The sequence below is a fragment of the Xyrauchen texanus genome, chromosome 42 (genome assembly GCF_025860055.1).
Source record: "Xyrauchen texanus isolate HMW12.3.18 chromosome 42, RBS_HiC_50CHRs, whole genome shotgun sequence".
Taxonomy (NCBI): Eukaryota; Metazoa; Chordata; class Actinopteri; order Cypriniformes; family Catostomidae; genus Xyrauchen; species Xyrauchen texanus.
The window spans coordinates 26,926,087-26,998,175 of NC_068317.1; the positions used below are offsets into that span (position 1 = coordinate 26,926,087).

General features: G+C 38.4%; 1 protein-coding gene across 2 annotated transcripts; it reads right to left on the minus strand.

Annotated features, from left to right (window-relative positions):
• Nucleotides 1-26,015: 26,015 nt before the first annotated feature.
• LOC127634923 (polypyrimidine tract-binding protein 2-like) lies at nt 26,016-55,151 on the minus strand. 2 transcript variants are annotated; one of them, XM_052114683.1, is made up of 14 exons: nt 55,037-55,151; nt 53,676-53,703; nt 43,483-43,552; nt 41,608-41,792; nt 41,343-41,483; nt 40,919-41,041; nt 40,329-40,439; nt 40,023-40,221; nt 33,813-33,928; nt 32,205-32,238; nt 30,619-30,711; nt 30,102-30,318; nt 29,942-30,019; nt 26,016-29,850 (listed from the first exon to the last, which is right to left on the minus strand). In XM_052114683.1, exons 1-14 carry the CDS (start codon nt 55,042-55,044, stop codon nt 29,721-29,723), a joined length of 1,533 nt encoding a protein of 510 aa, XP_051970643.1. In that variant the 5' UTR covers nt 55,045-55,151; the 3' UTR covers nt 26,016-29,720. The 2 variants fall into 2 exon arrangements, with proteins under 2 accessions (XP_051970643.1, XP_051970642.1); XM_052114682.1 differs by having other exon boundaries at nt 26,017-29,850; nt 40,011-40,221.
• Nucleotides 55,152-72,089: the final 16,938 nt, after the last annotated feature.

A 72,089-nucleotide genomic window follows, 5' to 3' on the forward strand; every position in this document is an offset into this window, starting at 1 on the left:
TTATCAGATTACAGTAATGAGAATTTAGGGGAGGAGATTTTCAAGAAAATGTAACAATGGCAAAAAAAACTTAAAGATAAAAAAGGCTTCATTGAGTTTCTTGTTTTTTTTTATTATTATTATTATTATTATTTAGATTTGGGGATGAAAGATGACCCATACTTGTTCTTGAAACGTTTGACATTTCATCAAATTAAGTGTCATCATTACGGAATAAAATTATAATTCTTACATTTGATCTAGTAAATGTGTATACTCTTTTGATTGTTTTGCTTAATAATCTAAAATCTACTTATCTGTAAAATTGTGTATTAATACATATTTTTGAAGTGCAACATTTGGATTGCAGTGGCAACTGTGTGACTCCTCTGGGTGAAATGTTGCTTTCAATCTACTTTCAATCTATTTTTTTCATCACTATTGTAAGTAATACTCAAATGTACTGTATTAATACCATATTAACGATTAATAATAGGGGTTAATGCTGGCAAACTACAAATTGGCAACATGCAAAAAAACATCTGAATGAGACTGCAGTAATTGAGGTCTTGTTTGTTCACCTATGAAGACCATAGTTCATATTTGTTATGTAGAAATCACGTAGTCTGCATTGTTTACATACCAAACGCTGCCGGCTGGTTTGATTAGGCTTCAGGCAGATCAGAGACTACCAATAAATTGGATTCCACTCTGCAAGCGGGCCCCGAGTCTCGCCTTTAGGGGTGACAGGTTAGTTTAAATGTTTACTTCCTCATTGGCTGGCTGGTGAGATAATTAGAATGACATTTTGCATGGTCGCAGTGCAGGATGCATGGCACACCTCCCCTTTCCACTTGCGTCGTACCGCACATCATTAAAAATCAACATGGCATCAATCTCGCACCAGTGGTGTGAACTTGAGGCCAGTGCAAACGATCATCAGTGCCGTATTAAGCCGCTGCTGTCGTGTGGGAGTGTGCTGACGTCTTCCCTTTGCGAAGATGACGAGAGGGATGGCCTTACACTCACTTCACCAGCCAGACATTTCTAAAAAGGTCCCGGCTTCTTGTTAAAATACATACTGAACAAGTTAGCAACACATAATTGTGTTCTACTCTGACTTCTGTATTAGTTAACGCATACTGCCGACTACATAAGAAACCAGAACCTCAATTCATGACATTTAAGTACAGAAATTGTCAGTACAGCAATGCAAAAAAAAAAAAAAAAATCTCTCAATACAATAATATGGTAATGAAAGTCATGCTGTCGACAAAAAGAGATTCCTTTTTTAATTAATTTAAGTATAAACTATTTGATACTACCATAATGTGTAAATACTTCACAAATAATTAGGCCTGTCGATTTAGCACGTTAATTTAGTGTGATTAATCATTAAGAATAATGTGTTAAAACATTTCACACTGAATTATGCCCCAGACCCGTACTTGAATTTCAAAATAAAAGTACATATGTTCCTACCATCTGAGCAATTCAAGCTTGAGGTAAATTTAACTTCAGTTTTGTCAGCAGGGGGCAGTCAGCGTACCTCAGCAAACCTCACAAGCAGCACAGCCACAGAATGAGAGCCGGTCACACATGATGCGTTCTTGTTAGCCGGGCGAAGTAACCTCAGAACCTCAATTTCAACAAACTTATCTGAATATAAAGGCAGCGACAAAAAGGGGGAGAAATATCATTTGAAGTATTTAGGTGAACATAAGATTAAACAATTGAAAATTAAAATCATCTATGATTGACTGATCCATTAATGTAAGCAGTATTGTTAAAATGCACTTTTGTTGAGGTCACAGTTGTATATACACGGTGGTAGGGTAGGGTAACGCTGTGTGAACATGTGTAACCATAATATTCATGTCATTTTTTCCCATTTGATTTGGTTTTAATTTCAATCCATTGTCTTCCATCTGGACTACAGCCAAGAGTCAGAGCTGAATTAAAATTATTATCCACCAGGCTGCTTCACTTTTCTAACATTTAAAAAAATAACTTATGAAATGCCTATTTTTGTCAGTATAATGTAGATGCATGAAGCAAATTCAGTCAAAATTAGTCAACACTTTTAAGTGGTCCCTTACTCTAATTTGTTTGTAGTATTTTATATACAGTTCGGTGCAAAATCCTTAGGCACATAATATGTTTCACAAAAACATTTGTCTTAAGATTGTTATTTATATCTTCAGTTTTAGTGTGTCAATGGGAAATATTCTTTTTGCAAATAGATTAGAATAAAATAGAAGAACAGGGAGCCCTGCAACAGATTGCATGGCCCCCCACAGTGTCCACCACTGAACTTCGAGTCAGTTTTCAACTCAGGTTCGTTCACTGATTCACCAGAAGGTGGCGACAAATTTGTGTTTTTTATGTTATGAGTGAATTTGAATCACTGACTCTACTGATTCGCACAAAAAAACACCAACACTGAAACAATGGAAGCTGAACGAGAATGCTTCGTTTATTAAAAGTATTTGTTAAAATACATAGTGATTCGTAGAAAAGAGCAAAACACTAGTTTGAAAGCTGATTATAAGAACAGAGCTGAGAGTGAACTTTTGTATAAAATTAGTATACTCAAAAAATATATAATATTTTAAAATTTCAAATTGCAAGGAAAATCGATTTTGCCACAATTTTATCCCTTTAATATTTTCCTCACTGCTCTCGATCACTCTTGCAACAAGTATGTTGACATTTAAATTCACCTTTTTAATCTATGTAGGCTTACAGAATTTGGTTGGAGTACATTCTTGTGATAATGCTGTCGTTTCCTGTGTGTTGGACTGAAACGTTTGTGGTGAACGTCATTTATCAAGACTGTAATAAACAGAAACATTAGCTCAGAGTTTCGTATTTGTTCCCTGCTGCCGTTCGATACAATATCTTGCCTCTGTGTTCACTGAGCAGCAAGGGATGAACGCTGAGAAATCGTTGTGTCTGACATTTGGAACTTCCAGGCTAAAGTGACAAATGAATGAGAGTTCCCTGCACCTTCTCTTTAATGACTCTAAGCCAGCACCTTATGATGCTTCAAAAACCGCCACATAAGGAGCTGTTCACACCAAATTTGTTTTTGCATCCATCCACATTGTTTTTCAATTATTTGCTCATGGAAGCATGCGCCTGATGGTTGTTTTTGGCCATTGCACAAAGAACTGTTTCAAAACCCCATCTCAAGACATCTGCTTTCTGCTCAAGGCGCTACTTTTCACTAAACTTTAGCGTAAGGACGCGACACAAAAAAATTGTATTTAAAAAAATAAAAATTCTGCGTCTCGCGTTGGAGCGCTGCGTTTTTAGACACCGTGTCAGGTTAAAAAAACTTAAACTTTTAAAAACGCATCTGGAGACACCTGCATTATGCTCCATTCCTGCCACTTCATCCAGCTTTTTTAGTGCAAAAACATGAAACTGTGTGCATTTTTTTAAGCACGTGACACCAAACACATTTTTGCATCTGTTCACGCTGTTTGTCAATTGTTTTCCTTCGTAAACGTGCTAAACAAGGACTTCTTTACTATGGAAACAAGGACTTCTTTTACGGACTATTGTATTTGCACATGGATGTGACACTGAACATACTTTTTTCAGCATCTCACTCAGGAGCACCATGCTTTTTAAACACCATGTCAGGTTAAAAATAACTTTTAGCTTTTAAAAACGCATCACGAGACCTCCTGTGTTCTGTTGTGTTATGTTCTGTTCTGTTCGTGGTGTTTCATCTAGCTTTTTACAAATGTGGCACCAAACATTTGCCATGAGTACATTTGTGTTGCTTTACAATATATTTTTTGTATTTGTAGCGCAAGAACTCAACTCGTTGGGTCTGAACGGCCCCAGCGCCAAAGAGCTATCAGTGTCTGGAGCTTTGCAACGATACTGACAGGACTTGAATATTGAAGTTATGAAGATCCCAAAATGCTGCATGTCCGTATTGTCGTCTAGGCCGATTGCATATTGTGCAGCTTAGCCTAACAGCTGGTTTTGTGTGTTATTGTTGAAGCCAGTCAACTGTTCTGTGGCATTTTCACGACACGGTCTGAACAGGAGTTGACATGCTTTGTGAAGCGGCTTTGTGGTGCCGTGCTCAAGCGTGCCTTTCAGAAGTATGTGGAGGTGGGGGACGGGTAGAGAGAAAGAATGCATTTCTAGCTATGCTTCAAAAGGACACGGTCCCCAGAACATTGATAGTCATAGAGGATCCACTGTCCTGTGGATAATCAATTTGATTTCTGAAGTGCGTGTGTATCTGTATGAACAGAAGCAAGCTCGTCTTCCTATCAATGGCAGGGAAAGGGAGGGAGGATGGTCCAAGGTAAACTGCATATTGAAAATATGCTTCTGAAACATGGTCCTTCCCAAAGGCCACAAAGACATTCTGTCTGTCTGTCTGTCTATCTATCCATCCGTTTTCCACTTTTCACATGTCACATACATGATTGAAAGGGCTGGTAATATAACAGCTTCCTTTTCTGCTCATTTACGGTTAGCAAATTATATGTCTGGACTTGAGCTATTTTAAATTAAATTCCTCATTATTGTGAGCAGCAGTAGCCTATAGGACTACCTGGACTGCCAATCAGGGATTCACTGATGATAATACAGACAATTTCAGAAGGGGGGAGAAATGATGCACAGTACATTTAAAATAGAAACCATAAAATAGAAATGATTGAAAGATAAGGAAAAAAAAGTGAGAACTTAGTTCAAATGTAAAAAAAAATCGTATTAGCAGACCAGATTAAATCTGCACTGATTTTGGAGTACAAACTGTGGAATACTGGAATACTATATTTAATACATGAGGATACAAAGAGTGGAGGTATGTCAAAGATTGTGAATGACATGAATTCACCAATGGAAACTTTCCATTGGAGACGTTCAGAGTGTCTAGATGTACATGGGTGCCTTTTTGAACATTTCGAACATTGTGGCTTGAATCTTAGTAAAACACTTACATTTTTGTATTTGCGATATATATACCATGCAGTAGTGTAGTGAAGATCTAGCTGTTTACAAGGCGGCTAAAATAGACAAGGTCTCTTCTGTATGAAGGGCAACGACACATCATCAGAGTGTCCCATTTACCTGTATTCACCCTATATTAACTTCTTTATTCCCCAAAATTTGATCTGTAACCTGTGTAGGTGCCTGTGCAAGGATCTTTCTGTAAAGGCCTACTGGTTATATAAGTTTATCGAGTGTGGGTGTATGTGTTGTGCGTGTGCATGTGAGGATTGAGGACAGTCTGATACCAGAGCTTAACAGGTAAAGGTCACTGAGATGAGATGGAAATACCAGTGAACAGAGCCTAAGGAGGAAGGACAGGATGGTATTTGGTCCTGCTGATTCAGGACTTGATCTTATCATGAAGAGCTGAGTGTCATATCTGTGGGTTTCAACAGAGGGCACTACACGTATCCACTTCTACAAAACCACCAAACCATAGAAAGACTATTTCATCATTCTATTAAACAGACCTGCAATGTGTTGCAAGTTTTTAGCACCATTTCAAAACTGCTACTTTAATATCTGAGTCCAGTGAAATGTTTAAGTGTTTAATTTAATCACAGATACAGGAAGCATTTTCACACTTTGTGGTAATTAGGCAGATAGAAGTAATCTGGGGAAGGTGCTAAATATACAGACTGGTGTGTGAATGTGTGAATTTTATCCCCGTCAGTTTTTAGCATCCTTTCAAAATTCAGCAACCTGTCTGTGCCGTATCCTATTGGTTAGTGCAACACACTGACACTTTGAGCTGTTGTTCATGTGGGTGGTTTTGTTGCCCTCGTAAAATTGTTGATTTAACAAAAGAATTGTTGATCCATTTCAGTGAATTGGTTCATTTGAAGCTCTCCTATAACCGTACTCTCTCTCTCTCTCTCATATGAAGCATTGGGAAGTCTGATTCTTTTTATTGCATTGGTTCGTTTGGATGATTCATGTATGAAGCTCTCCTGAACCCGATATCTGTTTCATATGATGCATTTGGAAGTCCAATTTATGTTAGTGAAATGGTTCATTTGGACGATTCATTTACTGTATATGAATCTCTTCTAAACTGTCCTCTCTCTCTCTCTCTCTCAAATGAAGAATTGAAAAGTCAGATTCATTTTAGTGAATCGGTTTGTTCGTATGCTTCATGTAGATGAACAGTATTAAAGTACGATTAATTCGATGATAATGCTTTGATGTAGTTAGGCACTTAGGGTAGCTACAGGGACAGAATAATTTAAATTTATACACAATAAAATAATTAATGTTATTATTTGAATTAATTGCTTGCGGTTAAGCAGCAATTTTAATATCAAAGAGTAGGCTACTTTATTATTATTATTATTATTATTATTATTATTATTTATAGGGTGTCTTGGAATTTTACAGGGCCCAGGTTTGAAGCTGGTTAAATTGTCTGGTTTAGTTCCTCCCATCATTTCCTTTGCTCTCTATACTTTCCAATATTTAAAGAAATAGGCCAAGTTCACCTATAAATTTAGATTCTGTTATTTACTTATCCTATGTTAACAATTGCTGTTGGAATAATAATAATAATACCATATGGGTTTGGAAAGATATAAAGTGTAAATTACAGAATTTACACTTTAAGGTTAGCTATCCTCCACTTTTTTTTTATTATAAATCTAGATTTATAGAGGGTAGTAATCTACATCACTGTTTGATCTTTCTTTTCTACTGCACATCCACCAACAGTGGGAGTTGGTGTACATAAACGTAAGTAAAGCTGCACAATTCCCCTACGTCTGTTTTCCCTGCTTCCCCCATATCAAATTCTAAGATGGAAGATGTTCTATCCCTTGGAGAGTCCTTGCATTGAGCTCCACTTTACAGAAATTGGCCTCCGCACCATCAAAGCCCAGCCGAGGGCTTCATGCAGCTGGTGACATTTTGATTGAGATATTTTGCCTCTGATAACATGCAAATTCCAGTGCAGAAGTGACATGAACTGAGTAGACAGACTTTATTTTAATCTCCCTCCCTTTCGCCCTTTCTCTCTGCTCTGTTACTCGCTGCGTGGTGCTATCTATTACATTACACAATCTGTATGAATTCAGTGACTACGGCTGCGTTTTAATAAAGCCACGTGGCTTTCTGTCCTGTGGGCTGAGTCTGTGCACGTAATCAAACCTCACAGACAAACACAGAAACAACTCTGTCACTCATATAAACACACACACTGTATATATTCATATGTTTCTTCTCTGCATATGAATGCCCTGCTGTCTGTGAATCTGCTCGGGATTTTGTAATTATTGAAAATGCCCGCTTGGTTGTATTGCATTAATGTGTATTGAAAGGCTGACATGTGTCCACATATGCTGTGTCCATATCTGTAATTTTCATATTACATGCTCTCAAATCTGAGACATTTATTTGCTGATGTATTTTGAATATCCTGCAACTTTATTTTAATAATCCACACTTTCATACTTAGTGCAAACATTATGTATGTTATGGGGCATAAATCTGCAAAATGTCTATGGCTTTCCATCTAAAATGTGGAATTATTAGACTGTATCAAAACTTTTATAATTGTCTGTTTGTTTCCAGACTGATCCCACTGTGAATCTGGCATCAGTGGGGGGCTTGTTTTGATTATTGGGGGGTTACCTCTCCCCCATCCCCATGGAATCTACACCCCTGCATCTCTCATTTAATCTAAGAACAGTGTCACATAAAATGCAGTATATTGAAAATAGCAAAAAAAAAGAAAAAAAGAAAAAGTTTATCAATCACTTATAAAACCAGCCTGACTTTGCTGAGCGACCAGCTAAAACCAGTCAACAAGTGTAGGTATTTTCAGCAGTGTAGCTTTCTAGCTAAAAAATAGATCTTTCTGTGTCGTTTGATGTTTCAGTTATCAATCAGTCAGCTGTTTTAATCTTAACTAAGTTTCTGAAATGGGCTACATCATTGGAAATACCTGTTTGTGTCATATAACCATAGATCTTTAATGTTACATGTACAATCCAAACACCTGACACTGCTGTCTAGAAGCTGGTGCCTGAATAAAACATGAATCACAATTCCAAATGATCAGCTGAAGAGCACATATCATGTATTAATACCTTAATTTTTTTTATTAATTACCTGCTATGGTAAGAATTGTTCTTCACGTGTTTTATTGTAAAGACATAGTTTCAATTATGAATTTCAAAGATCTATTTTGTTCCATCCCTTTAGTGTGCATGTTACGGCAGGTCCTTAATAATATAGTTTGAAGTTCAGACAATAATTGATGGAGTGTTTATTGTAATCTTTTTCAGATGTTTCACGTGTACTGCCCCGTCAACTCTGAGCATTCGACTTACCGCTCCCAAACTGACATTCCAGCTCCAGTACATTCATTCCAGACATTCCTCTGATGTAATGTCAGACTTCTTTTTAGGAAAATGTCCTTGTGTTTACATAAAAGTGCAATTAAACTTGTCTTATTTGGGATACATTAGATTAATTTACCCTAAAATGAAAATAATTTACACAGCCTCATGTCATTGAAAACCATGTCAAAAATCATGTCATTGACATTTTTGGGTATAAAAGAAATTGTACATGTTTACACAGCTTATACAATTAAAGTAATTAAGGACTAAGTCTGTCTGTCCCTAACATTCTGCCTGACATCTCCTGTTGTGTTTAACAGTAGTAAATCAGGAAATTTGCACATGAGATTAGATTATTTTAAACTGTATCATTGTGTGGAGAACTATAGCTAATTAAGAAATATAGAGCCAATGAAATACAGTACCATCCAAACAGAAGTGCAAATAGCCATATGTATTTAAATTATGGTGCAAGTGTTGAGAATGGCAGGTAATTATTACAATGCAAAATAATAATGTAAAAATACAGAACCTGTCCACATTTTCAAAGAGGCAGGATTGATGGGTAAAAAGGATTACAAGGCGTACTGGTGAAATGAACACTCGAAGCGCTACAACAAAAACTTGTATTCCTTTTCACACAAATCACAAGAAAAACAGCACATTATCAGTATAAACATGTTCTTTTTGCCCTGTTCATCCCACAGTGCTATCTAATGACATCTAAACATTTTTACTATAGTGCATGACTTGTACGGTGATGCATTTTAATGTTTGCATTTCATAACCAACTACAGTATATTTACAAGCTTGTTCAAACATGATCAAATTGTGACACATGGGAAAGTGTCATAGAATCACTACAAACTGACTTTGCTTTAACATGTCTGTATTTTTGTGAATCATTTCTGAGCTGGTTTGACTTCGGGTCAAGGCTTAGAACTCCTTATTGAAGATATTTTTAAATGGGAAACATGCTTCTGGATACAGAATAACAGTTGCACTCTAATGGAATCAACAGTCAAAAGATAGACTGCTTACAGTATGTTGAGTGTCACATCCAAATCAGTCCCTTCTGAGGTTCCTTTTCGTTTAGCCTACTACTGTACATTAGAAGGTTTGCGACCTATTGCCTATAAATTGGGATAAATATAACAAAATGAATCATGTTTGCATTTATAAAGCATATACTAATTGCTCCTTTTGAATCTCTCGATCTTTAATTTTTTCTTTATGATCTTGAGCACCCAAGAGTAGTAAAACTACAGATATTTCAGAGCAAGCTTTTTTCAGTATGATGTCCTGTTTTTGTTTTGAAGTCCTTCCTCTCTGCTCTTCTGACACCCACGACACCCAGAAGAAGCTTGGAGGAGGGGTGTTTTGCACCACCTTGGTCCATCAGTGTAATTGTTTTGTAGGCTGGGGGATATTTTTAGCCCACCAAAGGTTGGTCTCTTTTGTTATTACACAAAGGCTTGACAACCCTACTCACGGTCATGTCTCTTTGAAGGAATAGTGCTGTTGAGAATTACCTTGGCCTTGTGTCCCAGGTTCTCCTGTGTGGCGAGGCTTTGATCAGAGTGAATCTTTTGGTCCTAACATCTCTTTAAAGCCATGTATGGTCTATTGCAGGTTTGCCACAGACATCTCCGGAATGCTGCTACACTTGTCTTATCGAGTGCTTATAATTGCTTTTCTGGCAGGTCTTGACTCTGTCGGGTTGGTGGTTCTTAACTTTGCCACCATGTTAAAGCTCTGACAAGGTCGATACACAGTACATCGTGTGCTGCTTTACCTATAACCTGTGAGACAGTGAGGGGTCTCGGGGTACTGTCACTCAGTTGTTCACAAGATCTAAACATTCTAGTGTTAGATGACCAATGAAAGAATTATTTAAAGAACTGTATAGAAAGAGAGAAGTGGTGGGATTTCTGGTGGTTGGGCTGATTTTTTTTAAAGTAATATTAAAGGGACAATTCACCCAAAAATTACAATTCTGTCAGAAACAGACAAAAGTTTTGACTGATAATCTTCCCCTTGACTGTAGCTCTGAAATCTCATTTGTGCTTGTGTTCAATACAAAACATCTATACGCGTCACATCGCTCAGTGGCAGACCTCCAGAACATTTGATGTTTGACATCATGGACATCAAATCTGGTATGATGCATTTTGAGGGTCTTTTTGACAATGCAAAAGCTCCAATTTGAGAGCTACAATGGAAGGAAAAATTTTCAGCATATACCGACTTGAATTTAGCCATTTCTCACACAACGCAGATTACTTTTATGGTATGTTTTTTGTGCTTTTATTGGTCCATTTTAGTGCTTGACAGTATGAAATCTCTTATGGAACAAAAATAGATCAAATATTCGGCTAAAATTATAAAATAGTGTTTTGGACAACATGAAGTTGAGTAAATAAATAATTGAAATTTTTGGATGAACCTATCCTTTTAATGCATATGTTTATAGAAACAAATATTTTTGATTTATTATATTCAATTATATTATACTTGACTTGTATATGGGGTTGAAATCACAAGCTTTGAAATAAATTATTTGCAATGTATATTTGTTAGCCTGAAATGTAGAAAAACATAATTACCCTTAAGATCATTTAGATAGTGTGACTACCAAGATAAAACAAATGGCAAAAAATAATAATAATAATAATCTGTCTTTCTACATCACTCTATCCCAAAGATTAATAATAAATTCAGTGATACACTGTATTTTTATGGAAAGAAACTGCACAGGTCATTATAAAATGTTCCATTAGTTAGTGACATGTTTTTGTAAGATTAGTTAGTATACTGTCTGCAAATCAGCATTAACTGCACTCGCATGCACCTTATACATCTGCACAATTTAAAAGCAAAATTTAATTAAATCACTCTTCATTTACAGAGAAAGGTGTTTAACTCTTCTACCGGAGACAGCTGGCATGGGCATCCTATATTCTGCAATTAAATGTTTCCAGTCTGCCAGTGGGCCGTGTTCAGAATAGTGTCCAATGCCACCATGCCTCATCTGAGTTGGCATTAGCCTTCCCTGTCAAGGATTTGGCAGGGCTGTGGCACCAAGGACCATTAAAAACCTTCTGGAATTTCACAGATTTTGGCAAAGGCCTTATTTTTTTCGGAACGGAGTAGCAGGGCCAGGGGATGCTATGTTTGGACAACAGAGTGCAGAGTCGGTTTTCCACACCCCTCCCTCAAGATCTTGAATCTACCGTTTGAGGACGAGTCAGATATGTCTTTGGTTTTCCAGATGTAAATATGCTCCCAGATTCATCTGGTTGTTTTTTTTTTTTTTAAACTGACATTGGTGTGCTATGCGTTAAAAGTTAACTATAATTAACTTTACATGGTGTCTTGGAAAAAAAAATAAAATAAAAATCGCACTGTGAATTCGGCAACAGTACATCAAAAGTTTTGCTGCTGAAATCAGTCTATTTACTGAAATTAAAATCACTGCCCCCAATGGCCGAAGCTGGAAGTGTTGTTGAATGTATGGGCACATCTGAGCTCAAGGTGCTGGGTGAAATGTCAACAGTTGCGCCAAAAGCAAGTTGTATTTTTAGTTGTAAATTAAGTCAACAGGATCTCTACCCCCCTAACCCAAATCCCAACCCTAAACCTAACCGTCAATGGAGTAGAAAGGTAATTTTAGAGGGAAAATGCAACCTCCAGATAAATTTGTTGTGCATTAAGTACTGCTTGTGCAATGCGCTATAGGGAAATGTATGAATGATTGAATTGATGCAATAATGTATAATGCGGGATGGTGCTTGTCAATAAATCGGCTGAATATGGTTGAATTCAGGGTACACTTTAGGCAGTGGCGTCCCGTGCATTTTAAATCTAGGCCTTCAGTGCAATTTGTGACATTAAGAAAACACAGTTTCACAATTATTCTTACATTGCAATCAACTAATAATGCCAATTGATGTTTTAAAAACACATCCATGCATGAAAGTCAGAACCAGGGATGTCTAATACCAAGCAAATGCTCTTTAATAATATTTGCGATTTAAATTTTGCTTTCAATACATTTATTTTTGTCAGGGTACATGGTTATTTTTCAAAACTTGATCTGCCTCAAGCAGCCTAATTTACACTTAGAAAAATCCTGATGTTGCTACAGCAGTGCAAAAAGTACTTACCAATTTGCTTGAAGTTAAAATCAGCCCTCATTTCCTGTTTAATTAATCAATTGCATGATCATGCAGAACATCTAAGGTTTCTCAGTCTCAATGGCAATAACAGCAGTGATGACAGCCGACTCGTAAAGGTGGGTAGTAATGTGCTACATTTATTCTGTTACATTTACTTGAGTAACTTTTTGGCTGGTGACATTGTCATGTCAGGATGAGCCTGCAGGAAGGTTACCACATGACGGCGGAGATTGTCTTCTCTGTAACGCACAACGTTGAGATTGCCTGCAATGACAACAAGCTCAGTCCGATGATGCTGTGACACACCGCCACAGACCATGACGGACCCTCCACCTCCAAATCGATCCCGCTTCACAGTACAGGCCTCGGTGTAACGCTCATTCATTCGACAATAAACGTGAGTTCGACCATCACCCCTGGTGAGACAAAACTGTGACTAGTCAGTGAAGAGCATTTTTTGCCAGTACTGTCTGGTCAAACAAATGTGGGTTTGAGCCCTTAGGCGACATTATTGACGATAATGTCTGATAAGGACCTGCCTTACAACAGGCCTACAAGCTCTCAGTCCAGCCTCTCTCAGCCTATTGTGGACAGTCTGAGCACTGATGGAGGGATTGTGCATTCCTGGTGTAAATCTGGCAGTTGTGTTGCCATCTTGCAGGTGTTGTTACACGTGGTCTGCCACTGCGAGGACGATCAGATGTCCTTCCTGTCTCCCTGTAGTGCTGTCTTAGGTGTCTCACAGTACAGACATTGCAATTAATTGCCCTGGCCACATCTGCAGTCCTCATGCCTCATGCAGATAAGCAGGGACCCTGGGCATCTTTCTTTTGGTGTTTTCAGAGTCAGTAGAAAGGTCTCTTTAGTGTCCTAAGTTTTTATAACTGTGATCTTAATTGCCTACCATCTGTAAGTTGTTAGTGTCTTAACGATGTTCCACAGGTGCATGTTCATTAATTGTTTATGGTTCATTGAACAAGCTTGGAAAACATTGTTTAATCCCTTTAAAATAAAGATCTGTAAAGTCATTTGGATTTTTACAGAAAATCCGAAAAAGGTACGTTTATATTTCTGCTGAGATTAGATGAATTAGGAGTGGAAAGCGATTGGAAATAAATAAGCAAAAAGGTCAATGAGAATGAAAGGATGAAAAAAATATGTATTTATTGTTACACCAGCAGACAAGGCTTTTCTGGCCCTGAGAAATCGCCACTGACTTTAGGAAGCAACATGGTGATTTCCTGTGTGGTCATATTGAAAAATTCGACACATGCCACAAAACCAGGGAGACGCACCATAGCAGCCTTTGACTATAAGCCTTTATGATTGCAAAACTCATAATTTGTTAATTTCTTTTGATGTTGTAATTGCAATTAATTAAGATTTATAATATTTACATTAAAATACTTATTTTGTGTGGAGCATAGCCTATGCATGCCATATTCAAGATGTAGGCTATACCAAACCATATTTAGAACCATGTTCCTTAATTACTTTATTGCCGTTTTAAACATTCGTAAGTAACTGATGTGCCTATACAGTCAACTTCACATTGGCTCTCTAAGCAGCATGAAAAACAAAACTGTTATTCAAATTTTGAATAAACTGCACACAGAAAGCGAGCAACAGAAAAGTCTGTGATTTGTTAAAATGAGCAATTGCTGCAAAAACGTGTAAATAATAAGTTCCATTTAAAGTTTAAATGGAATGCTGTAGTTAACACACGTTCCTTTGGCAAAGTCTTTATTTTTACCAAACCGAGTGGCAGGGTCGTGGGATGCTGTGTTTGGTGAGACAGTAGACCGTAAAGTCTGGTTTCTATGCCTTTTCCACAAGCTCTTGAATCTATCTTTGAGGATCATGGATTGTTTCAGGTGGTTTAGCTGCTAATATCTTAGTATACCCTAAAATACATCAATTAACGGTCATGCAAGCCCTGGTGCTCTTGTATTCCTGCAGCGAGACCTGCGGGTGGGAGAGGGCAGCCTTTTAGAGCACTAGAGAAAGCAGATGTCTCTAAAGTGGTCTCTGGACAGGCACACTGATAAATGCTAATGGAAGTGATTACCTCAGCCAGAAAATGGACCTCTTTGACACAGAGTATCAGCAGAGGCCAAAACTAGCTTATGGGTTCAGTTTGGACTGAGTGACTGCTAACTGAGACTAACAATCTACCTAACATTTTCGTTTGTATTCGACAGAATACAATTTTTTGGTGAACTATCCCTTTAAACACATGGGCCTAACACAGTCCAAGTAAAAGATAAATGAGACGTGTGCTATTACAGACCACAGAGAGACGCAATGTTGTGTAGAACAACAAGGAATCAGAGCCGGTCACTGCTGTGCATTCAATGACCCTGAACAAGACAAACCCAGTGCATGTACCAACTCCACTGATCCTTTCTGCACCACTGAATACACACACACACACACACACAGACAGAGAGAGAGAGAGAGAGAGACAGAAAGAGAAAGAGAGACAGACAGAGAGATGTATCCTTAACCTGTAGGAGGTGAGAAATACCCTTGGGATTATCCTCCCTACCCTGTGTGCAAACAACCTGAGCCCAGAGTCGCTCTGCAGGGACACTCCCAGAATGCCGAAGTACCACAGATTTCTCTCTCTCAAGAGCTTACTATGTGCAAGTTCCACCCTGGCTTTTTCTGCTGGAAACAATAAATTCTTCTCCTGAATTCCACAGTTCCTAATGTCTGCAGCAGTTGGTTTCTTCTACTTTTTAAACAGAATTTGGACTCTAAAAAGAGTCATTAGCTCCATTCCAAAACCAAGTGATCTGCCTACTTAGTAAAGTATTCAACTGCTGGAAAAACACCTTCAACCAGCAGAAGCTTTTTGTTGGACTTCACTCATTTAAGGTTTCAGAAAAGTTAAGACAAGATGCCTTCAAATGCTTCCTACATAGGCTTTAGAACAAATAACTGGTTGTCTTATGAAGATCCTTGGCAGCTCTGTGTGTCAGTGAAAGGACATTGGTCAATTGTTTATTTATGACAAATCTAAATGTATTTTACTTCAAAAACAATTTATAAGTAAATGAATAGCACTGTGTTATGAAGTTAATAGCCCACCAGTATGCACAAATACTTTGTTACTGTACTTAAGTACAGTTTTTAAATTTGTGTAGTTTACTGGAGTATAAATATTTCTTTTGACTTTTACTTCACTATATTTAATGGAGAAAATCGATACTTTTACTCTGACACATTTCTCCAGACCCTTTTGTTACTTTTGTGACTGAACACTGCAAAAAATGACAAGCTGTACATGCAATAAATTATTGAATGAATCAAATGTAAAAGATTCGACTCAAATGATTCTTTCACGAATTAGACATCACTATCGCCAATCAGCGATTATTGGCCCAAATTTAAAGAGCCCAGTCTCTATTCTGGTCACTATATATGCCTCAGCTCCCTCCTTCAATGTTAGAATTAGTTTTTCTCTCAATCATACTGTATGTCTAATCCACATATGTTAACATATAGCCAATATAAGCACTATTTCAGTTATGTTGTGGTTTAAACTGCATTCATTTCCTCCTGCGAAGTTTGTACTTACAATTCAGAAGTTGTCATTTCAATGTAATGAGCGTCCAAGTGATCTTAGTTGGATATAATTGGTTTGTTTTGCAATTTTTCATCTTTATCACTTTCCGAAAAAGCAGGAAGCACCAATACAATGACATGTATATGTATTCACATGCACATGTATTATTTGATCATTCTTGTTTGTCCACATATATTGAAGGGAAATGTGGTTTTGTTGCAAAAGCCTGTAATCTCATTTAAACTAGCTGAATGAGTCTTAGGGGGCTTTCACACAGGGCACTTTTGCTGCGGTCCTATACCAAGTGTGATTGTTCCCGGTGCCCCCCGCAGAGTTGGTCTGGTTTCACACTCACTTGATTCTATCGAACCCCGGTCCATTTGCGTTCATCAAACACACATTGAGAACACAACACGACTCATCATACTTTTAGTTTTTTGTTATTTTGGTGTCATTATGAGTGAATGACAACTGCGTATATGTGCACTTGGCGTAACTCATCAGATGTCCAGGGGAAGGTGGCTTGATGCTGCTCACACAAACTACAATGAACAAAATATTCATTTTGTAAAAAAATAAAAATATCAATATTGTAAAACTGTGTACAATATTGTATTACACCATAGATTATTGTATCATGTTTGCTGCATGTGCTGTTTTCACACCAGAGCAGAAACTGCCTAATCTGCCGACCATCTATGCAGGTTTTAAAACTAGTATTACTTGAGGAGATATCCAGATTATTTACTGTAAGCACATTATTTAATGACTCAAACTAAAAATCAATATGAACAAAAAAAAAATGTAATCAACATCCAAAAATTAAGATTTCCAAAAAACAAAACAATGCTGATATCAATGAGAGCAAATGCAAGGACAGGAAAACACTTTTTTAACCTGAGGTAATCTTTCCTACCCTTGATCTGCTTTTTAATAACATCTGAAAGGAACAGTTCACCCAAAAATAAACATTCTGTCATCATGTTGTTCTATACCCATTTGACTTTCTGTCTTTATAAAGTGTTTAGATTTTGAATCCTCGATTTTCAGTGTGAACCCCAACTGGAGCTCTTAGTGTAGTACTATTGTGGCTGAACTGCATGTTTTGAATGTTGCTAACCAAGCAAAAAAACACTACAAACATCCACTAGAAGCATGGGTTAGAATAAAACCGAGAACACAAACAAAAAATAAAAGTAAAAGAAGCCATTTTAAAATATTATTCATAATATGTTTTTCTTTCCCAGTGCCATGAGTACTACAGAGTTCTGTGCATGGGATATTAAGCTTCTTTTTTCCCAGTAATGCATTCTTCAGGGAGATTAGATGAGTAAAAGTGACCTCACCTCCTCCATTGATGTCATTTCCATTGCTGGCTGAGTCCTTAGAGAGAAGCCACAACGCATCGGCCGTATGTCATTATGCCAATAATCTGTTCATTAAATGAATCACTTTGCAGGAATCATGAATATAATCGCCAATTAGCTTCAGTGCAAGATATACCCTACCATATATCTGTGACCTGTAAACGGAGGCTACGTTAAACACACAGTTGACTTTTAAAGAAGCATGTTCTATGGCTCAAAAATGTGCAAATGTGAACAGTGAAACACAACCCTGAAAAAATAAATAAATAAAAAAATAAAGACTCCAGTGGTACTATGGTTCAGGGATGCTATCAGGTTGTTGGGTGAGTCTCAGTCATATTTCACCCAAAAAAGGAAAAATGAGAAATTCAAAATTAATTTGTCCTATTACGTCATGCCGGGGGTTCCCCGGCCTGAGGGAAAGGAGAGATGAGTGTGATGCGGAGGAGGGCAAATCAGCCGAGGAGAGGGATAAAGGCAGCCATTAAAGGGTGCGGCAGTTCAGGAGAGCGAGAGCCACACACAGCTGCTGTATGTGCTTTTGTGTTTGTGTCTTGAAGTTTCATTAAATATTACTTTGACTGTTCAGCCGGTTCCCGTCTCCTCCTTGCCCATTTGAACACTGTTAGATTGCATTATTCTGTTTTTTACTTCAAACCGTGAAATGGCATGCAGACAACACGTGTGCACATTGGATAAGCCAATAAACCAGGGCCGGCTGTGGCTCAGGTGATAGAGCGGGTCAGCCGCTAATCGCAGAGTTGGCGGTTCGATTCCCGCCCCACATGACTCCACATGCCGAAGTATCCTTGGGCAAGACACTGAAACCCAAGTTGCTCCCAATATCAGGCTAGCGCCTTGCATGGCAGCTCTGTCGCCATATGTGTATGAGTATGAATGTGTGTGTGAATGGGTGAATGGGACACAGTGTAAAGAGCTTTGGTAACATCTAAGGTTAAAAAAAAAAAAAAAGTGCAGACCATTTACCATAAGCTGGTAAGAATGGCAGGTTTGTTCACCCCAAATTGAAAATTCTCACCCTCATGCCATCCCAGATATGTATGAATTTTTTTTCATCTGCTGAACACAAACAAATATTTTTAGAAGAACATCTCAGCTCTGCAGGTCCATACAATGCAATTGAATGGGTGTCAACATTTTGAAGTTCCAAAATCCACATTTGTCAAAATAAAAGTACTCCAGACAGATCTGGTGGTTAAATCAATATCTTCTGAAGCAATTTGATAGGTGTGGGTGAATAACAGATCAATATATAGGTAGTTTTCCTTCACTTTCACTTTCTCCTTTTGTTTTTGGTGATTCACATCACCCTCTATTGGGCAGGGAGAATTTATGATTAAAAATGACTTAAATATTGATCTGTTTCTCACCCACACTTACATATCATGTCTGAATTCATGGAATCAACCACTGGAGTCATATAGATTACATTTGTACTAACTTTATGTGGATTTTGGAGCTTCAAAATGTTGTCACCCATTCACTTGCATGATATGGACCAACAGAGCTGAAATATGTCTCTAAAGATCTTGATTTGTGTTCTGCAGAAGAAAGAAAGACACACATTTCGGATGCCAGGAGGGCGAGTAAATCATAAGATAATTTTCATTTTTGGGTGAACTATCCCTTTAAGGTGTTTACATGCAACACAAAATCGAGATAATGGGCAAAAATCCACTTGTGTCGATTTATGACCTTACACCAATAATTGGCATAAGGTGTAAATGCACTCACTGATATATGTCCTTATACTGTTTGATTAACATATTGATATATAATAGTACCCTAAAGTACAAAAAACTTTGAAATGTCCAAATAAAAGTCCTGGTATTACCATAATTTTTTCATGGTATAGTTTTGTGCCAAATCTTTGAATCAATGACCTCAATAGTCCAGCGAATCAAGACCACATTATGTATTATCTAACAGGCGTTAATTTGAAGAACGATAAAAACAAAGTCTTGCTCTTGGCAGAAAAGACGGCGTGATGTCCTGTCTCCATATTTAGAGTTTGAAGCTCTACTCTTAAATGCTAACACATTGTCGAGACATCCTACCTTCAGAGATGAGAGTAGCATTTTTGCATTCTGCTACTGGTACTAAAGTCGAATAGATGAAAAAAGTAAATTTACAGCTTTGTGACTGCACCCCATTGACCCTCAGTAAATTGCCGTGCTGGAAGGGGTTTGGTTATGCACCTACAGAATTCCTCTCTGCCTATATGTTGAGAAACGTAATTCTACAGAGAAAGCTCAGGGTTTCATGATTCGTGTTTTTGGTGACCTCTCATAAGAAATAATATGCCAAGGTTTTCTCCCCAGCCTCGCTGTATGATTAAACTACAGTACACAAAGATGGTAAAGATACAGGAGGTTGGAACGTAACCTCCGAAGGGGATTTTAGAGCAAGAATTAGTTTTGTTAGAGTCTAAATTTGCTTAACTACTTATGTGAATTGCCTTTTTGGAAAATAATAACAAAAAAATTATTTACTCTACACAGATGCAGAAGAAACTTCTCGGTGAATAATGACATTAAGTACAACACAATAGGAGGTGGAGATTTTAAATCTGTTTATATTTCATTGCAGCTTATCAATTGCTTATTAATGTTAATTAAATGATTAGTGGCTTCAGATCAAACAGATTGTTAAACACTTTGATGGTTGTGTTAAAGACAGAGTTTTGTGTTTAAAGTCAACATGATTCTGCATTCGAATCCCCTTGTACTTCCTTAAAGGTGAAGTGTGTAATTACGCAACTAGTGTCACCAAACGGAATTGCAAAAATCATGACTGTTCACAAACAGGTTTCTCAAACACTCCCATTGTATGCCATTGTTTTTACTCATCGAAAAAGAAATGATACGTTTCACTTTAATTGTGACGCATTTCCAAATTAAACAAATCGTAAAACGTGGCCATTTTGAACCAGAATGGACCAGCGCAGCTAGAAGGGTGTGGTCTCTAAATGACAGGTGGTTGGAGGGGAGGGGCAGGGATGGAAAAATAAGAGGGTCTTGGGAACATAGTCTCATGACAACACATAATAATTCATGCAATATGTGGAAATTGTAAGATATCGTAAGACTTGGCTCATACAGAAAGGTACGTCTTTTATTCAGTTAAAACGGATAGAATTACAAATCAACACAATACAGTCATCAAGTTATTAGCTAGCCACCTATCCAACACTTTATTTGAAGAAAGGAAGCCTGTAATATGCTTCCAAACCCTGATGTCTTCTTTCTTCTGTAGGACACAAGAGTTATTTTCATTTTAATATTATGGTTAGGTTTGGCTTAGAGGTTAAAAGTCGTACGTTTTTGTACAAGCCTCGATTTTTTCATGATTTCACCATCATGCACTATTATTATGATTTGGTCTTGGTGATGTCAGCCAAACAGAGAAAGTAATTTCAGAGGTGGAGCAAGTAAGTACTTTAACTTTGATTAAAGATTACTAATATGACAATCTTGTAATAAGAATGTACTGATGAATCATTTACAAATAAGACCAAGTACCTGTAAAAAGATGGTAAATGGTTTAAGTTTTATTATAGATTGACTTTAACAACAAATATATAAAAATGTTTCCTAACTACTTCATCCTAAACAAAAAATACCAGAATTTTCTTAAATGTCTAATAATTCCTGTTTCAAACTCATGCATCCTTAAATTTGCTTTTGACAACACTGTTGCGCCTCTAACAGCTTGGATATCACATCTACCAGGAGTATATCTTCTCATGTATTTAATGTGATATGGAATTATCAATGTCAAGGAGACCTCACGATACATTATATCACACTGAAGAGAAACCTGAAAAATTTGCTTGACCCTAAATATTGGCACGAATCCGGGAAAGCCCTCAGGTGAACATTCCACCCAGTGAAAAAAAGATCTGCAACAATATTCTTCATGTTAGATCTCATAACTCAGCTCACAAGGAAACCATTGGCTTAATTGAAATAAATAAACTCATAGCAAATATAAAGGAAATAAATAAATAAATGGCTAATCGTTTTCATCACAACCTAACCAAGTTATGTGCTCCCATACAAAAATACAGCCCTCAAACCCTCTCGTAAACTATTTAAATAAGAATAGGGGGTGGGGTAATTTGCATATAGATAAAAGCCAGTTTAATATTGTAAATTACCTTTTTATACAGCAATCTTCCGGAGTTTGCCTTAATCTTTGAATAAACGTCTCTTTGTGATTCTGTGAACCTGGCTCGAATGGGAGTGTGGCAGCGGGCGGGTTGGGGGGGGTGGGGGGGGTTGGGGGTTGGTGTATGGGGCAGAGGGGTGTTTGAAGAAAGAAAATTAAGATATCACAACGAAGGGTTTCCTACTCATGGTGCATTTCCCTGTAATTAAGAGATTATTTACACATGCACACTCCTGTCGTTCGCTCCCCGAGCATCTCATTAGTGCTCTGACCTCTCCACCTGCTTCCTCTTGGACCACCGGAAAGGAGGAGTGGGTGGGCACCAGAGATGGAGGAAGCTAGTGATATCGGGTGCAAAGAGGGGGAGACAAAACCAGCGGCTAAGACTGCCATTGAACATTAGCATGCACAACACCACTCCCCTTCTCAGCATATCTTGGAGGCAGGTTGGAGATGGCCAAGACCCCGCTGTGGCACAGAAACAACATGATTTTTTCTATAAGACATTAGCTGATGGACTGCCGCTTACGAAGAGGGCAGAGTGAAACTGCACCTAAAAGTGCCTGTGACTAAGTGGTGATCTAATTGCAGGCTTAAGGGAAGTGATTACAAGATCTCCACATTTTGCGCTGGAAATACTTTCATTAAGTAAGACACTTCATGGCCTGGAGTCAAAAGTACAACATGGCTATCAAATCCAGGTCTCTTACGCTTAACATAGGGTCTATAATGGAGAGACAAACATACAGTTGAATAAGGTACAATATAATAATAAATCTATGTCATATTAACAAACGGGAAATAATTATGTTATAACAATCTACTCGTAGATATGTGCAGACCCGTTACCTGAATGGCGCCATCAAATCATTCCTCAGTCACTCAAACCACAAAAAAAGAAACGTCCTCTCACATTCAACTGCTTTTATTTTCAGCAAACCTAACATGTGTATGAACATAAAAAGATTCAACAAAGACGTGACATGTGACTAACAGAAATGGAATAATGTATCCCTGAACAAAGGGGGGTCAAAATCAGAAGTAACAGTCAGTATCTGGTGTGGCCACCTGCTGCATTAAGTACTGCAGTGCATCTCCTCCTCATGGACTGCACCAGAGATGTTACCCCACTTATCCACCGCGTTCCCGGACATTTCTGGGGGGAATGGCCCTAGCCCTCACCCTCTGATCCAACAGGTCCCAGACGTGCTCAGTGGGATTGAGATCTGGGCTCATCGCTGGCCATGGCAGAACACTGATATTCCTGTCTTGTAGGAAATCACACACAGAACGAACAGTATGGCTGGTGGCATTATCATGCTGGAGGGGCATGTCAGCATGAGCCTGCAGGAAGGGTACCACATGAGGGAGGAGGATGTCTTCCCTGTAACGCACAGCGTTGACATTGCCTGCAATGACAACAAGCTCAGTCCGATGATGCTGTGAAACACCGTCCCAGATCATGACGGACCCTCCACCTCCAAATCGATCCCGCTTCAGACTACAGGCCTCTGTGAAACGCTCATTCCTTTGACGGTAATTGCGAGTCTGACCAAAACCGCGACTCGTCAGTGAAGAGCACTTATTGCCTGTACTGTCTGGTCCAGCGAAGGTGAGTTTGTGCCCTTAGGCGATGTTGTTGGTGGTGATGTCTAGTAAGGACCTGACATACAACAGGCCTTCAAGCTCTCAGTCCAGCCTTTCTCAGCCTATTGTGGACAGTCTGAGCACTGATGGAGGGATTGTGCGTTCCTGGTGTAACTCTGACAGTTGTTGTTGCCATCCTGTACCTGTCCCCAGGTGTAATATTCGGATGTACCGATCCTGTGAAGGTGTTGTTACACTGTCTGTCCTGTGTCCCTGTAGTACTGTCTTAGGGTGTCTAACAGTACAGACATTGCAATTTATTGCCCTGGCCACATCTGCAGTCCCCATGCCTCAATGCAGCATGCCTCACACAGAGAAGCAGAGACCCTGGGCATCTTTCTTTTGTTGTTTATCAGTCAGTAGAAAGGCCTCTTTCTCTAGTAATTCCATTCTTTTTGTTCAATGACATCATTCACAATGCTTCATGGGATTGTAGTTCACTCCCTCGTTTGAGACCTTAAGTATACATTCTTGAACCTTTGTCTTTTTGTCCTATTTTCAAATAAATGTTTTATTCAAATAAAAGTTTGTAATGTTCTGATTTACCTTAAAGTTTGTTGGTTTGGTTCATGGCTTAAGGCCCCAGCATACTCATCTGAGAAGTTCTTCGTTCTTTGCTCGGAGCCAAAAAGAAGTTTGAAACAGCTGGGCAACGGTATACTGTTTGTGAACATTCAGACACCAGCCACACCACTGTGGGAGGTGTTTAGAAGGGTTTTAAAAATGAGATGCACAAGACTACAAGTAATGTGACATTTAATGTGACATTAAAATGTGTTATCATTGATTTTATGCTTCATTCTTCAAACAGAAGTTGTTGTACTCGATTAGGGTTGCAAACCGTCCTGTATTTAAGCGAACAAAATTGCGGTTCATATTGAATCCATACGGTATGATGTTTGTCCCATATTTTGGCAACCTACACCCAAACTGCTGGGAACATTTCACACATTGGAGAAATAAACCTAAACTGAAAACAGTGTACTCAATAAGCATGTGATTTTTAGTCTTTATTAAATCATTCAACTGGACAAATTCACATATATCCATTGGATAATTTAATCATAATGATCTGCTTTATTGTTCTAAAAAGCATCAAGATGGCATCCTTGCCTGTGTAATTTCATCTAATATCCCCCAGGTTCCACAAAATGCTCCTCTTCGAACCACATTAGAAGGCAAACAGAAGCACAGACATACTTTTGTAGAGATATTTCCAACCCCCTGTGATTGGCGACAGCATATGAAAAACCCACAGACACATAGGGACGAGTTCTTAGCCAGTGAGCTCTCAGTGTAATGTAACCACAGCATAAAAAGACAAGCATTCCTGATGAAGAGAGAGAAAAAAACATCCAATCTAAATCGATACTGTCATTATCAGAGGGCACAAGCTGAATTAGATGTCACACACCAGGGGCAACAGAGTTGACGCACACTTAGATTATGAGAGCAGTTGATGTATTGAGACGGTCTGGCCCTTTAACAGAACAGACTTGCCTGACTGCAGCGATTATAGATTAGCAGTTACTCTCGCACAGATGATCAACCAGTGAACATAGTAAATGGAATACGATATCAAAGCAGCAGGCATTCAGCTGTATTGTATCACCATTAAAGGGAAGGCAAACAGGAGAGCTAACTGAATGCTAGGAGAAACGGTTTAATCATTGCCATATTTGTAAATCAGTTTAGTGAATTTCAGCGATTGGGGGTGGGGCTTGAATTATTGCAAGAGGAATGTCACACATTTGAACCATGCTGTGGATTAGCACAAAAATCATTTTGACTAACCCCTTAGCATGTAAAAACAAATATACAGTATGTACATACATGGAGTTGAAAGAATGGCTATAACTTTGCAGACAAGGTTAGTAAGTCACTTTATCACACTTGACTTATGTTAACACATATTAATGTACATGGCGGTACACTGCTCCTGAACTTGCATTGTAAGTGCAAAATAATTGTTTACATTTACAAATATAATCCAAATTATTTTCTACGATTACAGTATCAACAGCATGCCACAAATGGAAATGAACAACTCCTTTAAGTTTGAACGTTTCAGATATTTCTATCGTAAGAAAAACAAATGGCACAACCATTCTTTTGTGAAATGCCTCTGTTGCAATATGTTTTCCCAACCATATTTTCAATATTTCAGTACTGAAATTACGAAATCATGATAGACTTAATTCAAATAGTGGTGAATGGAAGCAAAACTGCTAACTGACACTTAACTTGGTTCTTCAGGTGTAAAACTTTTATTCCAGGCAAGAAGGGTTTATATGGAAAACAAAAGGCCAGTGGAGAAGACTGGCTTCCTCCCCCAGTACCAGCATAATGGCGGGTGGATACAGATGTCTGGAGCACATGATTCACGCTCCAGACAAGGTATTGATTTGGTCTGGGCCCCTGCTCTGATTTATTGTGTCATTTTTGTTTATAAAGGTAGATTGAGAGCACAAGTGTTTCGATTTAAGTGTGCAAAATAAAAGCAGCGTGGAGCAACGGTGCCGTCTGACCAGTAATGAATTGCAGCATCCGAAACCCAAGTTGGAAACTGTCAAGAGGATTGTCTTCATCAGACACTGCAAGACAGTACGTCCATCACAGTACGACCATCCAACACAGAGACTCAATAATGGAGAAGATCGAGAAAATGGTGGAATGAAGGAATGCTTGCTGAGGGGTGGAATTTGAAAACTAGTTTAAGGCAAAGACAACTTTCAGACCCATGTGAATAGAGGTTTAAGGATACAAGACACACAGTCTGGAACAAAATCATAAAATCTCATGTATTTGTTCACACTGCATCCAATTCTGATACTGATACATAAGCATCAGTATAGCTATACTGTGCACATATTCACTCACTGACTACAGAGTAAATGCCACATACAGTTGTTCCCTTTTTCGACAGTGAATATTGACAGTTTACATGCACACCAATACACTGCTAACTACCAAAAATCAGCTTATTTAAAAACATCTGACAATGCATGAAAACCATTTAAATGAGATTTGAAAACTTAGGTTATTCACATATTTGCACAACACTTGCACACAGTTGATAATCTGATAGGAATGCCAGTAAAGGAGTTAACATACAACACAAAATAAGTGTAACAAGTAAAAAATCTAGTTTTCTCGTAAACCATTTATGCCCTTACCTCCCAAAAGGAAAGCCTTAAAAGGCATTTAAATGACCTTAAAGGCCAACTTGTAAAGCATAATTGGTGAAAGATCATGCAAGTTAACACACTCACAATGCATTGTGTATGACATCACATACTGTTGAAGTCAGATGTTTACATAAACTTAGGTTGAAGTCATTATCACAAATGTTTTAACCACTCAACAAATTTAATATTAGCAAAATACAGTTTTGGCATGTCGCTTAGGACATCTACTTTGTGCGTGACACAAGTAATTTTTCTAACAACTGTTTACAGACAGATTGTTTCACTTTTAATTGACTATTTCACAATTCCAATGGGTCAGAAGTTTACATTAAGTTAACTGTGCCTTTAAGCAGCTTGGAAAATTCCAGAAAATGATGTCAAGCCTTTAGACAAGGCTTCTGATAGGAGGTGTACTGAATTTGAAGTGTATCTGTGGATGTATTTTAAGGCCTACCTTCAAACTATTTGCCTCTTTGCTTGACAACATGGGAAAATCAAAAGGAAATCAGCCAAGACCTCAGAAAAAAGGTGCCATATTCATCAGTGCAAGTATAAACACCATGGGACCACACAGCACACATGTAGTTTGGTTAAAAAAAGTACAAATCAATCCCAGAACAACAGCAAAGGACCTTGTGAAGATGCTGGAGGAAACCGGTAGACAAATATCTATACCCACAGTAAAATGAGCCCTATATCGACATAACCTGAAAGGCTGCTCAGCAAGGAAGAAGCCAATGCTCCAAAACTGCCATATAAGGCCAGACTACAGTTTGCAAGTGCACATGGGGGACAAAGCTCTTACTTTTGGAGAAATGTCCTCTGGTCTGATGAAACAGTTTGAACTGTTTGGCCATAATGACCACTGTTATTTTTGGAGTAAAAAGGTGAGGCTTCAAGCCGAAGAATACCATCCCAATCGAAACATGGGGGTGGAAGCATCATGTTGTGGGGGTGCTTTGCTGCAGGAGGGACTGGTGCACTCCAGAAAATAGATGGCATCATGAGGAAGGAAAATTATGTGGATATATTGACGCAACATCTCAAGACATCAGCGAGGAATGTAAAGCTTGGTCGAAAATGGGTCTTCCAAATGGACAATGACCCCAAGCATACCTCCAAAATTGTGGCAAAATGGCTTAAGGACAACAAAGTTGATCAAGTCAATTTGGCCATAACACAGCCTTGACCTCAATCCAATAGAAAATGTGTGGGTTGAACTGACAAAGTGTGCACGAGCAAGGAGGCCTACAAACCTGACTCAGTTACACCAGTTCTGTCTGGAGGAATGGGCCAAAATTACAGCAACTTATTGTTAGAAGCTTGTGGAAGGCTACCCAAAACATTTGACCCAAGTTAAAAAATGTAAAGGCAATGCTACCAAATACTAACGGTGTATGTAAACGTCTGACCCACTGTGAATGTGATGAAATAATAAAAGCTGAAATAAATAATTCTCTCTCCTATTATACTGACATTTCACATTCTTAAAATAAAACAGTGATCCTTAACTGACCTAAGACAGGGAATGTTTTCTACGATTAAATGTCAGGATTTGTACATGTCAATTATGAGTCAAATTAAGTATGTACCACCATTCAACAGCTTTACTATGTCCATTTGATTAATGTCTATTTTATTGTAAAGATCAGTGAAAGGGCAGAAGAACATGGAGATGAACGTGGGCTACAGCATCATGCCTGAGAGACTGATTAGCTGCTACAACTTAGAGCAAAACAAGAACTTAAATCGAGAAAGGATGGATGGGTAACAAGTGGAAAAAGAAATGACAGGGTGAGGAAACATCAGTTTTAACATTTTGCAAACATTGATTTATATCGGTCCAAATCTAGTTTGTCAAAAGGCAGGCCTTTCCAAACGGTTTTCCACCCTGAAGGAGAATGTGGTGTCAGAGGTGTAAAAAGGGTGAGACTGAACAAATAGGAAAAGGAGGTGGAAGAGAGAGACAGATAGAAAGTGAATGCAAAAAAAAAAAACATAACTGAAAATATGAAAAAATAAACAGAAAGATCAAAACACACATCCAAGTCAAACTTTTTGAGTTTAGTTAGAAAAATGAACTTTTAATTGTGCCACTTATCCAAACTATTGCAAATGATACATTCCAAGAGGTGTAAAAAAGTAAACTAAATCAGAAAATACAGAACAGAAGTACAGAACTTGTTAGACCTCTAAAAGAGTCATACAGGCTGTTCTCCTGCGATGTTCAACCATCTTGGTGGAGGATGTATGGAAGAGATGGGCAAGTTTGCATTGCCAATGAATATCACCAATTATCAGTTTTCTCAAATCATAAGCTTGTCCATGGACTCCTCGCTTCCAAAATGCCAAAAAAGTAAACTAAAATGCTCCGCAACCTTGGGAGTAAATTAAGACTACAGGCACATTGATTTTGGTCCTTTCTGCTTGTCTTACCAAATCATACTAGGAAGTAATGAAGGCCTTCTCCAATCCACGCAACACTTTAAAAGACTCTGGATTAACTATCTGTCCTAAACGTTTGTTTAGGACCAAGAAACGTTAAAATAAAAAAGGAATTCTTATAGAGAAGGAAAGAATGAAGAGAGAATTAGCATTTACAATGCAAACTAAATGTATCAATCCTTTTTTGATTTCCTTCAAAAGCCACGTTTAGCTGAATTGGTGGTTTAAGACCTGGCCTAACATCACTACAAAATTATTTTGTATCCCATTTACAATTCACATCTTTTGTGCAGACATTTCAAATTAAAGAAACATGAAATGCAAAAAAAACACAAAGCAAAAGATAGTTTACACACTATGATCAGACACAAGAGGGAACAAGATAATAATTTTTGTATTAAACTTTACAGTGTAATTTTTCACCATCAGAGCCTGTGACTCTGATGACAGTGGTGGACTGCATGGGCTTGAGAAAATGAAGTATGAAAAGATTTATGCAAGTTTTGTAAGGCACATTATTTTTCTGCACACTGTAAGAGGTTCAGATTTACACCATAAGACCTTTCTGCCACTAAAGAGAATACCATATATATGTCTCACAAAGGACAACAGCATGAGGGGTAAAATTCTCAAAAACGGTCCATATGCCTGTTTTTCATTCTTTCAAAATCTTCTTGAGGAATGACATGTGAAATTTGAAAAAATCTCAAATTGTGGTCCCCAGTGTACTTCAACAGTCAAATAGGTAACGCTAGGCAACAGGTGTTGGAAGCCGGACCTCTTGGATTGCTTTAGATGGTTGATTTGGAAAAGGAGACCTTCAGATGGTGGTTATTACCCATGTTGTAATTGTGAAGGTCAACCAGGCATTGAATGGCTTCCTCAATGGTTGTCATCTGAATCAGAGCCATTTTGTGATCTCTGCAAACAAAGAAATCCAGCAAATACAGTTACACAAATGAAAGAAATTATGGCAGCCACTGTTGGCGAAGAGTAAAACAGAAACACTTACTGGAAAAACTTGAAAGCTTTCACAGTGCCATCGGAGTTGGAGAACAGGACTCTGAGGTCTTCTTCAGTTATGTCTTGCCTTAAAACATGACAGAAAAATGACTTTGCACCCTGACGACTGACAGAAAGATTGACAAGAGCCGAAGAGAGCTTTTACTCACGGGATGTTTGACAGATGTAGTGTGGCAGAAGGAGGGAAGATGTTCTGGAAGTTCTTGGAGCCAGGCTTTTTGAAACGATGCAGTGGAGAGTTTGTGAAGTCCTTGGTGAGACCCTGGTCGTCCAAACCATCCCTCGGTAACTGAACGGTCTGGTGTTTTGATATCGTCACCCGAATGACCTTTGAATACATCTTCTGGCCATTCAAATGACTCATTGCTGAGAGTCAACAAAAAAACAAATAAAAATCTACATTTAGAGACATATTATGACTCATGAATGCAACTTATACCAACGATATTAAGAAAATAATTATATTGATAATTTATATCTTTATCTATATTGTTTGGGAAACCAGTTTTAAAACTACATTTTTGTAATTCCATCTGGTGATCCTAGTGGTGCAGACATGGCACACTTTACAAGACTTTGAGTCACGAACAGGACTGAATTTAACTGGCAAATAAATGCAACATAACAATAAGCATGACGCTTTGTTGTTTCAGCATGCAGTCTTACCAAGCTGAGCCTGATTCATATCTGACATCTGTATCAGCGCACTGTCTTTCTTATTAAAGAGAATCTTCACACGCTGCACATCTCCATAAACTCCTGTGAACAGAGCAGCCAGCGAGGGAGCAGAAAGAGGGAAAAGAGTCAGACTCGGAGAGTGGAAAGACAGACTGACAGAACCTTGGTTCACCTAGGTCAGCAGACTCAAATGTACCCTAATTCTTAAAATAAACCAAAAAACTAATTAAACCAAAGATCACATGCATTAAAACAAATCGAAACCTTCAAAAGGCAGAAAGTTAAATGTTAAGTGAAAGACTTGCACTTTAAAAGCCAATGGTTTTCAAGTCAACATTAATCAGGATTCCAAATCCATTTTACTTCCGTAACATGACGTATTTCCAAGTGAAACCCAATATTCATAAAATATTTTTCAGAAAGAAAATAAAATGTAGAGCATGAATTTTATCCATTAATAAGTGACTAGATAAAATTACTGGGCAAATGCTAAAATTAAGCCCAACATGAATATGAGTTTGCAGTGAATTGTGAAGGACTACTTCACCCCAAAGCACAGCCAGCACCCATTTTGAGAAGGGCAACAAAATCTGAGCTTGGACGTGGAGGGTCCAGGTGACCCTCAAGTGAATCTTGAATCCCAATAGTAATACGTCTATTAAAAATCTATCATCATTTGCTATTCTTGCCATACCCGTTATAACATTAACTGGCATTAAATTAAATTACTTTAATTTAGAAAAGCTGCATAACCTGTCCTACAATGGTAGTCTAAAACAATTCCTGAACAGTTATTTTGCTCTTGGTTAACAATATTTTTTCCCATGTCAGATGAAAAGTTGTTTCAGAGGCAGAACAAGCTATCACACTTTGACGAAAGAATGCGAAGAAAATATTTTTCTTCAGAAAAAAAAAATAAAAACATAAAATAAAAGTCTGTAATGTCATGAATCCTGCTCATAAAGGCCAGGGGCGAAATTCAAAAAAATTAAAGGTACGTTTTTTTTTTTTTTGGTATGCAGTCTTACACGGACATCTTCCTGTCTTACATTGACACCTAGGTACTTTGATCTAACATCATTCAAAAGGCAATAGTTTTTACCAACTAATGCCATTGTAGACATTCACTATTTACAGTCAGCCATAATTAATTTAATCCATAAGTGAAAGTGTCATATAACAGGGCAGTTACTGACTTTAATTATTTTAATTTATTTATAGAGTGCACCCTTAAGAAAGGTCTTAGGATAAACTATGAGTTTGTAAGAATGTTTGTAAGAAGTGCAATGCATTATAAAAAAAATTAAATAAAAGATAAAACATTTAAGTCTTTTTAGGACTACAAAATACTTCAAATTTTTTCTTAAGGTAGAAGAAAATACTAATTAAGAATTTTTCTATTTTAAAGAACGTTTTGAGAATCTGGCTTCAGGAATGTGCATTGATAAAGATAAAGGTTTTATTGAAACTTTATGTTGACTTAAATAAAAAAAAGAGAGATAAAAGCACATGAATAATAAAATAAATAAATAATTGAAACCAAATAGAAAGGTAAAAAGCTAATGAGAACATACCGAAGAGGGTAAACAGACTGTGGGGCGTAACCATCTTTAGAAGGAGAGAGGAGCAAGTGGACAGAGAGAAGAGTCGAGGAAGAGCGGAGATGAACAGATCATCCATAACGGAGGGTGGTTTCCCGCAGAATGGTGAAGTGGTCATGGATTCATGGTTCAGGGCAGTTAATTGGAGGGGTCCAAGTAATGTTTTGTTCAAGCAAAAAAAAAAAAAAGTATGAACAACAAGGTGTATGATCAGAGCGTTGGGCAGAACAAAAAGGGTAAAAAAAAAAAGATAAGGGGGCGAGAAAGAGAGAGACAGACAGAGAGACAATGGTAGGAAAAGAAGATGTGGGGGAAGAAAAGGGGCAAAAATGCAGCATATAAATAAGGGAGGGAACAAAAAACATAATACAGGTCAGTACACAGGAAATGCAGGCGTCTGGTAAGAGCATGGCAGCTTTATGCATTTCTACATTAAACAAGCAAATAATTGTGTCAAATGTAATTACCCAGCACTAGGGTAAAGACACGTTCATAACCAAAATAAAGAGGAGCATCTGATAATGATAGCAATGATAAGACCAACAGCAGAGATATGAAGTTTTAAAGAGGCATGCAGGAGAGTGAAGATCAGGGAAAGCATCACAGTTTCAAGCATTTTGTTCACAGCTTTGAGTTTAACACTGTTGTGATTGCTATGCTTGTGTGGACATGAAAACCACCTTTCTAAGTTATGGTGTGAACATAAAAAGTCACAACTGACCCCACAGCAATACAATAGGGGTGAGGTGAAAAGAACTTTAAAAATTAGTCGATATTGTCAGAAGAGCAGTTTGGTGGTACCACATACACAATTCATGAGATTTCAAAAAGTGAAAAAGAGAATTTATACAGAGAGAGAGAGAAGAAAGAGAAGGTGAAAAAGAAGAGTGAACGAGACATTGTAAAAGTTTTAAGGTGCACGAAAACCAGACAAAGACAAGCACTGTATTAGCAATTACCATTTATGAGAGTATGTTTTTATTATTAACATAGGTTGGGTTTAGGAAAGATCAAATAGGGCAAATGTCACAAAGAAATGTTTGGTTCATATTTCATCCACCAACAAAAATATATAAATAAGAATTTAGCTCATATTTTGCATAATTAAAATGAAAAAACTTTTTCAAGACAATTAAGCACATTCCATACAACTGTAACATCTCATGCTTACACTTATACAATGATTGTACATTAGAAATGTACTTTACAACTTAAATTTATTTTGAAATTTGTTTTCGCATTACACTAACAAGAATTACATTGTTTTCCATTACAATAGGCTTATAACAAAACCGGCTTCATTTTCTTTATGGAAAACTTACTTTCTGCTTTTGAAATATACCCCAGACATTTCTTGACAGTTTTGTGAGATACACCCAAGTGTGTTATTAGGTAAAGAGTGAGTCTATAGGTCAATGAGTCCAATTTTAAGCACTCTGCAATTTTGCATACAACTTCTAGTTTTGTTCCTGGAGATACTGGCAAGTCTATACATCAAAATTTTACAAATATGAGACATGGCATGATACAGAATTAAAGGTGTAAATGTAAGGCTGGGGTTGAGATGTACAGAGCACTGACCTCTTCATTTAGATTGCTAACAAGCAGGACCCCACTGGTCCCCGACTGACCCGACAGAGCGACTCTCCCAGCAGCGGCCGCAGCAGCAGCAGCCGCACTCAGCGGGCTCAAGGCACCTGGAATTACACGGGCAGGTAAGACTCAGTCATCTGTGAACCTTATACTGGTTGAGTGAAATGTAATGTGTGTGTGTGTTTTTTTTAATTATTATTTTTATCACCCCAATTTTGGCATGCCCAATTCCCACTACTTACTAGGCCCTCGTTTTGGCGCAGGTACTTACCTCAATCTGGGTGGCGGAGGACAAGTCTCATTTGCCTCTGCTTCTGAAACAGTCAATCCACACACCTTATCACGTGGCTCGTTGTGCATGACACTGCAGAGACACGTGCTACTCTCAGCGATCAATGCACAACTTACCACGCACCCCATTGAGAGTGAGAACCACTAATTCGCGACCGCGAGGAGGTTACCCCATGTGACTCTACCCTCCCTAACACCTATGCCAATTTGGTTGCTTAGGAGACCTGGCTGGAGTCACTAAGCACACCCTGGATTCGAACTAATGACTCAATACTTGCTGAGCTACCCAGTCCCCCCTGTGATGTGTTTTTTTACATTGATATATATATAATATACATAATAAAATTCAATAATAGCAGCTGTATGGGCTGCTACTGAAATAATAATATATTTTAAATTGGGTTATGATGAGGACGACGTGGCCGGACCTTGGCGCATGGCCGGAACTGAATCAGCTGATCAGCGGGAGAGCGAGATAATTGGCAACCGGAGACGCCGGTTGGAGAGAGAGAGACGCACGTGGTCGCATTGCATGTGTGTCTGATTATGTTTAATAACCTCCTTGCCCAAACTTTTCCTGGTACAGTGGTGCGTAAACCCAGCAGGGAGGTGGGATGTGCTGTTCCAGACTCCTCACTGCTGCCATCCGCCAGGGGAGCAGACATTGCCATCTGCCTGGGGACGGAGTGGTTGCTGCCGGCTGCCGAGAGCTTGAGGAACCACGGCCATCTGCCGTGAAGGGTAGGAACGGTTCCATCTGCCAGGGGCCAGAAGACTCTGTGCCGTTGTCCAGGGGAGGAGCGAGAGGGCATCCGCCAGAGGGCGGAGGCGGCGACAACGTGTCTGGGAGACGGGGAGACGGCGAGCAAGTTCAGTGAGCCTCCCCCTCATTTCTCCCCCCAGGTTCACAGGTGGCGGGGTGGACCACCGGCTGACAGAACTGCCGGAAGGGAAGAGTTAAGCTGCGTTCACACTGCCAGCAACACGCAGCGACAAAACAACCTCATCTCGTTCATTTTCAATGAGAGCTGGCGATTTCCGGCAACACGAGCGGCGACCATTGGCGACCGGATGTGGGCATGTCCAGCGGCGCAACAAAGTTGAGAAATGTTTAACTTTATGCAAATGATGAGCGACTTTCGGGAGCGACAGCCAATACGAGAGAAGATGGTAAAGCTCACGTGATCCTAATATTTTAATAATAAAAATTATTGTAAAGAAACACTGCTGTTTAGGCTCTCCATATACACCAATAGCGACCTAACCGCCAGCCACAGGCGACATGCAGCGACAAAGTAGCTGGTAGTGTGAACGCAGCTTTAGTCAGACCGGTGGTGGCATGGCCTGAATCGGGCGGGGGAGGAGAGTGACGTGGAGGAGGGCGTGGCCGGGTTGTGATGGAGCATGGCCAGTGCTGAATCAGCGGGAAAGCGAGATATGGGGTGGCTGGAGACGCCGGTTCAAGAGAGACGCACATGGCCATGTTGCATGCGTGTCTGTTTATGTTTGTTTAAGTTAATTTATGCATTAATGTTTGTTGATTGTTCAGCTGATTCCCACCTCCTCCTTGCCCAACCTTTACCTGCCAATATCTCAAAATTACTACATATTGGCTGGTTCATCAGCCTAACAAATATATCAGTCAATCGCTACCCCAGATGATGTTTTCAAGGAAACTGTAATGCAGTTTCTTTGTGTGCAGAAAACGTAACTTCTCTGAAAAAAACACACTAATAAACTGAAAACTAATTATTTTAAAGTAACGCAATCACAAGTCTTCAAAAACTAAGAAGAAATATTTAACATATAGTAGTGGATACAAAATTGAAGGTGTGAAACACGTAAAACAAATCCGTAGAATCAGCACAACATTGCTATATCTGTTTGGTCAGTTATGATTTGGCAAACTTTAACTGTACAGCAAAGTTTTGGAAAGTGGCATAGTTTAATCATCCCCAATCACCCCAATACTAATTTACCTGTGATGGTCAATAAAAGCTGAATTACATACAGGTAAAACATATTAGTTCTTTATCTTATTGCAAGAGGGAGCAGATTAGATTAGATTTTAAAAACTAATCATTTGAAGCCTAATATCAATAAAATACCTGCTTGATTACATGGCAGGGGAAATTGCATGTCAAACTACATTTTAAATTAAGAGGCCTTATGAGTAGATCTCGGAGAAAAGGTCAGTGAAGGCTCTCAGAGACATGGGCCAGCATGACATTTTACAGTAATTAAGAGCACATTCCAATTATATTTAGTCTTTTATGAACACAGCTTTCTATTTTCAATTTCACACTATTCAGACAGTTTGTGTAAAATCAATTACGCTGATTGAAATACTGTCCTCATTCAGTGGCATGCCGAAAAATCATGTCCTGAACAGATTATGTTTTTGGATGACACAAGAAGGATGAGTAGAACCAAAACATGTAGAGTTGGTTTCTGAGAAACCAGTTCATAATCAGAACTACATGATTTTCATGACATTCTGTTCCATTAACGTCTCCTTTAGGGATGGCACAATATATCAAATTTCGAAATATTGTGAACCAAAAATTACAAACCATATCGAGGCAAAATTCAATGTTTCAAAATCTGTATTTTTTTCATGTGATCATGAATGAAATGACTGGTAAATCATTAACAGCTCACAGTTGCTTTATTTCATCTACACTATTTAGACCATACAACAGATGGTGCAATCTCCATCTTGTGTGCAACAGTAGCCGTACTTTACCAAAAGCGTTTCCACTGAATGAAAATGCAGACAGCAGCAACACGCCCATTATACAGGTGAAACTCGAAAAATTAGAATATCGTGCAAAAGTTCATTAATTTCAGTAATTCAACTTAAAAGTTGAAACTAATATATTATATAGACTCATTACAAGCAAAGTAAGATATTTCAAGCCTTTATTTGATATAATTTTGATGATTATGGCTTACAGCTTATGAAAACCCCAAATTCAGAATCTCAGAAAATTAGAATATTACATGAAATCAATAAAAAAAGGATTTTAAATACAGAAATGTCGGTCCCTCTGAAAAGTATAATCATGCATATGTACTCAGTACTTGGTTTGGGCCCCTTTTGCATTAATTACTGCCTCAATGCGGCGTGGCATGGATGCTATCAGCCTGTGGCACTGCTGAGGTGTTATGGAAGACCAAGATGCTTCAATAGCGGCCTTCAGCTCTTCTGCATTCTTTGGTCTCATGTCTCTCATCTTTCTCTTGGCAATGCCCCATAGATTCTCTATGGGGTTCAGGTCAGGCGAGTTTGCTGGCCAATCAAGCACAGTAATACCATGGTCATTGAACCAGGTTTTGGTACTTTTGGCAGTGTGGGCAGGTGCCAAGTCCTGCTGGAAAATGAAGTCAGCATCTCCATAAAGCTTGTCTGCTGAAGGAAGCATGAAGTGCTCTAAAATGTCCCGGTAGACGGCTGCGTTGACTCTGGACTTAATAAAGCACAGTGGACCAACACCAGCCGATGACATGGCTCCCCAAATCAACACAGACTGTGGAAACTTCACACTGGATTTCAAGCATCTTGGATTGTGTGCCTCTCTATTCTTCCTCCAGACTCTGGGACCTTGGTTTCCAAATGAGATGCAAAATTTGCTCTCATCAGAAAAGAGGACTTTGGACCACTGAGCAACAGACCAGTTCTTTTTTTCTTTAGCCCAGGTAAGACGCTTCTGACGTTGTTTGTTGTTCAGGAGCGGCTTGACAAGAGGAATACGACATTTGAAGCCTCAGTCCACTCCTTGTGAAGCTCCCCACACATTTGAATGGCCTTTTCCTGACAATCCTCTCCAGGCTACGGTCATCCCTGCTGCTTGTGCACCTTTTTCTTCCACACTTTTCCCTTCCACTTAACTTTCTAATAATGTGCTTTGATACAGCACTTTGAGAACATCCAACTTCTTTTGCAATTACCTTTTGAGGCTTTCCCTCCTTGTGGAGGGTGTCAATGATGGTTTTCTGCACAACTGTCAGGTCAGCAGTCTTCCCCATGATTGTGAATTCAACTGAACCAGACTGAGAGACCATTTAAAGGCTCTCCCTTTGCAGGTGTTTAGCTGATTAGAGTGTGACACTTTGAGCCTACAATACTGAACCTTTTCACAATATTCTAATTTTCTGAGATTCTGAATTTGGGGTTTTCATAAGCTGTAAGCCATAATCATAAAAATTATATCAAATAAAGGCTTGAAATATCTTACTTTGCTTGTAATGAGTCTATATAATATATTAGTTTCACCTTTTAAGTTGAATTACTGAAATTAATGAACTTTTGCACGATATTCTAATTTTTCGAGTTTCACCTGTAGAGATTAAGAATGCAACATCTACACTTACATTGCCATAGTGGCAGCACTTTGGCTTACCTGTGAGATACAAAAACTACACACTGGTAGGTGACAAGATGCAGAATATGTGTAAGATATGTAAAACCATAAATTATTTCACAGCTGTTCCTTACATGTCATCTTGAAGGTTTTATTTGTTTGTGATCTTTTCTTTTTTATATGAGAAACTTAATGATAATACTACATTATAAGCATCACACACGTTCTGTGTGTGTGTAGATGACAAAGATGACAATTATGTTTCTACAAATAAATCAGAGCCTTTTGCGGTTAATAAACACATTCATCTGGAGAAATCTCAAGAATATTTTGGCAAAAATTTCTAACTTAAAATGCTTCATTCATTTTATTATTTATTAATTTATTAATAATAATAATATCATCAACAATAATTACATTATATTTAAGCAATATCTCACAAGAACAGAGTTCTGTTGTAATAAAAAGTGTATCAATGCGTGAGCACTGCATTAGACAAAAATAACTCCAATGTTGTGTTTTGGAATGTGTTGCGAGGATCTGCGAGCACTTCATTGGATAAAATGAACGGTGTCTTAAATTATTCTTCTGTTTTCATTTGATTTATGCTCTATACATTTATTTGAGGAGTTTTTTTGATGATAAAATTGAATTGAACTTTAAAACTTGAAGACTTTAGAAAAAACATTTTATGGAAAACATAGGGGGGAGAGGGGGGGCTGATTTCGAAAGGACCTACTTTTATTGATTAAACTTTCATTCTGTACTAGAGAACTTTATTCTGATAAATTATAATTAGCATTTTTCTCAAAAAAAAAAAAAAAAAATATATATATATATATATATATATATATATATATATATATATATATATATATATATATATATATATATATATATATATATATATATATATATATATATATATATATATATATATATATATATATATATATATATATATATAGAATCAAGATTATATCGAAATGTGAACCTCACCACATATATCAACCCCAATCTTGAGATATCGTCAAATTCCTAGTCTCCATGAACATCTATATTCTTCTGCCAATGAATACTAAAATACTCTTGATAGAATATCCTGTGCCGCTACTCAATCTACAGCACCATGGCGAAATAAATAATGTATTAGTGAGCCTGCAGTTTAAATTTAACATGATCAATGACAAAGACAGTGTATTAATAAAAAAATATAAAATTATATGTCAAACAACACATGACAATACATAGACAAAACATTGTTTTATTGTATTGTCTCTGCAGAATGGATGGAACAACAAAAATACAGCACCAGTGTTTTTGAGTGAATTTTAGGACCTTGTTCTTTTTTATGAATGATGCAAAAATCTCTACCTCAAACATTTTGTATTTGAACCAGCCGAACTACTCAATTCACTGATCTAATCGGTTGGAACAGTTCTCAACTTCAACTGTTCAGAACTGTCCAAGTACTGAAAGAATCATTAATTGAATTGACACACAGAATAGATAGAAAAAAAAAGGTAGGTACCTGGGATCTTACCAAGCAGGGAACTGGAGTCTTTACCCAGGGCAGCAGCCATAGAGGGATCCAAAGCAGGCTGGCCATCTCCAACAGGAAGCTCTGGCCTGGTGTAATCTCTGCTCTTATCATTATTGTACTTCACATTCAAGTTGATGAGTTTTGAGAAGTCTATGCGAAGAGTACAGCAGGCGTTGTATATGTTTTGACCATCTAGCGCCTAGAAAAATGGGAAAAAGATAGAAAAAGAGCAAGATAGATAGACAGAGAGAGGACTGCGTCGAAAAATGTCCTTTGCACATGAACTCCTGAAAGTGTGCAACCCACCGCTTTAGCATGCAGTGCATTGGCTGAATCACTGAACTGCAACAACGCCTGAAACTGATTGTTCTTGGTGAATGTGATGATTTTCATGACGGTGCCAAACTTTGAGAAGATCTATTGACAGAGAAAGCAGAGCATTGAGAGGAGCTATCAACAGAGGAAAAAGACATTACAAAAAAAAAAAAAAAGAGGAATTAACACAGCATCAACAAGACATGAACTGTCATCATTATTAAATAAAATTACGGTGTGAAGTGTGTAATTTCTGCACCTCCATCAACACCAAACCCAACTGCAAAAAGGATGACACATTTCCCTAACACTCCTTCCAAAAGCCATTGGTTGAAAAATACCCCAAACTTGCACTATTGGTTGAACCAAGTCAGGCTGGTTGGGATGCTCAACAAAGCAATGTTTTGAAAGCACCACAAAGCCAGTGTTTACACTTTTAGGGGAAATTAACTTGCAAATGGCTTATTTAAAGTTATCTCTGCATATTAAGCTAAGATAGTATTTTAAAAGTGAAAAAAATTACACACTTCATGGACAAAAGCTGTAAATAAGAGAGTGATCTAATCTGTGGCATTCCCCACCTGCTGTAGGACATCCAGGGTAACAGGGTAAAACATGTTATCGATGATTATCCTTAGCACTGGACTGGAAGGTGTACCTCCACCGTTGCTGGAGTTGGACCCTGACGCTGTAGTCCCACCTGACTGAAAATTGTGGACAGAATGATTTAAACATTCTACATGATCGCTTTCATTCCCACAATCCACAGAGTACAACGACTCTCATAAGCCAAGTAGCTCCATCAACAGCAAAATCTCATTGGCTCAAAACCTCCTCAACATACTGTAGTTCGATAATTAACATCAAATATGTTTTGATTGGCTGTGATTTTGTAACTTCATGCTGTATCTTGCAGTCAGTGAGGACAGAAATATTACTTGACACTGGAAAATTGTCATGTTGTGCCTGGTTAGATGCCTGTTTTATAGTCAGGTAATACATTACCTGGTTTGAATTGTCAGTCTTGAGTTCTTTGTGATTGGAGTACTGGATGTATACAGGCACATTACGGACATGAGGCGTAACAGCAGAGTAATAATTGACCATTGTCATGGCAGCTTCCTCTGTGCTCAACTCCAGAAATGCCTACAAAGATGATTTCAGTAGGTGAGATGCATTCCAAATAATTAGTTGAAGCAAAACAGAAAATCTCTCTCTACAGTGCAAATTATGATACAGCTGGCTGGGTGATCACAGCTGGCCCGCGCACCTGGTTTTTGCCTTTCAACGTGAGGATATTGGTGACCTTTCCAAAAGGTAGCCCCAGAGCAATGATCTCCGTTTCTGAGACATCACTGGGTAGCTTCCTGATGTGGAGAACGCGGGACAACGGAGAGTCGCCGACTCTGTCTTCAACTCGAAGCTTTTTGCTGTTGCTGCCGTTAGATGTTCCATCTGCCATAGGTTGCCAAGAAGGGATGATGAGAATATATGGATTTAAAATGAAAATAAATTTAATACAATGTTCTCAAAGCCACAAGTCTAAGAAGTTATGTTTCAAATTTGAAGATGATCTAACAAAAAATTTGGTTCCTGCAAGCTTTTCTCTCTGTAAAATACAGAGTAAAATGTATTTTTAATGGCCGATGCTGATATCCAGAAAGCAGGGTGACCGATAGGCCGATACAATGCCAATATTTCACACAATTTAATAAAGTAACACAAAAAAAATCAATACTCTTATTTAGCACTATATTTACTCAATTTCACACTAAACTTTGACTTATAATAATGTAACAATATAAAATAGTATTTATTTAAAATGGTAGATAGCAGTTTCTTCTGATTTCTGTTTAGGTATCAAATTTTAGTAATTTGGCACATGGAGAAATTGTTAATATATTAGGAAGGAGGAAATAACAGTAAACACAGTAGTCCAGCAACCAAAAATTTAAACGAGATGTGTGCATATTTGCAGACAGTACATGATATAGGTTTTAATAATATTTGCATTTTTATCATTAGACAAGACAGTTAAAAGCTACTGGGAATTATTGAAGAGAGAGAGGGAAAATGAAACAGGTGGGCACTGTAACATTATGAGCTCAAGCGCATCTGCCGCGGCTCTGATATGCGGACCATTTCAATGAGACTGTTGCACACCGGCCTTTTATTTTAGTAACACGATGGCACGTAACAACAAAATTAACTGTGACTGGTCGTTTACTTATCTCAGTCACTTCACATGCAAGCAGGCGATTCAGTGCACTCAAGAATAAAAATCGGCCAAATGGGAACATTTATTGGCTGATAATTAAAATATTCTGAATATCGGCCGAGTCTTTCACAAAATATCTAACAGGAAACTATTGTTTAAGAAGCTGTCACAATTCCGGTCACATGCTTGTAAGCGTGTGTGCCCACCTACAGGAAAGCATAAGGTTATGCCCAGATAGGATCTTCTTAGCTTAACTAATGCAACACTTTCACGCTGAAACATCTGTTACACTTCGATTTCACTTTAAGGGACAGCTCACCCAAAAACTAATTACTTTCCTTCTTCCATGGAACAAAAAATAAGGTTTTAGGCAAAATGTTAAAATCAATCACCATTCACTTTGAACAACATGATGAAAAAAATTCTCACTTTTTGTGTGAACTATCCCTAAAATATACAGTGTATATAAAAAGTCTACACATCCCTGCTAAAATGCCAGGTTTTGTGATGTAAAAGAATGAGACAAAGATAAATCACGTCAGAACTTTTTCCACCTTTAATGTGACCTATAACGTGAACAATTCAATTGAAAAACAAACTGAAATCTAAAAGTGGAAAATGTTCTGACATGATTTACATTTACATTTATGCATTTGGCAGACGCTTTTATCCAAAGCGACTTACAGTGCACTTATTACAGGGACAATCCTCCCGGAGCAACCTGGAGTAAGTGCTTTGCTCAAGGACACAGGTGGTGACCGTGGGGATCGAACCAGCAACCTTCTGATTAACAGTTATGTGCTTTAGCCCACTACGCCACCACCAATTTACCTTTGTCTCATTTTACATCACAAAAACCAGGCATTTTACCAGGGGTGTGTAGCTCTTTATAAATTGATTGGAAAGAAGAAAATCACAGACACCTACCACTTATACTACTCAGACCAGAACTGGGGCTGTAATACATGCTGCTGGACAGCAGCTCATCTGATCCTCTCTGTGGAAACATACAAAAAACCATGAAAGATAAAATCCCACCCTCCAATAAAGATGTTCCACCTTCACAATCCCCTCAACCAAACAATGAAATACAGCTCTCGGCGGACGGCTTAAAGAATCAAGGCACATGAAACGCACATCCAAACAGCCCTGGCTTTCCCCTTTATTTTTCTAGATTGTTGCTTTAATCTTGTGGAGTCTTAGATGTCAGACACTGTCATCTCATTCCTGAGCTGCTAGCGGTCCCTGAAGGGGTCTAGCAAGCCACTGGCGCAATTGGTCTGCCGCTTGAAGTGCAGCTAAAAGTGACGGATGGGATGGATGGCAAACTGTTGCAAACTAAACTCCATAATAGGTTTGTGTCTCACAAAAAATTCCACCAAATCGTTCTTTATTGATGCCACTTTTATGGCACCAATAAACGTGATGCTGAGCTGGCCTTCTGGTCATAAAGACTACAACAAATAATCAAAGGAATGGGAAAGTTTCCCCACATCTAAATGGCCAGAACTAGTAGAATACATTAGGAGATGTCTGGTAGCCTTGACAGACAAAGCCTACCATCAAAACTGATTTGAAAGGGATGTAAAAAAAAAAAAAACTTTAAAAACTACAATTGAACACAACAAGATTAAATGCTGCTTTTTCCACCTGCTTCCCAGAAAGACAGGTTAACATTGCTTTCCCGGGGAGGAAAATTCTGTTGTTGGCAAACAAACCGAGTTAAAAGGCCTGTGTTCAGACATCATCTCTGTAAAAGAACAAACTCTTCTCTAACAATCTTGGACATAAACTGCCCCCATTCACTTACTACCAACCTAATTTTATGAAAAGCGGAGATGGAGACCTGTAACATGCTAGTATCTAATATATAAGGAACAATTCAACATTTCCTCACAACGCTTTTCTTTCAGTGACAAAGAATCAGCCACATAATATCCAATAATACACTTATATTACTTATTAATTCTTTGTCCACTCAAAAACAAATTATGTTTGCATTACCTTGGGCATTTATTTATTTTGTCTTTTCTTGTGGCTTTGATGCCACAAAATACACAAAAACGTTTTAAAAAGATAAAAAGTATTTTTTTTAAATACAACGATTAGCCACAACATTAAAACCACCTGCCTAATATTGTGTAGGTCCCCGTCATGCCGCCAAAATGGCGCCAACCCTTCTCACCACAATTGTACAGAGTGGTTATCGGAGTTATGTAGACTTTGTCAGTTCGAACAAGTCTGGCCATTCTCTGTTGAACTCTCTCATCCACAAGGCATTTCCACCCACTCACCAGATGTTTTTGGCACCATTCTTAGTCAATTCTAGAGACTGATGTATGTGAAAATCAGCAGTTACAGAAATACTCAAACCTGCCCGTCTGGCACCAACAATAATCCATGAGATTACCTAATAAGCCAATCATGTGGCAGCAGTGCAGTGCATAAAGTCATGCATATATGGGTCAGGGGCTTCAGTTAATGTTCACATCAACCATCAGAATGGGGAAAAATGTATTTCAGTGATTTGGACCATGGCATGATTGTTGGTGCCAGATGGGCTGGTTTGAGTATTTCTGTAACAATTAACAATAAAATCTAGATGCATGAAATTGAAGAAATTTAATAAAAAATATATTACAACTAGGGATGAGTTGCGATCTTCGAATGGTCGAATAGTCGAACTGCGTGCGAAATTCGATCATAAAATAGCTTTTTCGAATATCATTATATTTTCCGCGCCTACCATCACAGATCGCGCAGCAGGGTATTTTCAGGTCAGGGACACAAGGTGTCGCTAACATGAATGAAACCCCCTACTGCGTGATCTAGCTAGGGTACACGTTTTGTACATAGTGTAGACAAAAAACAGAAGAGCATTGCCGTTAACTCTGCGACCAACCATGCAACAACCAAGAAGCTCCGTGTGGGACTCATTTAAATAATTAACAATGATAAAGTTGAGTGTAAATTATGCCAAGCAAAGCTGGCATACCACCACTCTACAACAACGATGCATAGCCACCTGTGATCAAAGCACCCGGCAGCAGCTTCATCATCCTCAGGCAGCACGCAGCAGTCAATGGCTAGTTTCTTGGGTAGACGTAAGTTGGATGCTAGGCGCAGTGAGCAGACCACTATGCTAATTACTAAGATGATAGCTAAGGATATGCTCCCTGTCAGCGTTGTTGAAGGAGAAGGTTTCCGGGAGTTAATGAAATTCATTGAGCCTGAATACACCATTCCAACAAGAAAGACAATCACAACCAGAGTAGAAAAAATGCATGGTGAAAGTGCAACTGATCTGCGCCGCCGTTTAGCGAGTGCTCGTACAGTTTCATTGACCACGGATTCGTGGACGGCACTGACAACTGAATCATATGTTACGATCACTTGCCATTATATGCTTAACTGGGAGATGCAGAGTGCCGTTCTGCAGACCAAAGCCATGCCAGAGCGACAAACGGCTGAAAATCTGGCACTTGTTCTTTCTAATGCTCGCGATCAGTGGGGGCTAACTGGAAAGGTCACAGCCTGCGTGCATGACAACGCAAAAAACATGGTTTTGGCCAACGCTAACGATGAACTTGAATGGGACTCACAGCCCTGTTTCGCACACACACTTCAACTTGCAATAAACGATGGTTTCAAACTACCGAACATAAAACACATAATTGGAGCTGCTAATCGCCTAGTTTCCCATTTCCACCACAGCACAGTTGCAACACAGGCATTAAAGCAAAAGCAACAACTCCAGAATTTACCTGAGCATAAGTTAGTGCAATCCTGTAAGACCAGGTGGAATTCGGTGTATGACATGTTCCAGCACTTATTGGAGCAGCGATGGGCCGTGTGTGCTGCCTTATCAGACAGGAGTGTCACTAAGCTATCAGATGCACACACCCTAGAATTGACAGATGATAGTTGGATTGTAATGGAGGAGGTCTTACCCGTGTTGCACTCGCTAAAATGTGCCACTACTGCCTTGTGTGGGGAATATGAAGTGTCCGTCTCCATGGTGTACCCGGTGACCGTAACTTTACTGTCCAAGCATCTCAAAGAAATCCCAGGGGAGAACGCCAAAGTCAAGGGATTCAAAAGCACAGTGTCTGTATCACTGGAAAGGAGACTCGTCCTGCAGAAGTCAGCAACGCACAAAAGGTTGCATACATCGCATCATTCCTAGACCCAAGGCACAAGCACCTGAGATTTGCAACAGACGATGTTAGAGGCGCTGTGCAGGCCGAAGTCAGAGACCTCCTGTCCAGCATTGATAACGCTGGAGACACTGACGTAGAGGGAGAAAGGTCTACCGAACCACCAGCGGCTAAAAATCCACGGAATGACACCCTCTCTGCTGCCGCGATTGCTGTTTTGTTTGGCGATGATAACATCGAGCAGACAGCAACAGCCACAACCGAACTCTTGCAATACTGTCAAGACATATGCCCACCAATGAACGCTGACCCCATGACATGGTGGAAGGCCAACGAGAAGAAATATCCCCGCCTGGCAAAGTTAGCAATCTCCTACTTGAGTGTGCCTGCGACCTCTGTGCCATCCGAGCGGGTCTTCTCCATGGCTGGACTAATTGTTAATAGGTTGCGCTCGCGTCTGCTCCCAGAACATGTTGACATGCTCATTTTTTTTAACAAGAATATGACATATGCCTAAGCGTTAGACTATGAATAGTTACACTGATTAAAACTAATTTGTTTAAAAAGTAGGCAGGTTCGCATAAAATCATTATGACATGTATCCTTCCGCATTTATTTTATTTTTTGATCTAACGAGCATCTGGTTTGGCGATGCAGAAACGGACTGTCTTGCTTAATGTTTTTTTTCCTTTTTTTGTTCTTCCAATTAGCATACTGTGTAAAAAAAAAACACGACAAAAACAAGTTCCTTGTTCAATTAATAAACAGTTTGTTTGATGACAAACCGCAAAAGATTAAATTAGCCTCCCTTTCTGTCATTGTGAGTGCGTTTTTTTTCCCTTCCGATTTTCGAACAGTATTCGACTTTTGCTCCTTGATTATCGAATGGCATTTTTGGCAGATATTCACATCCCTAATTACAACTGTATAGTAAAATGTAATATTCACTGAAATAATAATAATAATTAATCAAAATATCACAAGACAGCTGTTGAATAAAAGTTGGGCAAATTAAAATGCAATGGCATGTAGGAAATGGTGAAATTAAACTTTATTAAACTATAATTATTACAATATTTTGTAAATAATAAAAATAACTAAACAGGTGTGTTCAATAACACATTATCATATTTTTTGCTGTGGAATCAAAATTGGTACAGAAAACCATGAAATTTCACTGGTAGGAAATTTCTACTAAAATGTTGGTACTGTGACAACACTAGGCTATATTATATTATATAATTTTTTGCATGTGTTTGCTTATTCTGACATTTTATTAGACATCTTGGTTGGAGGCATAGCAGTGCTCTACAAGCGATCCAAAAGACGCAAGCGAGGGAAGCGAGTCGGCGCTCTTGTGAAGCTTCGTCAACACAGTTTTAGGACTCCACTGCAGAGTATTCAACTGGTGAATGTCTGCTCCCTCACCAACAAAATGGACAAACTGCTTCTGCTCACTCAAACAAACAAGGACTTTTCTAACTCCGCTGCTCTGTGTTTCACAGAAACCTGGCTGAATGAAGCCATCCCGGAGAGCGCGTTTCATCTGCCAGGCTTCCAGCTGTTCAGAGCGGATCGTGCTGCAGAATAATCGGGGAAAACGAGAGGTGGTGGAACATGCAACGAAAGTTTGTGTACAGATGTAACCACATTGAAAATGTCCTGTCCTAGTTTACAAGCTCTCTTCCTCAACTGTAAGCCTTTCTACTCACCACTGGAGTGTTTATATCCCACCACAAGCATACGTGAACGCTGTGTTGCAACAGCTGGCTGATCACATCACAGACACGGAGCAACAACACCAGAACTCAACTATCATTATCATTAATGCTAACTATCATTAAGTTAACCTCACCCGTGAACTGCCAAAATACAAACAAATCAAATGCCCCACCTAAGACAGAAACATATGGGACCACTGCTACACCACTGTAAATGATGCATATCGCTATGTCCAATGTGCAGCTTTAGGACTCTGTTCACTGTCTGGTTCTTCTTCTCCTGACCTACAAGCATAAACAAAAATCAGCTAAACCTAATGGCTGATGAACTGAATTTGTTTTACTGTAGTTTTGAAAAGCCAAGTCTCACACCCCTCCCCCGCTCTGATCTTACACCTCCTGGAACCCCCCTCCTCCTCCTCCCTTTTGCTACTCAATCTGCACTTATGATCTGTGAGGATGTGTGCTGGGTTTTTCAGAAACAAAAACTAGGAAAGCTTTAGGCCCAAATGGTATTTCACCTGCCTGTCTGAAAGTCTGTGCTGACCAACTGGCCCCCATATTCACACAGATCTTCAATAGATCACTGGAGCAGTGGGAAGTTCCCTGCTGCTTCAAATGCTCTACCATCATTCCAGTCCCCCAAAAAACACAACATCACAGGACTTAATGACTACAGACCTGTTGCTCTAATGTCTGTGGTCATTACGTTGTTTGAGAGACTGGTTTTGGCCTACCTGAAAACATCACTGGACCCTTCTGGACCCCCTTCAATTTGCTTACCGAGCAAACAGTTCTGTGGATGATACTGTCAATATGGGACTGCATTATATCCTGCAACACATCAACAGACCTGGGACTTATGCAAGGATCCAATTTGTGGACTTCAGTTCAGCCTTCAATACCATTATGCCTGATCTTGTCTCAACCTAAATGACTCGGCTCTCCATGCTTACCCCAATCTGTCGATGGATCACCAGCTTTGACAGGCAGAAGTTAGCAAGACTGGGGAAACTCACATCCGGGACCCTCACTATTAGCACTGGTGCCACACAAGGATGCATTCTCTTTCCACTGCTCTTCTCCCTGTACACAAATGACTGCACTGCAAAAGTCCTCACTGTAAAGCTCCTGAAGTTTGCAGATGATACCAAGGTCATCTGCCTTATCCACGACAGTGAGGAGTCTGCATGTAGACAGGAGGCTGATCAGCTGGCTGGCTGGTGCCATCACAACAACCTTGAGCTGAATATGCTCAAAACAGTGGATCCCCCGCACCACCATCCTGAACAGCTCTGTGGCAGCAGTGGAGTCATTCAGGTTCCTGGGCTCAACCATCTCTCAGGACCTGAAATGGGACACCCACATAGACACCATTGTGAAGAAGGCTCTGCAGAGGTTGTATTTCCTTCGCCAGCTTAGGTAGATCAATCTGCCAAATGAGCTGCTGTCACAGTTCTACTCAGCCGTCATTGAGTCTATCCTGTGTACATCTATAACTGTCTGGTATGGTTCAGCCACCAAACAGAAGGAAACGACAACGGACAGTCAGGACTGCTGAGAGGATTATTGGTGCCTACCTGCCCAACTTCCAAGACCTGTACGTCTCCAGAGTGAGTTAGTGTGCGGGAGAATCACTCTGGACCCCACACACCATGCCCATTCCCTCTTTGAACTGTTGCCCTCTGGCCGGTGATACAGAGCTCCAAGTGCTTCAGGACATCCAGGCACAAGAACAGTTTTTACCCTCAGGCCATTATCCTTATGAACAATTAAACTGCCTCAGGACTCCCCCATAGTGCAATAATGTAAATACCTCATGTACATATGTAAATTCAAATATTTAATTAAATAAATGTATATACCCCTACCTTGCACATACATTACCACTTGCACGTGTATATACGCCATTCTGTTATATGTCCTATTATTTGATTGTCTATTTACACTCTTACCTTGTTTTATTTTCTGTCTCACTGTAATGTTCTGTGTGCACTTGCTTCTATCACCCAAAAAAATTCCTTGTGTACGTGAGAACACTTGGCAATAAAACTTATTCTGATATTTAAAAAGGGGAGAAAAAAAGTGACATTTAACATTTGACATTAAGTTTGGTAAAACAAATTATTATAAAACTATACAAATCATGACAGCATTAGGGCAAGTCACAAACCAACAACATGTATTTTTCTGATGCAATGCAAGTTCACAAAGGCAAAATATTAATAACGTACCATAAAATATATTCCTAACAGAACAGTGTGTATTTTTAACTGGATGATTGACACAATATCTTGCAGGGAGGCCAATATGCAGGTGTAAAGTGGACAATGTATAAATCACAATATATCAATATGATCACACACAATTTAATACGATAATAAATTACATGTACAGAAATTAAAAAAAATTGTATTAACTTTTGTTTATCATTATTTTCACTAAACACTTCACGCAAAACTTAAACTTTGTAAAAATAGAAAATAAATATGTATTATTTAGATAAATGGTACATAGCAGCTTCTCCTGGATGGAAGTCATCGCCTCTGTAATTCTCCTGTAATAGGCCTTATGTGTGTAGTTATTAGATTTGTATAATAAATAGTAGCGGTACAGATGTTAAGAAATGCATGAAGGAGTGAACCTGCAGCATTTTGCTTTAACAATGCATGGGAACCACTCATGACATGCTGACAGGGCTGGGGTAGCCTTCGTTGAGTGTCAGTGACAGACAGTCACACAAAATTTGTGAGCCAGAAGGACACAGTTTTGATCCCGGCTGATATACACGCTTTACAGGAAGAAAAACGTTTGCGCCACAGAACTACATGCTTCACAGGAGGAAATCGCTATATTTGCAAATTTTGTGAGGTTAGTGCATTAATTCTTTGAAAAATATTCAATTGTTTTTTAAAACTAAATATCTGCGTATTTGCGGATGATATAAAGTGCTGTGAAAAAGTATTTGCCCCATCCTGATTTCTTCTGTTTTTGTGTATATCTCATGGGCATTGTTGCTCATTTTCTACTCGAGTACTCGAGGGGCAATGACATGTACATAACTGTATAATAACATGTCTGATAAATGTCTTTGGCTGCTGAATTGCATTTTGCTGTTCCAGCGTATCGTCTATACATTTTCATAAGCTGTTATAAAATAATCTGTTACAAAATGTTCAAAAGATTGCATAATCAAAATTGAATGCATCATATTTTGTCATTATGTGAAGGTTCGCTGCCCAATTCAATCATAGAATGTGCACAAGGCGCATTTGTCTGTTCTTCATTCAGGTTACCGTAGTAATTTTAGTTAGCGCGCACCAGTTTTCTCATGACTGTCTGAACTGTATATTTTCAAATAGCTTTCAGTTTTAAAGGCGCTGCATTCTGTTCTATTTAGCTGCGCTCTGTCTAGCTGTTTGAAACACTCGCCTGCTGAATATGCATTGAGTCCACTGTCACATGCGCCTGGTGTGCGTGTGTCCAAGTGTTCGCTCCTGTGAGAAAGCCGCAATGCTCCGTATTGTTGCTGTGATAATTCATGAAGCTTTCCATTCAACTCAGAGAGTCTGAATGTCCACCATTCAACTGGTTAAAATGCAAAGGATTTACACTTAAGGTCGGACTTCTAACTTGGAAACTGGTGCAGAAATCATCAACTCCCATTTAGTCAAGATGCGGGTGTGTGTTACGTCACTTAGCGAAGGGAAGTTTACAGTCAGTAAAAAACATTCACTTTTATTGAATAATATCCATTAACGAGAACATTTCTAATGTTAAATGATAATAAAATGTGTTTAGAAAACGTTTTGCAGAGACAGTGTTTAGTTGTCAGGTAACTGTCACTGAATTTCAAATTAAGCGAAAAGTCACATCATGCATGATCACCATCGATCATCGTTTTCATGAACAAAAATTGCTGCCACGTCCGAGTAACTGAGTTCTAACGCCCATCCCTAACCTACGGTCAAGCATGGTGGTGGCAGTGTGATGGTGTAGGGATGCTTTGCCGTTTCTTGGCCAGGGCAACTTGCCCTAAAAATCCAAAAGGAAATGTCTGGTCATCAATCTGTGAGTTTAAACTCAAGATTAACTTATGCAGCAAGACAATAAACCAAAACCTAGGAGTAAATCCCCCTCTGAGTTTGGAGTGGCCTAGTCAAAGTCCTGACTTGAACCCGATTGAGATGCTGTGGCAGGACATTAAATAGGCAGTTCATGCTCGAAATCCCTCCAATGTGGCTGAACTAAAGCAGTTCTTTAAAGAAGAGTGGGCCAAAATTCCACCACAGCATTGTTAAAGACTGATCTCCAGTAATCTGAAGTGTTTGGTTGCAGTTGTTGCTGCTAAACCAGCTATTAAGTTTAAGGAGGGGGCAGTTAGTTTGTCACATGGATGATATGACATTTATTTCTTCATTAAAAATATATATATATATATATTTGAAAACTGTATTTTATGTGTGTTTACTCAGGATGCCTTTGTTTTATGATATATCTCGTTTGAAGATCTAAAACAATTTAGTATGAAAAAAATACACAAAAATAGAATTAGGAAGGGGCAAATATTTTTTCATGGCACTGTATGAGTATCATTAGACAAGACAGTTAAAAATTAGAGGGAAGTGTTGTGGAGAGATAGGGAGAATGAGCACTCTACACATAATGAGCTCATGCATGTCTGCTTCAATAAGATTTTGTTGCACTTTTGTCTATTATTGAGGTAACACCATGGCACGTAACAGTAAAAGGAACAATCATTATTAACATGTCTCAGATGGCTCCTTCACATTCAAAGCAGGCGGTTCTCAAAGGTGTCGCAACTTGCAAAACTAATCAGCCAATAATTTGAAAATACCAAATATCAGCCGATTTATCGACCAACCACTAATTGGTAATACAATATATGCCCAAAACTGAACTGTAACAGTGGGAGGAAATTCCTGTATTGTTCTAGTAGCTATGGGGTCAGATTTCTGTTTCGGTTTCAACTTCATCTCACCAACTCAACAGTCAAACATCTATTAAAAATGTAATTCCACAAAAATGAATTGCCAATGGAAGGACATCAATCAACAATGTAATTAATTCTGATAATATTTATAGTAATATATTGGGTACCATACTGCTGTTTTGTCTGGCTGCTGTTGTACAGATAAAACTCTCATGCGATTAATAAAGCATCCATCCATCTGTCAACCAGACTAAATAATCTAAAAAGAGAACTGAAAACAGAGCTCACCTTTACGCCAACTGCGACATCTCCAATGCTGTTGAAAACAAACATGAAGGTTTTGTCAGATAGATATTAAACCCAAGGAATATATATGTGAGCTTTAGAGCAACAGTTGAGCGCTCATAAGATGAAACGTGGTTACTTAAAACATTTCAGAATCAGAATGAATACATTGGTAGATTGGAAAGGGTGGAAGGGGGTGTCAACAAAGCCTGTAGATATCCTTTCATCAAAATAATTTAAAAGCCCTGCTATTATTCAATGACACAATAAATTAAGATCATGAACCATTTTAATTAACAGACCAGGCTATAATACCTAGGCATGCTGTCTGGGCATTAGGTTGGCAGCAGACTAGGTTTTGAAATTATGTTGACCACAAATGCTATCTAGGAAGGCAGCTCACTAGGTTTTGAGATTGGCTACGTTCACACCGCAGCGGAATGTGGCCCAGATCTGATTTATTTTAGTTAGATTGTTCAAATGACATTTTAAATGTAGCCTATATCAGACACTGGTCTGAACAGCCGACACTCCTAAACTGTTCCACATGCATATAACAAACTCTGACCCATTCATCATTATAGTATGCATAATTAAATTATTATTAAAAATGTATGTATTAGTTTGATGCAGATAGGCATCTGACTAGCTTTTGGGACAAACAGCAAACTCTAAATGCTGTCTAGGTAGACAGCTCACAAGGGTTTGATAGTATGATGCTAAAAAATTATGTCTAGTAGGGTGCTCACTAGGTTTTGGTTAACCATAGCTGATTTTCCACGGTCTCAACTTTTCAATGATTTTCAAATTTTTTAAGTCATGCACTTGGAAATACGAAGATGATGTTTAATCACAACAATGGAATATATCTCGGGTTTATTAACAGGTCTCAAAGTAACAAGCTGCTAACAAAACAAACGCCATGCAAACAGACAATAACACTAAATGGGCACAGAGGGAAATTATATCATATTCGAGCATTTTTTTAAACTCTGACTAGTTAGACTCAACCTGTTAATATTGTTTTGTGCGTCAAGTGTGAACAAACATAATCCTAATGAAGCTAAACTGCTAACACATGTTTGCTGGTTTAGGCAACCTCGTTTTTACGTTATTATTTTTTGTTGCTATTTTCCCTAATTTCAGCTTCGTTCCCCTAACTGGTGTGTGTATATATATTAAGATGTTGAAACAAACAACATAACTATTAAAAGGAGGTCTATAAATCTATAGTGTATGCATGCTGAAGTCTTCAAGCGCTAGCGTGTTAGCCACGTTAGCATTTAAACAAGTGTGATGGTTATAATACACATTTAAAAGATTATTTATAGAAAATATAAATGAAGAATGCTTCTAATGCTCACCCGTCCATTTCTGGCGACCTGTGTTTACAATAAACCCGCTGGTGTGTGTGTGTGTTATTCCGTCTCAGATACACAAACTCACACACACCACAGACAAAATGGTGGCTGAAACTATGGAGACATGAGGAGGACACACAAGCGCCTACTCTAAATTCACAGACCATCTATTGAAATCATGTACTGTAATGCTACACGTTAAATAAATTATATTAGATACATATATAATATTAGATACAATGTTATATGAGAAAAACACATTGGCAATGCAGCCTACTATTAATCCACCTTCAGTAAACATCTAAAAAAAATTACATAAATTATTACTACATTGTTGTTGTATGCTTTGGTTTTGATGTGTTGTTACCATTATAGCTGTTGTTCTCATTAAACAATATTAAGAATATAAATGCAGACTGAATTACCTGGCTTAATTAAAATGATTATGCATAACGCTATTAACATTTCCCAAGTCAGTCAAATCCGCTGTAGCAGGCGGTGAGATATCAATTGACTGTGACAGACTTACATCATGGTGTTTGGGCTGCATGCTTGAAGCCCCAGATGAAATTAAAGTCTACCAGCTTATCTTAAAGAACCTGGGATAGAATTCCTTTTAGCATGAATCAAGCATAGGGGAAATGCTTTAAAGGCTGTCATTATACCTGTTGTGAACTGATATTTCATTACAATTAGGTGTACTAAGTAACTTTGTCCACAATAAAAAGTTTTACCCATAAAGAAATTAATAGTAGGCAACTTCTATAATATGTTCATAATGACATAAACACAAATTAATATTTTCGACAATACATCACCAAAGTATGGACTCGCAAGGGCCCGCAAGGGCTGAGGGTTGCATTTTGGACATGGCCTACAGTATGGTGCCAAGTGGTGCCAAGTTGAGATCACATGATCTGCCAGCTGATACTACTTTATTACAAATAACTTACAGATAACCTCTTATTGTCGGACTAGATTTGACACTTAGTGCACCTTTACTGTTTTAAGAAATACATGGATGTGCTTATTATCCAGTTTCCAGTAGTCATCCAACAGAGGCCTGGCGCTGATTTTTCAGATATGCCACTGTCATGTTTTGTCAGGCATGATGTCATTCTTCTGATATGATCATGGGACTCATGTAGTCAGGAGTGATTTCACTGTAATGTAACCCAGTGTGGTGAAATGGGCTGTGATTTCTCTGAACTGACATCCTCAGGTCAAGGTACGTACGTTTGTTGTCGATTATATGTCAGCTGTTTTGATGTATCCTGTCCATCTATGTATTCACTTTACATTGAAATAAGAAAGCAATGGCTAGGTCACAGTAATGCATTAAATAATTTTAATATCACCGATTTATATTTTTTGGCAGAGGCTATTTGCACACTGGTGTTAAATTGCACCCCTAGCTAAATACTAACATTCAATATTGGGGCAGCTTGTTAATTGTATTTATTTAGAGTCCCACATGCAGACACCTTACACCAAACCCTAACCCTTCCCTCACCAAAATTAACCATGGTTTTACTACAATAACCATAGTATCACCATGTAAAATCACAGTAACCACAACATTAAACTTGGTTACTATATTAACACCATATTAATGTAGTAAGACCAAGCTTATAATACCATGGTTCATTACATCACCTGCATGAAAAAAAAAGCATATCCACACCATCGTTACACCCTACGTCACTGCAGCGACACTAGGGGCACAGTTCAGCGACACTAGGGGCACAGTTTGTCTTGAATTTCTGTGTTGCCACCTTACTATTACACCTAGTGCAAATAGTCACTCAGTTTTTTTTTTACTGGAAAACAAGACAAAAATACTGATTAGGAAATTGTTATTACCAGTGTTTATCACTGGTCCCTATTTTATAAAACAAAACTTAAGGTTTACCATTTTGCACAAGCATGTTCTGTGTGAAACTTCAATTATATGACTTCTTCATAATTACATATGTCAGACGTAGCCTATAGATTAATAGATTTAAAAGACCTTTTCAACCATTCTCCACATGACTACTAACTCAAGACCATTCAAAATTAATGACAGCATGATGCCTGCCATTTTCTTTAATTACCAAAGTAGCACTATTAAAACCTTGCTTTGTTTTCCATTTTTCTACATACGTGTTGTGCGTCTCACATGTTACCAGGACATAGTCTTTCCATCTCAGTCCAGCTGGGCAAAATCAATGTCTTCATAGCAGCAAACCCCACTGAAGTTCCAATTTAGCACTCAACAGAAAATCCTGCTGCCTTCTTTTGGAGAGGCCAAATACATCTCCATGGCTTGTGCAGAAGTTGTGTGTATGATCAAATTGTGTGCTTCTAATAGTGCACACTAAAGAAAATGGTTCAGAGTGCATTATAAAATCGAATGCCATGCATGTGAGCATGATTTCCAAGTATGGGTATTTAGGTTTTTGAATGTGGCCAATTTTATTTTATTTCTTTCCAGATTTTACCCTCACATGTGGTACAGATCTGTTCCATTATGACTCAGTACACTTGACATTGCATTTATTAATGCATAAGGGGAGTGCCTTCCACACAACCTAGTTGAAACCTCTCTACATTAAATGCCAATATTCTAATATTGGCTATGGTGTTTGAGCCTTGCCTGTTTTGGCACAAAGCTGTCTGCTATAAAAGCAGGTGCACAAACAAAATTTCCTCAAAATTTCTTCCTTCAAGACAGCATTCATCTCTTATCTATAAGCCCTCTACCTTTGCCGTCAATATACACTAGTCAATGGGCGGAATCTCCGCGGGAAGACTTTCCACTCCCCTGCAGTTCTCCGGTGAACATCACACTGCCTCGCCGCTTGATTCTTCGCTGGTGAACGGGCCTCAGCTTTCTGATTCCCCACAGTGCTTCGGCATCCTTACAAAGCAATTGTATGTATATTGTGTGAAATATATATTTATTTATATACTTATATATCTAAAAGAGTCACATACGTTTTCACGTCTTTTTAAAGTTGTGGTTTCTTAAGTGTTCCTTGTGCGAGAGGCACATCCCACTGTCAGATCAGCATGAGAGCTGCGTTTACCGTCTGGGCCGCACCCACTCAGAGACAGCTCTCACAGTCTGTCCTCACTGTGAGGGTATTAGTCTCATGAAGCTTCGCTCATGAATCACCCTCATTCTGAGTGACGATTCAGCCTCATGTGCCCTCCCACCCGCCTCTTCTGTGATACCGGAGGCCTTGGAAATAACGCCCCATACATCATTCCAAACCGTGTCGACAAACGTCCGCACTGGTGGGAAAAGCTTAATCGGTGGCAGGACAAGCTGGATCAGCAATCCACGCAATGTGATACCTGATCCAGGTATTTCAAACCAAGCTCATCAAGCAAATGGATGAGCACAGCTTTGAGCCAGAGACATTCAAAGAGCTCTGCACTGCTATAGACTTAGGGCTCCATGTCACAAATGTCACTGCGCAGGCCATCAGCAAGTCCATGTGCAACATGACAATTCTAGATCGACGCATATGGCTGACCCTCACAGAAATTAGTGATAAGAAAAAAGTTCTGGGGAGAAAACTTCCACTGAAGCTGTTTCAGAAATCATTGGGTTTTATGGCGGCTGTCATTCCAAGGGGTGATACCAGGTGAATGGAGTTTTATTGAGGATTTGGTAAATATTCGGCAAAGCAGAAATCAATCTATTTGCCTCAGTGGGGAATACCCACTGTCCCATCTGGTACTCGAAGTCATAAGCCCAGCTGGGAACAGACGCAATGGCACACAAATGGCCGGCGAAATGCAAATGCGTTTCCCCTTTATTCATCTGCCATATTCCTTTTTCACTCTGTCATATGCAAAGTCCGAGAGGACAAGGAAATGATTCTATTGGTTGCGCCGAAATAGCCCAACCAGCCATGGTTTCCGGAAATGAAAGAGATGTTGTACCGCTGAGGAGAGATCTACTCTCTCAGGCGCAAGGCACAATCTGGCATCCCCAGCCCCAGCTGTGGAACTTGCATATGTGGCCCCTGAACTGACCACACAAAATGCGCCAGACACATTCAGTCATGAGCACCAATTTACAGGCCAGAGCGCTGTCCACAAGATGCCTCTATGCACTAAAATGGAAGGTGTTCACTGATTGGTGTCTCTCACATGGCAATGACCCAGTAAACTGCCCCATACATGAAATTCTCATATTTCTTCAAGAGTGATTTCATTGCAGGACTCTGGCAACTATATCTGCATATCACGCATGTGAAGCCAGCACCTCTATAGGCAAGCATGATTTAATCATAAAGTTCCTTAAAGGAACAAGACAACTAAACCCACCTTGGCTGGCTACAGTCCCAACATGGGACTTAATGCAGGACCCCCTTCAAGCCTTTGGACTCTGTTGATTTGCACATGCTCTGCATTAAGACTGCACTACTGCTGGCTCTGGCCTCTGTAAAACAGCTCTTTCAAGAGCCACTGTCAAACCCAGAAAAGGCTATGTGCCCAAGGTGCTAACCATGCTCTTCAGAGCGTAGGTGGTTCACCTTCTGGCCTTCTTCCCTCCTCCATTTAATTCGGATGAGGAACAGTCATTGCATTTGTTAGGCTCTGTGCGGCCACTATACGCATACGTTGAGCATACACGCCAGTTCAGACTGTATGATTAGCTCTTTGTATGATATGTAGGATGCACAAAAGGAATGTCCATCTCCAAGCAAAGACTTTCTCACTGGATTGTTGATGCAATTTCCCTGGCTTATGAGCCGCAGGGTAAGACTTGCCCAACTGGTGTTAAAGCACACTCAATTAGAGGCATGGCCTTCTCATGGGCATGGACGAATGGTGTGTCCTTACAAGACATATGTTTTGCAGCAGGAAAAGATGGTCCTCTCAAAACACATTTGCAAGATTTTTTCTCTCTCTTCACAAGTCCTATCTGTTTAGAGTGCTTGCTATCCATTAGCCAAATATATACTATATACTGTATACTTATGCTCCTCCCTTTTAGGATGAGCTCCCCATCTTTTACACAACCACCTGCATTAGGCCGTTGTAATTTACCATTAGTCACAATCACTTACATTATAAATAAACTCCCTTCCCCACTGGCTTCAGGAAGTAGTTAATTCATATTTGCATGACTAGAGTTCATATATTCATCTTGAGTGCTCCCTTCCTGGTCCAACACGAGGGTCACTCATTGCAGCATACTCATGTCAGCCGCTGTCCCACAAGACTGCAGAGTCATGCTTCCTTTCTGGGAAGTTATGTCATGTAGTGCGGCATGATGGGATACTTTTCCCCATATGCGTTCACAAAACGTAATGTTAGGCCTGGGTAGCTCAGTGAGTAAAGACGCTGACTATCACCCCTGGAGTCACGAGTTTGAATCCAGGGCTTGCTGAGTGACTCCAGCCAGGTCTCCTAAGCAACTAAATCGGCCTGGTTTCTAGGTAGGGTAGAGTCACATGGTAGTAACCTCCACATGGAGGTTATATATACATATAATGTGGTTCGCTCTTGGTGGGGCACGTGGTGAGTTGTGCATAGGATAGTGTGAAGCCTCCACACACTGCTATGTCTCAGCGGTAACGCGTTCAACAAGCCACAAGATAAGATGTGAGGGTTGATGGTCTCAGATGTGGAGGCAACTAAGATTCGTCCTCTGCCACCCGAATTGAGGCGAGTCACTACGCCACCACGAGGACCTAGAGCGAACTGGGAATTGGGCATTCCAAATTGGGGAGAAAAAGGGAGAAAATAACATAAATAAATAAACACATGTCAAGTTTACCGAGTCGTAAGGGAACGGCTCGTTTACGTATGTAACCTCAGTTCCCTGATACGACATTGCGAACACTAGCCACACTACAAGACTAAAGAGTTTTTGAGGTACGAGCGATTGAGGATTTATTAATGAGGGAGGGCGTTTATTAATGAGGGAGACATTCTGACAAATGTAACATGTTCAACACTTTTAGTAATTAGGAATAAGTAATTGAAAAGACACACAAAATGTTTAAATCTGTTTTGGTCTATTCTTAAAAACTAGATTTTCTTTTCTTTTTGGGATGAACATTTTTTACCCTTTAAAATACTCCTTAAACAGAAGCATAAACATAAATCAGCCATAGCTGGTGATGTTTGACTTTGGATCATGAGCAAGCAGAGGAAAGACACTCCCCAGCATTTAATTATGACAATAATAATGATGATGATGATAACGTGTGATCTACTTATTGAATACAGTCTGAAGTTAATGAATAGTGCAAATTACAATTGCCTGTACACACTAACTGCAATACATGGTAGAATTACACTTTGCAGTGTTTTTTAATCAGAGGTATATGCTGTCAGATTTAGTTTAATGTTAACCAAGACACAATTCAGTGCATCTGCTCTGATTATATTTGCTTTATGAGAAATGTTATTTTATAGCAGACAGATAACTCACCTGATTTCTTTAAAATACTGAGTTGTTCTACATTAACTGCTCAATTTCTGTTTTCTTGGTAGGGTGCAGTGTACATGTTTCTTTTCCTTTGATATAATAACAGATACAACAGTAATCATAATATTACTCAAACTTGTTATGTTTGCATTCAAGGCATAATTTAAAATTTAGAGATCATATTGATTTTATCTTGAATTTATTTACAAATGTGCCCTTGTGGTAATCCAAAAGTAACGAAAGGTAATCTGATTACATTAATCATTCTGTGATTGGATTACATAACTGGTTACATTTATTGTTAAATAATCGTAATCTGATTACAGCAGATTACATTAAAAGTAACCTTCCCAACCCTGTATATATAAACATACAACAAACTTCAAACAATATAAAAATATGTATATTTTCATATATATTTTTCCAAATAGACATATACTTTAATGAATTCCTACATATCACAAGTATAGACACATATTAGATGAAAATTAAAATTTGTGAAAATATTCTCTGCTTCAAGTTTTCACATTGACTTTACAATACATGTCACAAACAAATTGTGGAGTAAGATATGTAAATATATCCTGACATATATTAACTAAATTTTATTTAAAAAATGTTTTTAGATTTCGGTATGGGCTGACCCCTTAACAGAACAATCCTTTCATTCTGCCAAGTTACTGAGTGTCAGCTCCAATCAGACACCTTTGCATCAATTCAAATGTGTAAATTAAAATAATATAAAAAGCTAAATAAAAAAATAAAACACCTTTTGGGTCAAAGAGTTTCAGATACATTTAGTTTGACTGATGAGGTAGTATAATTTTAATTACACTAAAAAGTTAAAAAGTTTAATTACGCCAGTTTTCAAACTGTGTGGGAGACTTGCAGCACCAGTATGGGCTATTAGGCAACATGCATGTTGACATCTATATCAGTATTTATGATAAACAAAATGTATACCAAGTCAGCTCATGGTCCAAATTAATAATTAGTAATTAAAAAATACATATGCTTTAAGCATGTTTTCTGTGGTTTTACAATATATTGATTAAATGACTTCACATAAATGTTTGCTAGCCATTCTGTTAGCCAAGATCAGAATCAGAATGAGTTGTATTGCCAAGCTTACACACACACACGGAATTTGTCTTGGTAACAGAAGCTTCCAGTGCAAAGAGAATGAAACCATATATACATACATACAAACATATACATTTAAACATGTATGTATATATAGTGACATAAAAATAAAAACACAAGATTTAACAGATAAATAAAAGAGATATATACAATAGAGCAATAATGTTGTTAGAATATTTTATATACAGATATACAGTTATGAGCAGGTGATGTAATGTATTGAAGAAGAGAAAAAAAATAGAAGTGTGGATGCAAGAAAATAAACATCATTAAATATATTCTCACAGCATATTTCTGCACTATTCTATTACTTCAGTTTGCTTTGGCAGTGTCACAAGCTTATCAGAGGGAATTTAGCATCCTTTGAAGAGTAATACACATCCAAATAATGGGCTGTGATCACAAGGTCATATATGATGAAATGTCCATGTGCTAGTGTTGCAAATGAGACCGATGTGTTGATTTGAAGGACATGTTCACAGTTTTCTCTTCACTGATAAATGCATTTGTGTGGGAACAACACATGTCAGTTGCATTTAGGAAACGGACACATATTTTTTATTGTTTAAGCAATAGTTGTTTTTGTTTTCTCATTTTATTTAAATGTAGCTGGTGAGAATTCGGAAGCGGCGCTTATTTACAACAGAAGAATGAACGTCACGCAAGATTTGGGCCATTTCAAACAGCATCAGATCCCTGGACGGAACCCAGTGGCGGAGCTAGGGCCTGGCCACCCCTTTGGCCACCACACTCGCAATTGCCATTTTGGTCATTTTTTTGTCTTGGGCACAATTTATTTTTTTAGAGGTGGAACCATCTCTGTACAACTGCAACACACAGGAGACTTAACCTGTGCGCAAACCAAGGTCACCACACCTCTCCGTCTCGGGTGTCACTGTATCCACCACCCTCTGATTTTGTTTTCACGTGCCTCCACTTTCTACATAAACAACCACCAAAATACATAATTGGATTAATTTTATGCTGCCTAAATGTGACTTTTGGACAATCAAAGTGCTGCATTATAAGGACCTGACAGCTATATTTCCTCTAAAAATGTATGTTATTTATTTGTGTTCTGCTGAAGAAAGACAGTCATACACATCTGGGATGGCGTCAAGGTAAGTGAATAATGAGAGATATTTTAGTTATTTATTTATTTTTGGCATTTTCACACAATTTGGAATGCCCAATTCCCAATATGCTTTTCCTCGTGGTGGCATGGTGATGAATCCCAGCTGCCTCCACATCTGAGACCGTCAACCCACGCATCTTATCATGTGGCTTGTTGAGTGCGTCGCCATGGAGACATAGCATGTGTGGAGGCTTCACGCCATCCACCACGGCATCCATGCTCAACCCACCACACACCCCACTGAGAACGAACCACATTACAGTGACCACGAAGAGGTTACCCCATGTGACTCTACCCTCCCTAGCAACCAGACCAATTTGGTTGCTTAAGAGACCTGGCTGGAGTCACTCAGCACGCCCTGGGATTCAAACTAGTGAACTCCAGGGATGGTAGCCAGCGTCTTTACCACTGAGCTACCCAGGCCCCAAATAATGAGAGAATTAAATTTTTGGGTGACTATTCCTTAAAATGACATGACATTTCTCCACTTGGCTACATATGGTAGTATAAACAGGAAGGAAAGAATTAAGGAAGGAAGGAAATGTTGGGGACATTCCTTTTGAGAACACATTCAAACTTCTGTCACCAGCATGAGCACCCAGGCGCAATGTGGTAGTTGTTTCCTAGCACTATAAAATGGATGTTACATACTGATACTAATGCTGCTAAATAAAATGTAATTGAAAAGTGTATCTCGCATTTCCTAACTAGGCAAAATGGCATATTGCCAGCGACAAATAATTTGTCTGTCCACAATGACCGTGGAACTGTAGTGCGACAGTCACAGGCAGTCTGAACAGTTTTGAGGATTAATGTACAGTTATGACGAGCAAGATTTTGTGACAATAATATTTAATTGTGGGCAGGGCTACAGTCATGCCACAGAAATAGAAACCAAACATTCAGCAAATCGCTGGTTCAGATTTAGATAAGAGATTTATTGAGTTTTATTGTGTCATGCCTGGTTAGGACTTTTTTGGCCCTAAAATGCATTTGAATAAAACATTTCACAGTGTGTGTGTGTGTGTGTGTGTGTGTGTGTGTGTGTGTGTGTTTCCTTTTTTTTTTTTTTTTATTATCGGTGAAGTTGGGACAAGGGAATGCTGGGATGGAGGAGGAAAATGAAATTGGATCTACATTTGATCTAATTTGCATGATTCTCAAGTTCCCTTTTAGACACTCATTTGGTGCCATACAAAGCCCAGGCCTGGACACTTCCACTGTAATACAATCAAGATTTTACCAATGTGGGCCACATAATATTGGCACAGCTGCAGCACCGAGATGCCTTATAATTATGAAAATTAGATAAAACAGAGAACAGCAAGATGTCTTCTGTCTATCGTGGTCCATCACCTTCATTGTAGAGACGTTGAGACCTGCGACTAGCCATTCAATCAGTCTCCATGCTTCCTGGTGTTATTGTTCCCAGCATAACATCCCTACCCTCCATGTTGCCTTTTATCATCTTTAAAACACATTTTCATGTGGTAAAAACCAAAGTGAGTAGAACAGCGTGTGTGAATTTCACAGTTGATGAGTCCTATGATGATATGAACTAGTGTTGACTCACTCTCAACAAGCAATTTCGGGGTAAGCGTAGGATGACCATCAGCACAGTCCCAATTTCACAAGCCATGTCCCACATCCCAATGGAGTAAGTCGTGATAGTATTTGTCACAATAATTAGCCTTTAATTGATTTGCTATAAATATAAACATATAAAGTGCATCGCTTTCATTTGTCCTCATGTGAGAACTTCCGATTGTATCAAGCAGCTTACCCCAGCTTAGTTGGGACATGCGAAAAACAATTATTTCACTGTATATATACAAAATGTACATTGTGTGACAAAATAACTCTTCTTCTTCAGCATGTGTCAAGTCTCACATTAAACTCAAACAAAAATCAAACTGTCTCTGCCTGTATATGCACGCTGCATTGATGTTTATATTTTGAGCGGCCCAATCAACTTCACCCATCCCTTTCTATCTAAACCTATAGCGTGATATAGCGAGATTGGCCGTGGGTATTTGTAGTAAACCGTTCAACCAGGAGAATATGAACATCCATTGCAGACTTATTACAGGACACGAAACATAGCTTCACCAAAATTCGAAGACTTGCTAAAAGACAAAGAGACAGAGAACAGAATAAAACCAGAGTGAATATATTCAAGGTGGAGGACTTTGAGGGAATTTTTGGAGTTCGATTCTTGCCGATACTTGTGCTGCAAATACATTGCTTGTCTCCTCAAAAAAAGACAGTTTGCAAGCATCAGTCATAGCTGCCTTTTCCAGGAATTGCATATCAGCTGAATTATAACATGCGATGCACAGAGGCGCACTCTGGTTTGCATAATGACATCAAATTAATAAAAAACACACAAATATAGCGACCGGCTTTGTGTTCCCATTATATGCACAATTGTGATGATGCAAGTTGATGACGGAAAAGCACCAGGGTTTTACAGAATTGGAAAAAGTCTGAAACTAAATCTGCACTGCGGGAGGCGTCGAACTCAGATTCCGACCACACCAAAACGTGCCTAATCATTTTCGTATCTGTTGTTCAGTTGCTGCATCATCTGGTCACTCTAGTTAAGCCCTAAGAGAAACCTTGACATCTTCCCAGGATGAGGTGTTGAAAGACTTTTAAGAGAGGTTTAAGGGTTAAAAGGGGAATCCAAGCAGTAATCCAACACGATTAAAAAACAGCACAGGCAAGAAATGTGGTACAGGACAGGAAATAAGTTGTATCCAGAGCACATATAAGCAAAGCTCGGTGGAGAAAGAGAAAGCCCAGTGAGAGGATCCGGACGACAGGAACATTAGATGAGGCCAGTGACCCGGCAAGACCTCACTAAACTCGGCAATCAAAGATGAACCAGGGCCACAATAGCTCTCATCACCGCTACCCTAAGCGTCAAGCCCGTACAACAATAAATCCTGTAAATTTGTCCATCCCTTTCCTCCCATTTTTATGCAAGATTAACATTGATTTCTAACTAGATGTGACAAGATTGCAGCAAGGAGTCATTTGTCTGTCTACATTGAAAGTGAAAATGCTGCATGACTTGGCACAATAAGAGCCAATAAAAATATATCTGATGTAGAATTTCACAGTTGGTATGGCTACCATGTGCGATGCCACAGAAATAGAAACCATCACAACCACATTTCAATGATAATGTCATAATATACTGTATATACTGAATGTTATACAACTTCTTAATGCTCAATAATGTGCACCATTCACTTACATTGTTTTGAAAAAGAGTCTAACATTCTGACTAACATCTCCTTTTGTGTGTGAAGAAAGAAAGTCATATAGGTGTGAAACAAAATGAGGGTGAGTAAATGATGACATTCAGTTATAGGTGAACTATCCCTTTAAATGGGTTCTCTTGCATTTCTCTTGTTGAGAATTGAGAATTATTTACACATGTTCCCACAGTATTTGCATAGCAGCTTAAAGGCATGAAAATTGTTTTGTCTCAAATGACACAGTTTATTGGCTTCTGGGCTTCTCAGTGTTATATTTGGAGATAGATAAATAATGCACTTTATTGATCCCTAGAAATTAAGGGAAAATGTTGTTTGCAGCGTATCGGGTATAACTGTGGAGTGGATTGCACTTTCACCTATGGGCATCACTGCACAGGGCAGCTTACATCCTGTAGGGTTAAAGGTCAAAGGTCAATTATTGTTTCCTTGAGACACACACACACACACATATAGGCAGTAGAGAAAAAAGTCCTATTCCATTGCCAAGAAAATCATAATACAAATATCTTTAAAACAGGGTTGAGTTGTTATGAACCTTGCTAGTTTGCTTATTTAGCATGATTGTTTTATAAATATTATCAACATACAAAACAGCAAATGTAACAAAAATATTATAAAATATAAAAAGATGACAAAAACAGGATTTATTATTACCCTGATAATAATAATAATAATAATAATAATAATAATAAGTATTATTATTATGATTTAATTAATAATACATTTTAGTTATGATCAATACAGTAAATATAAAAAAGAGATTAACCCATAACAAGGCACATACAAGTTGATTTAAAATCTATTTCAGTCTAAAATGTTCCATATAATAGCTTTATTTACATGATGGTTGTGTCAATACACACACACACACACACACACACAATACAATTTAAATAAATAATAATAATAATAATAATAATATTAAAACATTGCAAAATATGTAAATTTGACAAAAATAGTATTTATTATTTTCAATAATATAATAATAATAACAATTATTTTGTAATTATTATTTGTATTAGTGTTTATATTTATTTGATAATTTATGTAATTATTTTTTATATAATAATATGATTCTTTGCACAGATTAACCTGTTACAAGGCACATACAATGTGTGTATGATTGAAAAACAATTCTGGTCCAAAAAGTGTTTTTTTTTTTTTTCTTGTTTCTTTTCTTTTCACTTCCTGCCATAAAACAAACAAACTACATCTTACCATGCATTTATGTAAGTTATATTGTTGTAGAGTGCACCTCTCCTTTGTTGGTGTAATGGCTGCAGACAGCGTAAGAGCATTTTTTGAGGTAATTTGACATGGATTCTTCTTTCCTTCAAGAATTTTTCTGTTTCAGCAATATAGTTTCACCAATGCAATACAGCATTTTAAATATCAACAAACAAGGGTTTGCAACAAAACGAGTGAGAGTAAATGATTATATTTTTTGTGCAAACTATCACTTTAGGACACTACAACATTTTGACTGTATTTTTATCCCAACACTCTCTTGTGTTTCTTCAAACAAAATGTGGCAATTACTCTGACTAAAGTCTATTGATGAACTTCAGAGATAACATTCAATTCATTTACTTGAAAATGTTTCTATCGTTATTGCCAGTTCACCTTCATCAGATAAGTGCTGATGTATTAAAAGAAACAATGTGATTCCTTTGGAAATAACATAATTGGAGGAGTAATAGGGATGGACACAAACTCCAAATGAAATTTGATGCATAGTGTGCATTTAAAAGATGCAGCTGTTTTATTAATTCTGCTCAATGATCTGTTCACTGTGGAGGACCACTGTGAAGAAATCTCAAGATGGATTCTCTAAGGCAGTTTAAGTGACTCATAAGCCATTACAGAAGGAATAGCAGACAGAGAGTATGAAAACGTTGTATGGATTAATGTGCCAAAATAACGAAATTTAAAGAGGAAGTGCACAGTCTCCCAATGAGAGTCTTAAAGTGGAGATCAGAAAAAGATATGCAAGAAATTCAGCATACAGCACTTGTGTGTACCTCTCAATGTTTTCTTTTTGAGAAATAATGAGCTCTAGGCCCTGTTCTCTTCAAACATGAGGGGGACAGGACTGGAAAAGACAAACTTGTTGACAAACAGTTGAGGCATTTTGCATGCAGTATTTCAAATACATTGTTTAATAAAGATGATCACACAGGAAACTGATATGTTGCTTCCAAATGCTCCTGTACCCTGACTTCAACGCTATTCTGCAGAATTACAGACAAGCGCCATATCCCATCAGACATTTTTGCATCAATTCAAATGTGTTTCACTTTTCCTGTGGCATGACTGAAAGTAGCCTCTGGGAGACAAGTTTGATCCAATATAACCATAAATATAAATATAACCATCACCACAACACAGAAAAGTTCACATTATCGCAATCGTCAAAAACTCACAAGCAAGTTTTCTTAAATTGGAGCTGCAATTTTAATCTCGAAATATCCGCATGTACAAGTATATATATACACAATATACAAGTAATAATATTTCTATCAGCAAGACTTGCAGACTTGAGTGAAATTTAAGATGACATTTATTTGATGAATATAAAACAGAAATGTAATATCTCTCTTTGACGTAGGCCCTGTCTGGCGGTCTGAAGAAGCTGTTCTCGGAACCGTCATATCCTGCCGGAGATAGGAGGCAGGGGCGAGGAGCCAATCCCCCGTGCAGGACGGGACTCAACTGGTGGTGGTGGGGTGGTGGAGTTTGCCATGTTAGCACACTGAAACAGCAATGTGATAGATTGTGAGCAGACTTATAAAGCAATGGCTTACATGTGATTGGCAAGGAGTTACCCAGCTAATGGTGTGATGACTTCCCGCTAGAACTGCGCTGCACTTACATTACTTGTCTGATGTAAAATGAGGCATTGTATGACAAAAGAACTTGTTTGATTTGCTGATGCTTCAGAGATGAACTCGACTCGAGTGACAAAGCCCAGCTATCTAGCTCCGCTGTCGTCCCATTCAAAAATCTCTCAATAAATTATGCATTTATTCAAAAGTTTTTTATTTAAACCAGTAATGTAATGAAAGGAACACTGCCCATTGTAATGAAAAAAAGCAAAATGAGTAAAAATGACCCACTATTAAACCTACTCTTAAAAGTACATTTATTCCAAAATTGTACTCAAGTAACCTATGATGTGGTTGAATAGCACTGCACCATTTTAAATTATGTGATTATCATTCTTCTAAACATAAACACACATTCTTTCTGTGTAAAGTAGGCTCATTATAGATTGTGTCTTTTTCACAAAATCTAGCACAATTTGTGTGGCACAATTATGGTGTACTAGTTGTGTATATTTTCTATTGAGCAACATATTTGCTAATGATGATCAAATCATAGAGAGGAGTATTATAATCAGGCATGTATCAAGAAACATATACTTGAATATTTAAAACAATGAAGAAAGTGTATGCAAATAAACGGCAGTAACAGTGTCATTAGTGATTTTCCCCTAAGACATGGGGTAGATCAGTAATGATTCTTCTAAATGGCTCCCTCTTCATCCACACATTATTAACATGAACCACTGAGTCTGAGGTCTACATGGAAATGACCTGAGACAGAAATGATTGAGAGGAATCTGTGTTATTGATGACAGATGAAATAAACAAATAAATGGATAACTAAGCAACTCACTATGTCTCAATTAATCAAATGTCGCCCATGTTGAAGAATGAAGTCTATTCTTCTGCTCAACTCAATAGACTCTTTTCTATATAATAGGATCGTTCTTTACTGTGTGTGATTAAAAAAGATTAATTAATTTCTGTTCTCAGATGCTGTGTTGCTCTTTGATTAATGAAGATTGCAACCCAAGTGGTTTGAGAAATGTGAGGCAAAACTGGCTGACAGTTCCACCTGTGTTCGCACTAGTACGACACACTTGACACATTTTTAGATTCTGGACATTAAAGTGCTTGGTACTGTTGTCAAAACAATCTTTTTTTATTTCCTCTCTATTTATCTCCTTTTTTCTCCCCAATTTTATGGAATGCCAAATTCCCACTACTTACTAGGTCCTCGTAGTTCCGCGGTTGCTCACCTCAATCTGGGTGCCGGAGGACAAGCCTCCGCTTCTAAGACCGTCAATCCGCGCATGTTATCACGTGGCTTGCCGTGCATGGCACCACGGAGACTCACAACATGTGGAGACTCATGCTACTCGCTGCGATCCACACACAACTTACCATGTGCCGCATTGAGAGCGAGAACCAATTAATCATGACCATAATGAGGTTACCCCATGTGAATCTACACACCCTAGCAACCGGCCCAATTTGGTTGCTTAGGAGACCTGGCTGGAGTCACTCAGCACACCCTGGATTTGAAGCGTCAATACTCGCTGAGCTATCCAGGCCCCACAACCATATTTTTTGTCGTAATTTCAAAGTGTCAATTTCATAATTTGTACATTATAAAGGACTGATAGCCTCTGTTAAGTGCTTAATGTTAAAAGAATGACAACAAGTCGAAAATGTGGTGGAGATGTTGATTCACTTATGTTTGATTCTGGCCTGGGAAATGTGGTGATCCCATGATGTGCTGACCCCCTGTCCCTCTGCACTGCTCTCAAGTATTAAAGGCAAAAACTTAAATAATGTACTTATAATAATGGTAAAAAAAATGTGCAAATTACAAAATAAATATAGAAACCTTATACAATTAAATCTATAATAATATTGTGTATTATAATAATAATAATAATAATAAATGTTAAAATAAAAGAATATAGACAATTTTCCAAAGAGCATCTTGTGTTCTTCACTGGAAGCAAGGAAATCAAATCTTCTGTACAATGTTGTTATCATGGTCAAAGTCACAAATTTGCTTTCTTGTGACCAAGAAATAGTGTAGAATCTTAAATATTTAATATTTATTTTTACATCCTAACATTTCATTGTTATAGTTTATTTTAAATCCCCAAGCTTTTAGTTTTGCCTGGTTTAAATTTGATTTCAAATCTCAGATTTTCAATCGTCTCAGACTTCAAACAAATAAATAGCTACAAAC

What these genes read in the sequence shown, in the direction of transcription:
- LOC127634923 (XM_052114682.1), bottom strand. An exon ending in ATGTCGCAGTTGGCGTAAAG is followed by an intron (nt 43,553 to 53,675) that starts GTGAGCTCTGTT and finishes ATGTTTCCACAG; the next exon opens with AGAGGATCAGATGAGCTGCT. An exon ending in AGACTGACAATTCAAACCAG is followed by an intron (nt 41,042 to 41,342) that starts GTAATGTATTAC and finishes CACAATTTTCAG; the next exon opens with TCAGGTGGGACTACAGCGTC.